The sequence below is a fragment of the Eurosta solidaginis genome, chromosome 5 (genome assembly GCF_040869045.1).
Source record: "Eurosta solidaginis isolate ZX-2024a chromosome 5, ASM4086904v1, whole genome shotgun sequence".
NCBI lineage: Eukaryota > Metazoa > Arthropoda > Insecta > Diptera > Tephritidae > Eurosta > Eurosta solidaginis.
This window is the reverse complement of record NC_090323.1, coordinates 149,782,449-149,854,537: the sequence shown is the minus strand read 5'-3', so window position 1 is coordinate 149,854,537 and position 72,089 is coordinate 149,782,449. Positions and strand designations below refer to the sequence as shown.

At 40.3% G+C, this 72,089-nt stretch overlaps 3 protein-coding genes, 1 long non-coding RNA gene, 1 other non-coding gene and 1 pseudogene across 17 annotated transcripts; 4 read left to right on the top strand and 2 right to left on the bottom strand.

The window, feature by feature from the left end:
• Positions 1–30,030: 30,030 nt before the first annotated feature.
• Positions 30,031–40,387, top strand: LOC137253879 (protein transport protein Sec24C-like). Of its 12 annotated transcripts, none has more exons than XM_067791453.1 (11): positions 30,031–32,262; positions 32,938–33,003; positions 33,065–33,482; positions 33,547–33,773; positions 33,834–34,063; positions 34,121–34,460; positions 34,514–34,802; positions 34,901–35,010; positions 35,068–35,218; positions 38,813–39,137; positions 39,197–40,387. In XM_067791453.1, the coding sequence occupies exon 1, from the start codon at positions 30,068–30,070 to the stop codon at positions 31,589–31,591; it is 1,524 nt and encodes a 507-aa protein (XP_067647554.1). In that variant the 5' UTR covers positions 30,031–30,067; the 3' UTR covers positions 31,592–32,262; positions 32,938–33,003; positions 33,065–33,482; positions 33,547–33,773; positions 33,834–34,063; positions 34,121–34,460; positions 34,514–34,802; positions 34,901–35,010; positions 35,068–35,218; positions 38,813–39,137; positions 39,197–40,387. The 12 variants fall into 12 exon arrangements, with proteins under 12 accessions (XP_067647554.1, XP_067647552.1, XP_067647550.1 ...); XM_067791451.1 differs by having other exon boundaries at positions 34,868–35,010; XM_067791449.1 differs by having other exon boundaries at positions 34,858–35,010.
• Positions 40,388–42,169: 1,782 nt separating this feature from the next.
• On the top strand, positions 42,170–43,807 carry LOC137254311 (tRNA (guanine(26)-N(2))-dimethyltransferase-like; annotated as a pseudogene).
• Positions 43,808–43,923: 116 nt separating this feature from the next.
• On the top strand, positions 43,924–46,590 carry LOC137253878 (uncharacterized). Of its 2 annotated transcripts, XR_010953910.1 has the most exons (4): positions 43,924–44,150; positions 44,438–44,889; positions 44,959–45,160; positions 46,484–46,590. XR_010953910.1 is itself a non-coding variant. In XM_067791443.1 (3 exons), the coding sequence occupies exons 1-3, from the start codon at positions 44,077–44,079 to the stop codon at positions 45,069–45,071; spliced, it is 639 nt and encodes a 212-aa protein (XP_067647544.1). In that variant the 5' UTR covers positions 43,924–44,076; the 3' UTR covers positions 45,072–45,312. The 2 variants fall into 2 exon arrangements, 1 of the variants encoding a protein (XP_067647544.1); XM_067791443.1 differs by lacking the exon at positions 46,484–46,590 and having other exon boundaries at positions 44,959–45,312.
• A 4,724-nt stretch (positions 46,591–51,314) lies between these two features.
• On the top strand, positions 51,315–53,278 carry LOC137253874 (uncharacterized). Its single transcript, XR_010953909.1, has 2 exons — positions 51,315–52,566; positions 52,627–53,278. It is a non-coding gene; the product is annotated as an uncharacterized lncRNA (long non-coding RNA).
• On the bottom strand, positions 53,064–55,340 carry RpS4 (ribosomal protein S4). The gene is made up of 5 exons (XM_067791426.1): positions 55,242–55,340; positions 54,674–54,932; positions 54,504–54,601; positions 53,463–53,634; positions 53,064–53,404 (listed from the first exon to the last, which is right to left on the bottom strand). The coding sequence occupies exons 1-5, from the start codon at positions 55,242–55,244 to the stop codon at positions 53,151–53,153; spliced, it is 786 nt and encodes a 261-aa protein (XP_067647527.1). The 5' UTR covers positions 55,245–55,340; the 3' UTR covers positions 53,064–53,150.
• On the bottom strand, positions 53,739–53,883 carry LOC137234108 (small nucleolar RNA psi28S-3327). The gene has a single exon (XR_010947699.1). It is a non-coding gene; the product is annotated as a small nucleolar RNA psi28S-3327 (small nucleolar RNA).
• Positions 55,341–72,089: the final 16,749 nt, after the last annotated feature.

The following is a 72,089-nucleotide window of genomic DNA, read 5'->3' as shown; positions in this document are numbered from 1 at the left end:
CTGGAACATCTTTCCGCCGGTGAGGGTTGTTTAACAGTACCAAATCTCCCTCCACGAAACCTTCCGAAATTTTGTTCTCATTGTACCTGCGTTTCATCTTACTACTCATTATTCTTGATCGTTCCCTCGCACTCTGTTCTTTGGCCAATTAACTTCTTCGCATAGCTTGCACTTGACGGATTGACTTTGCATCATCATTATCGTCTGGACGTTTCACAACAGTAGTGCGCGCTGGCTTGAAACCACCCTTGCATTCTTTCTGAAAAATTCGTTCAGTCATTTTAGTGCGTCCATTAGGGTTTGTCGATGCCGGTCTTTCTCTCGCAGGTACCTTCGGTTTTGATTTGTTAGGTCCATTCGTTCCATCAACCCTTGCCCGATCTGCTGCCTTTGACTTTTGAGGTTTTTGTCGAATCTCTTTCACCAGCACTCGATTACTGCTGAACCCTTCTTCCAAACTGAAGTTAAGTGGCACATCCTGGTTCTCATAGCGCATAATCTTTCTTGGCATATCGATCCTGATGTCATGGTCAACTTAGAAGTCCACTCCCAATATGACTTCATGAACGATCTCCGCCACAACGAATTTGTGTAGGACCATGACCTTCCCAATTAGGACTTCACATATCACTTCTCCTTGGACTTGGTTATACTCGCCTGTGACCGTACACAGCCTTTCTCCAGGTAACGGTTTTACTCTCCTGTTGACCAAATCAGATCGAATCAAGGAATGAGGTGCGACCGTATCTACAGTCAGTACACGCTCCTTGCCATTCACATTCCCTCTGACGGTAGGACTGCTTGATTTCCTTCCAATTTGCGACACAGATATCACAGGACATTCAATAGCTGGACCTAGCTCTCGATTTTTCCATCTGGTACGCTCTTGCTCATATGCTCCAGCTTTGCGTTTAAGACCACCCAAGTTGGAACTACCAGGACCAAGATCGCAATGACGTGCAATGTGGCCGGGCTTCCCGCATTTGAAACATTTGATAACTTTTCACTCCGCTTTTGCGATCCTTTCAGCGCCTCCAATATTGCGTCTACCCACTCTGGCCTGTTTCTTGAGTCAGTGCATGGGATACCGTTTCTGCGAATGTGGGTTTTGGGTTTGCATATGTCGCTCGCTTCGTTTCTACGTCCCGTATGCCATTCATAAAACTCTGGATTTTTACCCTTTCGGTGTACTCCACGGGTGTGTCCGCCAATAATGTGCCAACCTTTCAACATCCGAGGCAAACTCCTGCAAAGTCTCATTCGCTCTTTGGTGGCGGTTTTGAAACTCTATTTGGTGTATCTGCTTCCTGTGTTCTCTTCCGTATCGCATCTCTAGAGCGCTCATCAATGTTTTGTAGTTGTTCCGCTCTCCCTCGGGAATAGTCTGTAGGATTGCAGCAGCAGATCCTTTCAATGCCACGAATAGTGCTTCAGCACTCCAGTTGTTCACTGCCGCGGTCTTCTCAAACTGTAGCTTAAAAACCTGGAAAGGAACAGAACCGTCAAAGGATAGTGTTTTTACCTTTGGATTACTGGCTGAAACGGCTGGGCGATTTAGTTGTAACTGCTCCATACGACCCTTCAAATCATCGACTTCTGCCTGAAATTGAGCGCTTTTTGCATCCTGAGCTTCCAGCTTTGATGTTACCCTTGCTTCATGTGCTTCTAACTGCGAAGACATTTGTGCCACCTGCAATGATAAGCGCTCCTCTTGTTCTTCTATCTTGGATGTTATACGTGTCTCTTGCGATTCCAGTTGGGATGCTATACTTGTCTTCTGTTCTGCCAGTTGAGATGACATTTGTGACGACATTTCTAAAATACGCGTTTCTTGTGCTTCAATCTTCGATGTTATTTCTGACAACATTTCTGCAATACGTGTTTCTTGTGCTTCAATCTTCGATGTTGTGCGTGTCTCCTGCGAATCCAGTTGAGATGCCATCTTGGATGTAAGCTGTGTCGACACTTCTGACACACGCGTTTCTTGTGCTTCAATCTTCGATGTTATTCGTGTCTCTTGGGATTCCATCTGTGATGACATTGTCGATGTTTGAGCAGATATTGCAGCTAAAATCATGTTCAAGTCTGTGCTCGTAACTGTCTGCGATGTTTCGTTTTTCTCTTCAATTTTTGTTGTTGTCTCGTCCCCATCAGGATAAAAGACATACTCGTCCACATCAATTCCTTCTGCTTCAATTGCCTCTCGTAGCCGTGCCTGAAGTTCGAGTTTAACGCCGCTTGTATTCAATCCACGGCTCTCCAACTCCTTCTTCAGTTGCTGGATCTTCAATTCACTCAAATTTGCCATGTCCTTGTTGTCCTCTGGAATTTATTCGACAATTCCTCTTCTGACACCAATTGTAACGAATTTACTTGCAAATCCTCTTATTTGCCCTTCTGTTAAGTTCTAATCACTAAACTGTTGCATAAATATCTCCAATATTGAATAATGGAAAAATGGCCTTTATTAAAGTACTTCACAATAACACTTATTCTTTGCAACTAGTTGGCTTAATAACCAAACTGATTGATAGCTCAAATGAAACTCTACTATTGCCCGACAGATTGCGTTCTTAATCAATAACTGCTTGATAGCTCAAATCAAACTGAATTCCAACGCCTCTACATTTGCTGCCTTTTATACTCTCCGATTTCAACGTTCGCATCTTCTAGGCGCTTCCATTTCCAGAATCTACTAGTGGTCCATGAGCTCTCAAATTTGTGCCTTGCTTCTCAGCTGCTCGTATACGTACATGGTACATATGTGTAGACGCAATTATTGTTTCGTTTATGTAGATACATAATGATTGATCTATGGATGTGCATGATATCACTGTTTAGCATCGGCTTAGAGATAGCAGCACCCCTTAGTATTGCTAATATTCGTAACAATATTTTAGCATATGCCTTTATTGAAAACTTTATTTTATCTCCAAAGAGGTATTAATACACAAAACGGCTTGTTAAAAATACTTCACTTTATTTAAAAGTTTATTTAAATATCTATCTTTAATGTTTTCCAACTTATATTGTAAAATTATCTTTTGTAGCAAAGTCTCAAATTATCATTGCCGAGCCAACCAAGCGCTGGGTTGCATTCGGTCAACTCGTACATGAACAGCTGATGCATGTTTGATGTGGTGTGTTTGAGTTTAGGGCGCCGTTACATGCTTCTCCCTGTCCCGATTCTCTCCAGGGACTGCTGACACTCTAATACGCATTTAGATGATGTGGTATGCGAGATTATTGCCTTAATTGCTGCTTGACTGTCAATATAAAAGTTAACACGGGTTTCTTCTGCTTCAGTTACGGCTACTATTTCCGCTTGGAAAACGCTACAGTAATCCGGCAGCTTGTAGGATCTGTTGATTTCCGGATCAGCACAGTATACCGCAGACCCTACTTCTTCCACTACTTTGGAACCACCTGTGTACACAAGTATCGCCTCGTCCGCCATTTCAGCACCCTTGCGCCAACCATCCACCTCTATTGTGGCCTTAAGATCGCCCTCGAAGCGCAGATAGGGAATCAGGTAGTCTGTTGGTCTTGTGAATGATGGCGCTATACTATTATGGCCGTATGGTCGGCGCTCAAGCTGCCCCGAGACACTGAGCCTGGTTGCAGTTATTAACGCTATGTTCTTTGCTACCAGTTCTACAGGTGGAATGTGCAAAATGGCATACAGGGCAGCTGTCGGGGTTGCTTTCAGGGCTCCAGTAATGATAAGCATTGATAGTCTGCATACTCCCTCTAATTTTTGAAGGTAGGTTGCTTTTTGTGTGGCTTTCCACCAAACAAGAACTCCATAGTATAGGATACGGCTTACAATCGCTGTAAAAACCAAATGAGAAAGAGAGGGCGATAAGCCCCACGTACACCCGAGCATTCTTTTACATACATAAAGTGCCGTTGAAGCCTTCTTCGCCCTCTCCTTCACGTTGAGCTTCCATGACAGCTTACTGTCTAGGATGATTCCTAGATACTTTGTGCAAGTTTTCTCCTGTAGGGTCACCCCTCCTAACTTAGGCCTGATCCAATTTGGGACCTTGGGCCTCTTTGTAAACAAGACCATATCCGACTTATCCGCGTTGACTTTCAACACGATATTTGATGCACAGGTATGAATATCCTGAAGCGCCCGGTCCATCAAAGAGCTAATCGTTGGAAAGCACTTTCCACTTATGACAATTGCATCGTCATCCGCGTAAGCCGTAAGTTTTACGGATCCCTCATCAAATCGCCTGAGCAGTTGGTTGATGACCAGCGTCCACAGCAGAGGTAATAGCATCTCTCCCTGCGGCGTTCCCCTGTCCACTGATTTCGTGGCCTGGTACAATCCCCATTCCGATGTAATCTTTCTGCAATTTAACATGCAGCCGATCCATCTGGTTAAGGCTGGATGTACTTTAATGTAATTAAGACCATCCATAATCGCCCATTTAGAAACATTATTGAAAGCCCCGGCAATGTCTAAGAAGACTCCTACAGCATATTCCAGGGCTTTCTCTCCGCTTATTACCACCCTATGCAATGCGGTGTCTACCGACTTGCCTTTGGTGTACGCATGTTGTGTTGTGGAGAGCAGCTTTTCATCCACGTTGGACTTTATGTACACATCTATCAGCCTCTCAAAGATTTTGAGCACAAATGATGTTAAGCTAATGGGTCTATAATCTTTGGGATACACGTGAACAATCTTCCCCGCCTTTGGCAGGAAAGCTACACGGGCAGTTCTCCAAGAGTGCGGTACATGATTCAGTCTTATGCACCCATCGAATATTATTTTAAGCCATTCCAGGACCGCCGTACTTGAAACTTGTAGCATGGCCGGGAATATACCATCTGGGCCCGGCGATTTAAACTTAGAAAACGTCTTCACTGCCCACTCGATCTTGGTATCGGTCACCAAGCCCGGCACTACCCGCTCCGTGATCGAAGTGTGAGTGCTGTTTTCTGGCTCTTCTAAACCATCTCCCGATGGGAAATGTGAAGGGATTCCTCACTATTACGTGACCATTCCCCGTTCTCTTTCTTTATTAGTCCCTGGACTATATTTCCCCTTGCTAGGACTTTTCTCAACTGTGCTGTTTCGCTGGAGCACTATATGTCCGTACAGAAACTCTTCCATGAGATTCTCTTCGCCCTGGAAATTTCACGCTTGTAGATCCTCAGTAGATTCCTGTACTCGTCCCGACACGCTTCGCTTTCCGCGGTCTTTGCGAGCTTAAACATTTCTTTTACCTGTCTTCTTAGAACACTCAGCTCATTGCTCCACCATGGCGGCTTTGCTTTCCTCCGAATCTTCTTAGAGGGCAAGCTTTGTTATACGCAGGCATAAACGTCCTTGTTAGGAATTCATTAGACTCCTCCAGTTCTTCCACATTGGCAACCTCTTTGGGTTGTCCCAGTTTCGTTTCTACCTGTTTCTGGAATTTAGTCCAGTTTGTTGATCTAGGGTTTCTAAAGGTTCCTCCCTTCTCTACCCTCTTTAGGGGGACGCTGAAGCTGATATACGCATGGTCGGAGAAGGATGGTCTGTCAAGAACCATTCAATCATACCTTGGTATATCACGTTCGGAGCTCAGTGTAATATCCAAAATATTGCTGGATGTTGGACCAATGTATGTAGGACATTTCCCCTGTTGGCTATCTGCAAATTGGTTTGCAGGATGTAACAAAATAGAGATCCGCCTCTCTCGTTCTTATCTGCTCCTCCCCACGCATTGTGGTGCGCATTTGCATCCGCGCCCATGTTCAACCGCCCTTTGCGCCCTTCGTCCGGTACTAGCCTCTTGCACTCCATCAGTGGAAGCTCCGCAGCATGGGCCATGTAGTAGGATGCTAGGATAAGTGCCAGCTTATTCCTTTGCTCAACGGCCACCACTACGAGGTCATCGGTAATGTAATTAGGCAGCATATATAAATGCAGCTGTTTCCTTACCATTACTACAGCTCGCACCCGTCCTTCCGTTTGCGCATAGTAAACGCCAAATCCGCTCGCGCCAAGTCCAGAAACCTTTCCTCCCGATGAGAGCCACGGCTGATGGATCAGCGCCATGTCAAACGAACCCTCCTCAAGGGTTGGGAGTTCGCTCCACACCACTTTACTGTGTTGGAGGTTTATCTGTAAGCCTCGCAGCACCATTGGGCTGTTTGTCCCCCTCCAGCACCTTCGTCGTGACGTCGTCCTCCCTTTACCCTTTTGGTTTAGATTGTTCAAAGCCCCCTTCAGCCTCTTGTAACTGTTGTGCCGGGTGCTCCTCTGTGCGACTCACAGCACCATCTGGCTGTTGGTCTTCTTCTAACACCTTCGTGGTGACGTCGGCTACCTCTACCTGTCTTTTTCCCCTTAGGCTTTTGAGGTCCTTTTCGACTTCGCCCACTTCCAGCGTGTTAGGATTTTTATCCTCGGGACTTCTTTTCCTGAGTCGCATATAAATTTTGCCTGTACCAAAGGCCATTTTTCCAAGCTGCGTGTACAATATATCCTCCGCCTGCTTGTTTATTTGGAAGATGTAGAACTGACCTTCCTTCGTAGGCCGAGATACAGTAAGTACCTCCCAATCCTGTGTCAGTATGTTCGGATTCTGATTCTGCAGAAGTCGCAGTATATCTTCCGACTTCATCAATCATGGTATCCATACCTTAACTTTTGGTACCGTGGGGATTTGCGCTTTATCCACCACCTCAAACCGCGCGTTCGTGCCTTGCATTTAGAGGTTAGGAACCACTTCCTCCAGCCACTGCAAGCTCGCGATGTTGTCGCACGCTATCATCATCACACCATTATACCATCCCCCCGAATCAAAGGTTGGAAGGGGCTTACTTGGTTGTTCCCGCATCATCTTAAGCATTAAGCTAATAAGTTCCCTTTCTACAGATCTCCACCTTTCAGTAGTCATCTCTCCGAAAGGACTGCTACGATCAACCAGCGCCACAGTCAGTGACTGCTTTGTCATATCACTCATCTTCTCGGGAAAACCCGGAGGCTTAGTGTTAACTCCCTTTGGCACCTCCGAGAAAGCCGGAGTCTTAGCTTTAACTCCCTTTAGCACCTCCGAGAAAGCCGGAGTCTTAGCGTTATCTCCCTTTGACTTATCTCCCACTTCCGTAGTTGGAACTTCCCTCTGACTCGCAGCTTTCGAGGTAGTTGCTACCTCGCTATTGGGGCCCATCTGTCTTACAGCTTTGAGCCTACTTGTCTTGTCTATGCGACTGCCCTGCCTCGCGGCCTGGAATTGGGTCCTTTCTGCCTCTTGAAAGCAGGCTTTTCGCCTTCCGCCGAACGTTGCCGAACTGCCTTCGACCTACTTTTACCACCTCATGGGCGCATTCCAAGCGCTCGATCTCCACTTCTATTGGGTCGACCACTGCTCCCAGGCGTTGGACGGTACTGCGAGAGAGCTCTATTACTTCCTCTGCTCCGTACGCTTCTCCCTCTTCTACTCCATTTTCATTTGTGTGCTTTTCCAACACGGAGTTCATTGAATCAGCACTACTCTCGCTCCCCGAGTCCGACGCATTTCTTAATACGTATTTGTCGTCCTTGGCTTGCGACTCAGTCCTCTTATCATCCTCCTTATTATAATTTGGACAGATTGCGTGATTAATCAATAACTGCTTGATAGCTCAAATCAAACTGAATTCCAACGCCTCTACATTTGCTGCCTTTTATACTCTCCGATTTCAACGTTCGCATCTTCTAGGCGCTTCCATTTCCAGAATCTACTAGTGGTCCATGAGCTCTCAAATTTGTGCCTTGCTTCTCAGCTGCTCGTATACGTACATGGTACATATGTGTAGACGCAATTATTGTTTCGTTTATGTAGATACATAATGATTGATCTATGGATGTGCATGATATCAATGTTTAGCATCGGCTTAGAGATAGCAGCACCCCTTAGTTTTGCTAATATTCGTAACAATATTTTAGCATATGCCTTTATTGAAAACTTTATTTTATCTCCAAAGGGGTATTAATACACAAAACGGCTTGTTAAAAATACTTCACTTTATTTAAAAGTTTATTTAAATATCTATCTTTAATGTTTTCCAACTTATATTGTAAAATTATCTTTTGTAGCAAAGTCTCAAATTATCATTGCCGAGCCAACCAAGCTCTGGGTTGCATTCGGTCAACTCGTACATGAACAGCTGATGCATGTTTGATGTGGTGTGTTTGAGTTTAGGGCGCCGTTACATGCTTCTCCCTGTCCCGATTCTCTCCAGGGACTGCTGACACTCTAATACGCATTTAGATGATGTGGTATGCGAGATTATTGCCTTAATTGCTGCTTGACTGTCAATATAAAAGTTAACACGGGTTTCTTCTGCTTCAGTTACGGCTACTATTTCCGCTTGGAAAACGCTACAGTAATCCGGCAGCTTGTAGGATCTGTTGATTTCCGGATCAGCACAGTATACCGCAGACCCTACTTCTTCCACTACTTTGGAACCACCTGTGTACACAAGTATCGCCTCGTCCGCCATTTCAGCACCCTTGCGCCAACCATCCACCTCTATTGTGGCCTTAAGATCGCCCTCGAAGCGCAGATAGGGAATCAGGTAGTCTGTTGGTCTTGTGAATGATGGCGCTATACTATTATGGCCGTATGGTCGGCGCTCAAGCTGCCCCGAGTCACTGAGCCTGGTTGCAGTTATTAACGCTATGTTCTTTGCTACCAGTTCTACAGGTGGAATGTGCAGAATGGCATACAGGGCAGCTGTCGGGGTTGCTTTCAGGGCTCCAGTAATGCTAAGCATTGATAGTCTGCATACTCCCTCTAATTTTTGAAGGTAGGTTGCTTTTTGTGTGGCTTTCCACCAAACAAGAACTCCATAGTATAGGATACGGCTTACAATCGCTGTAAAAACCAAGTGAGAAAGAGAGGGCGATAAGCCACACGTACACCCGAGCATTCTTTTACATACATAAAGTGCCGTTGAAGCCTTCTTCGCCCTCTCCTTCACGTTGAGCTTCCATGACAGCTTACTGTCTAGGATGATTAATAGATACTTTGTGCAAGTTTTCCCCTGTAGGGTCACCCCTCCTAACTTAGGCCTGATCTAATTTGGGACCTTGGGCCTCTTTGTAAACAAGACCATATCCGACTTATCCGCGTTGACTTTCAACACGATATTTGATGCACAGGTATGAATATCCTGAAGCGCCCGGTCCATCAAAGAGCTAATCGTTGGAAAGCACTTTCCACTTATGACAATTGCATCGTCATCCGCGTAAGCCGTAAGTTTTACGGATCCCTCATCAAATCGCCTGAGCAGTTGGTTGATGACCAGCGTCCACAGCAGAGGTGATAGCATCTCTCCCTGCGGCGTTCCCCTGTCCACTGATTTCGTGGCCTCGTACAATCCCCATTCCGATGTAATCTTTCTGCAATTTAACATGCAGCCGATCCATCTGGTTAAGGCTGGATGTACTTTAATGTAATTAAGACCATCCATAATCGCCCATTTAGAAACATTATTGAAAGCCCCGGCAATGTCTAAGAACACTCCTACAGCATATTCCAGGGCTTTCTCTCCGCTTATTACCACCCTATGCAATGCGGTGTCTACCGACTTGCCTTTGGTGTACGCATGTTGTGTTGTGGAGAGCAGCTTTTCATCCACGTTGGACTTTATGTACACATCTATCAGCCTCTCAAAGATTTTGAGCACAAATGATGTTAAGCTAATGGGTCTATAATCTTTGGGATACACGTGAACAGTCTTCCCCGCCTTTGGTAGGAAAGCTACACGGGCAGTTCTCCAAGAGTGCGGTACATGATTCAGTCTTATGCACCCATCGAATATTATTTTAAGCCATTCCAGGACCGCCCTACTTGAAACTTGTAGCATGGCCGGGAATATACCATCTGGGCCCGGCGATTTAAACTTAGAAAACGTCTTCACTGCCCACTCGATCTTGGTATCGGTCACCAAGCCCGCCACTACCCGCTCCGTGATCGAAGTGTGAGTGCTGTTTTCTGGCTCTTCTAAACCATCTCCCGATGGGAAATGTGAAGGGATTCCTCACTATTACGTGACCATTCCCCGTTCTCTTTCTTTATTAGTCCCTGGACTATATTTCCCCTTGCTAGGACTTTTCTCAACTGTGCTGTTTCGCTGGAGCACTATATGTCCGTACAGAAACTCTTCCATGAGATTCTCTTCGCCCTGGAAATTTCACGCTTGTAGATCCTCAGTAGATTCCTGTACTCGTCCCGACACGCTTCGCTTTCCGCGGTCTTTGCGAGCTTAAACATTTCTTTTACCTGTCTTCTTAGAACACTCAGCTCATTGCTCCACCATGGCGGCTTTGCTTTCCTCCGAATCTTCTTAGAGGGCAAGCTTTGTTATACGCAGGCATAAACGTCCTTGTTAGGAATTCATTAGACTCCTCCAGTTCTTCCACATTGGCAACCTCTTTGGGTTGTCCCAGTTTCGTTTCTACCTGTTTCTGGAATTTAGTCCAGTTTGTTGATCTAGGGTTTCTAAAGGTTCCTCCCTTCTCTACCCTCTTTAGGGGGACGCTGAAGCTGATATACGCATGGTCGGAGAAGGATGGTCTGTCAAGAACCATTCAATCATACCTTGGTATATCACGTTCGGAGCTCAGTGTAATATCCAAAATATTGCTGGATGTTGGACCAATGTATGTAGGACATTTCCCCTGTTGGCTATCTGCAAATTGGTTTGCAGGATGTAACAAAATAGAGATCCGCCTCTCTCGTTCTTATCTGCTCCTCCCCACGCATTGTGGTGCGCATTTGCATCCGCGCCCATGTTCAACCGCCCTTTGCGCCCTTCGTCCGGTACTAGCCTCTTGCACTCCATCAGTGGAAGCTCCGCAGCATGGGCCATGTAGTAGGATGCTAGGATAAGTGCCAGCTTATTCCTTTGCTCAACGGCCACCACTACGAGGTCATCGGTAATGTAATTAGGCAGCATATATAAATGCAGCTGTTTCCTTACCATTACTACAGCTCGCACCCGTCCTTCCGTTTGCGCATAGTAAACGCCAAATCCGCGCGCACCAAGTCCAGAAACCTTTCCTCCCGATGAGAGCCACGGCTGATGGATCAGCGCCATGTCAAACGAACCCTCCTCAAGGGTTGGGAGTTCGCTCCACACCACTTTACTGTGTTGGAGGTTTATCTGTAAGCCTCGCAGCACCATTGGGCTGTTTGTCCCCCTCCAGCACCTTCGTCGTGACGTCGTCCTCCCTTTGCCCTTTTGGTTTAGATTGTTCAAAGCCCCCTTCAGCCTCTTGTAACTGTTGTGCCGGGTGCTCCTCTGTGCGACTCACAGCACCATCTGGCTGTTGGTCTTCTTCTAACACCTTCGTGGTGACGTCGGCTACCTCTACCTGTCTTTTTCCCCTTAGGCTTTTGAGGTCCTTTTCGACTTCGCCCACTTCCAGCGTGTTAGGATTTTTATCCTCGGGACTTCTTTTCCTGAGTCGCATATAAATTTTGCCTGTACCAAAGGCCATTTTTCCAAGCTGCGTGTACAATATATCCTCCGCCTGCTTGTTAATTTGGAAGATGTAGAACTGACCTCCCTTGGTAGGCCGAGATACAGTAAGTACCTCCCAATCCTGTGTCAGTATGTTCGGATTCTGATTCTGCAGAAGTCGCAGTATATCTTCCGACTTCATCAATCATGGTATCCATACCTTAACTTTTGGTACCGTGGGGATTTGCGCTTTATCCACCACCTCAAACCGCGCGTTCGTGCCTTGCATTTAGAGGTTAGGAACCACTTCCTCCAGCCACTGCAAGCTCGCGATGTTGTCGCACGCTATCATCATCACACCATTATACCATCCCCCCGAATCAAAGGTTGGAAGGGGCTTACTTGGTTGTTCCCGCATCATCTTAAGCATTAAGCTAATAAGTTCCCTTTCTACAGATCTCCACCTTTCAGTAGTCATCTCTCCGAAAGGACTGCTACGATCAACCAGCGCCACAGTCAGTGACTGCTTTGTCATATCACTCATCTTCTCGGGAAAACCCGGAGGCTTAGTGTTAACTCCCTTTGGCACCTCCGAGAAAGCCGGAGTCTTAGCTTTAACTCCCTTTAGCACCTCCGAGAAAGCCGGAGTCTTAGCGTTATCTCCCTTTGACTTATCTCCCACTTCCGTAGTTGGAACTTCCCTCTGACTCGCAGCTTTCGAGGTAGTTGCTACCTCGCTATTGGGGCCCATCTGTCTTACAGCTTTGAGCCTACTTGTCTTGTCTATGCGACTGCCCTGCCTCGCGGCCTGGGATTGGGTCCTTTCTGCCTCTTGAAAGCAGGCTTTTCGCCTTCCGCCGAACGTTGCCGAACTGCCTTCGACCTACTTTTACCACCTCATGGGCGCATTCCAAGCGCTCGATCTCCACTTCTATTGGGTCGACCACTGCTCCCAGGCGTTGGACGGTACTGCGAGAGAGCTCTATTACTTCCTCTGCTCCGTACGCTTCTCCCTCTTCTACTCCATTTTCATTTGTGTGCTTTTCCAACACGGAGTTCATTGAATCAGCACTACTCTCGCTCCCCGAGTCCGACGCATTTCTTAATACGTATTTGTCGTCCTTGGCTTGCGACTCAGTCCTCTTATCATCCTCCTTATTATAATTTGGACAGATTGCGTGCTTAATCAATAACTGCTTGATAGCTCAAATCAAACTGAATTCCAACGCCTCTACATTTGCTGCCTTTTATACTCTCCGATTTCAACGTTCGCATCTTCTAGGCGCTTCCATTTCCAGAATCTACTAGTGGTCCATGAGCTCTCAAATTTGTGCCTTGCTTCTCAGCTGCTCGTATACGTACATGGTACATATGTGTAGACGCAATTATTGTTTCGTTTATGTAGATACATAATGATTGATCTATGGATGTGCATGATATCACTGTTTAGCATCGGCTTAGAGATAGCAGCACCCCTTAGTTTTGCTAATATTCGTAACAATATTTTAGCATATGCCTTTATTGAAAACTTTATTTTATCTCCAAAGAGGTATTAATACACAAAACGGCTTGTTAAAAATACTTCACTTTATTTAAAAGTTTATTTAAATATCTATCTTTAATGTTTTCCAACTTATATTGTAAAATTATCTTTTGTAGCAAAGTCTCAAATTATCATTGCCGAGCCAACCAAGCGCTGGGTTGCATTCGGTCAACTCGTACATGAACAGCTGATGCATGTTTGATGTGGTGTGTTTGAGTTTAGGGCGCCGTTACATGCTTCTCCCTGTCCCGATTCTCTCCAGGGACTGCTGACACTCTAATACGCATTTAGATGATGTGGTATGCGAGATTATTGCCTTAATTGCTGCTTGACTGTCAATATAAAAGTTAACACGGGTTTCTTCTGCTTCAGTTACGGCTACTATTTCCGCTTGGAAAACGCTACAGTAATCCGGCAGCTTGTAGGATCTGTTGATTTCCGGATCAGCACAGTATACCGCAGACCCTACTTCTTCCACTACTTTGGAACCACCTGTGTACACAAGTATCGCCTCGTCCGCCATTTCAGCACCCTTGCGCCAACCATCCACCTCTATTGTGGCCTTAAGATCGCCCTCGAAGCGCAGATAGGGAATCAGGTAGTCTGTTGGTCTTGCGAATGATGGCGCTATACTATTATGGCCGTATGGTCGGCGCTCAAGCTGCCCCGAGTCACTGAGCCTGGTTGCAGTTATTAACGCTATGTTCTTTGCTACCAGTTCTACAGGTGGAATGTGCAGAATGGCATACAGGGCAGCTGTCGGGGTTGCTTTCAGGGCTCCAGTAATGCTAAGCATTGATAGTCTGCATACTCCCTCTAATTTTTGAAGGTAGGTTGCTTTTTGTGTGGCTTTCCACCAAACAAGAACTCCATAGTATAGGATACGGCTTACAATCGCTGTAAAAACCAAATGAGAAAGAGAGGGCGATAAGCCACACGTACACCCGAGCATTCTTTTACATACATAAAGTGCCGTTGAAGCCTTCTTCGCCCTCTCCTTCACGTTGAGCTTCCATGACAGCTTACTGTCTAGGATGATTCCTAGATACTTTGTGCAAGTTTTCTCCTGTAGGGTCACCCCTCCTAACTTAGGCCTGATCCAATTTGGGACCTTGGGCCTCTTTGTAAACAAGACCATATCCGACTTATCCGCGTTGACTTTCAACACGATATTTGATGCACAGGTATGAATATCCTGAAGCGCCCGGTCCATCAAAGAGCTAATCGTTGGAAAGCACTTTCCACTTATGACAATTGCATCGTCATCCGCGTAAGCCGTAAGTTTTACGGATCCCTCATCAAATCGCCTGAGCAGTTGGTTGATGACCAGCGTCCACAGCAGAGGTGATAGCATCTCTCCCTGCGGCGTTCCCCTGTCCACTGATTTCGTGGCCTCGTACAATCCCCATTCCAATGTAATCTTTCTGCAATTTAACATGCAGCCGATCCATCTGGTTAAGGCTGGATGTACTTTAATGTAATTAAGACCATCCATAATCGCCCATTTAGAAACATTATTGAAAGCCCCAGCAATGTCTAAGAACACTCCTACAGCATATTCCAGGGCTTTCTCTCCGCTTATTACCACCCTATGCAATGCGGTGTCTACCGACTTGCCTTTGGTGTACGCATGTTGTGTTGTGGAGAGCAGCTTTTCATCCACGTTGGACTTTATGTACACATCTATCAGCCTCTCAAAGATTTTGAGCACAAATGATGTTAAGCTAATGGGTCTATAATCTTTGGGATACACGTGAACAATCTTCCCCGCCTTTGGTAGGAAAGCTACACGGGCAGTTCTCCAAGAGTGCGGTACATGATTCAGTCTTATGCACCCATCGAATATTATTTTAAGCCATTCCAGGACCGCCCTACTTGAAACTTGTAGCATGGCCGGGAATATACCATCTGGGCCCGGCGATTTAAACTTAGAAAACGTCTTCACTGCCCACTCGATCTTGGTATCGGTCACCAAGCCCGCCACTACCCGCTCCGTGATCGAAGTGTGAGTGCTGTTTTCTGGCTCTTCTAAACCATCTCCCGATGGGAAATGTGAAGGGATTCCTCACTATTACGTGACCATTCCCCGTTCTCTTTCTTTATTAGTCCCTGGACTATATTTCCCCTTGCTAGGACTTTTCTCAACTGTGCTGTTTCGCTGGAGCACTATATGTCCGTACAGAAACTCTTCCATGAGATTCTCTTCGCCCTGGAAATTTCACGCTTGTAGATCCTCAGTAGATTCCTGTACTCGTCCCGACACGCTTCGCTTTCCGCGGTCTTTGCGAGCTTAAACATTTCTTTTACCTGTCTTCTTAGACCACTCAGCTCATTGCTCCACCATGGCGGCTTTGCTTTCCTCCGAATCTTCTTAGAGGGCAAGCTTTGTTATACGCAGGCATAAACGTCCTTGTTAGGAATTCATTAGACTCCTCCAGTTCTTCCACATTGGCAACCTCTTTGGGTTGTCCCAGTTTCGTTTCTACCTGTTTCTGGAATTTAGTCCAGTTTGTTGATCTAGGGTTTCTAAAGGTTCCTCCCTTCTCTACCCTCTTTAGGGGGACGCTGAAGCTGATATACGCATGGTCGGAGAAGGATGGTCTGTCAAGAACCATTCAATCATACCTTGGTATATCACGTTCGGAGCTCAGTGTAATATCCAAAATATTGCTGGATGTTGGACCAATGTATGTAGGACATTTCCCCTGTTGGCTATCTGCAAATTGGTTTGCAGGATGTAACAAAATAGAGATCCGCCTCTCTCGTTCTTATCTGCTCCTCCCCACGCATTGTGGTGCGCATTTGCATCCGCGCCCATGTTCAACCGCCCTTTGCGCCCTTCGTCCGGTACTAGCCTCTTGCACTCCATCAGTGGAAGCTCCGCAGCATGGGCCATGTAGTAGGATGCTAGGATAAGTGCCAGCTTATTCCTTTGCTCAACGGCCACCACTACGAGGTCATCGGTAATGTAATTAGGCAGCATATATAAATGCAGCTGTTTCCTTACCATTACTACAGCTCGCACCCGTCCTTCCGTTTGCGCATAGTAAACGCCAAATCCGCGCGCGCCAAGTCCAGAAACCTTTCCTCCCGATGAGAGCCACGGCTGATGGATCAGCGCCATGTCAAACGAACCCTCCTCAAGGGTTGGGAGTTCGCTCCACACCACTTTACTGTGTTGGAGGTTTATCTGTAAGCCTCGCAGCACCATTGGGCTGTTTGTCCCCCTCCAGCACCTTCGTCGTGACGTCGTCCTCCCTTTGCCCTTTTGGTTTAGATTGTTCAAAGCCCCCTTCAGCCTCTTGTAACTGTTGTGCCGGGTGCTCCTCTGTGCGACAAACAGCACCATCTGGCTGTTGGTCTTCTTCTAACACCTTCGTGGTGACGTCGGCTACCTCTACCTGTCTTTTTCCCCTTAGGCTTTTGAGGTCCTTTTCGACTTCGCCCACTTCCAGCGTGTTAGGATTTTTATCCTCGGGACTTCTTTTCCTGAGTCGCATATAAATTTTGCCTGTACCAAAGGCCATTTTTCCAAGCTGCGTGTACAATATATCCTCCGCCTGCTTGTTTATTTGGAAGATGTAGAACTGACCTTCCTTCGTAGGCCGAGATACATTAAGTACCTCCCAATCCTGTGTCAGTATGTTCGGATTCTGATTCTGCAGAAGTCGCAGTATATCTTCCGACTTCATCAATCATGGTATCCATACCTTAACTTTTGGTACCGTGGGGATTTGCGCTTTATCCACCACCTCAAACCGCGCGTTCGTGCCTTGCATTTAGAGGTTAGGAACCACTTCCTCCAGCCACTGCAAGCTCGCGATGTTGTCGCACGCTATCATCATCACACCATTATACCATCCCCCCGAATCAAAGGTTGGAAGGGGCTTACTTGGTTGTTCCCGCATCATCTTAAGCATTAAGCTAATAAGTTCCCTTTCTACAGATCTCCACCTTTCAGTAGTCATCTCTCCGAAAGGACTGCTACGATCAACCAGCGCCACAGTCAGTGACTGCTTTGTCATATCACTCATCTTCTCGGGAAAACCCGGAGGCTTAGTGTTAACTCCCTTTGGCACCTCCGAGAAAGCCGGAGTCTTAGCTTTAACTCCCTTTAGCACCTCCGAGAAAGCCGGAGTCTTAGCGTTATCTCCCTTTGACTTATCTCCCACTTCCGTAGTTGGAACTTCCCTCTGACTCGCAGCTTTCGAGGTAGTTGCTACCTCGCTATTGGGGCCCATCTGTCTTACAGCTTTGAGCCTACTTGTCTTGTCTATGCGACTGCCCTGCCTCGCGGCCTGGGATTGGGTCCTTTCTGCCTCTTGAAAGCAGGCTTTTCGCCTTCCGCCGAACGTTGCCGAACTGCCTTCGACCTACTTTTACCACCTCATGGGCGCATTCCAAGCGCTCGATCTCCACTTCTATTGGGTCGACCACTGCTCCCAGGCGTTGGACGGTACTGCGAGAGAGCTCTATTACTTCCTCTGCTCCGTACGCTTCTCCCTCTTCTACTCCATTTTCATTTGTGTGCTTTTCCAACACGGAGTTCATTGAATCAGCACTACTCTCGCTCCCCGAGTCCGACGCATTTCTTAATACGTATTTGTCGTCCTTGGCTTGCGACTCAGTCCTCTTATCATCCTCCTTATTACAATTTGGTAATGAGCCGTTCATCGTGGTCGTAAGATCACCTGCCCGACAAGGCGGGCTCAGCGGTCCAGTATTATATACGGAGAAAGAACCGTCAGCCACAGCAGCGCCCCTTACTGTGGTAAGGCCATCAATACTCCGCATAAGACCCTGGATTAGGGGGTTGGCAGTTTTTGGTCACCAACATCCCGCCGCCTTCCTATGAGGCGAAACGGCGTAGATGCCAGTCCTAAACAGCTCCGCCTCATAGTCGGGCGCTATGGAGATCGACTAAGCCCTAACACCAACGACAAGGTGCCTACCCTACTGAGGGCAAGGTATGGAGAGTCACACATCTATATTGTGTCCTTGGGCAAATGGAAATAGATGGAAATGAAAAAAGCGGGTGCGAGCTCTATGAAGGATGCATTTCTCGAAGCATGTGCCGTATATGTCCTAATCAGATTGTGCAGGATAATATGAAGGAAAGAGTTGACATGATCCGCTTCCCAAGGCAGTCGGTTCTATGTACCGGCGCGACTAGGGATTTTTCCCGACTAAGCGCTGTCATTTCAGCGTAACCACATTAAATTTTTTGCGTCCCTCCCACAAACTGCCATACTCTCCTGCTCCAGGAAGGTATCGAAACCAATCCGAGTCCTTCTCCTGACCCCGGTCCCGAGAAATGGTTTTGCCACGTTTGCCGGAAAATAATATTTTTAGGACGGTCATACTCTTGTCAGTATATCACGTGCAAGGGATGGTTGCATCGGACAGGCTGCTCTCGGCTAGATCCCAAAACCCGAGGTCGTCGTAACTTTTATAAATCTTTTGTGGCTCCTTGCTATTCACGCCCAAGGGCGTCCCGTAGTCTACGCCTCAAGTCCCCCCCCCCCTCCCTTCCACTGGTCAGCAAGCCACAAAAAGTACCCGCTGCTGCTCGTGCCCTACGGCGCCACCAGCTTATACGGCCGCTCCCACTCATAACTACAATCTCCGTAGTAGAGTCGGTAGCAATGCCGAGCATCAACCCCCGCCCCCGTCTTCTTCACCCCTCTTCTCCGGCAGCAATCGTGTAGGTCAGGGAAGCAGACTCTTAGTCCCTACCACCTTTTCCACCGTTTGCCAGCACAGAATATATATGTTTGCGTGATCCGTCCAATGCAGCTCCTGCCTTGGACGGTGCCACTTTCCCAGATGTTCTGGTCTCCGGGTACCCCAATGCTTGCCCGGGGACGTCCAGTCCCATGGCCACAACAGCAATTGCATCCTGGCCTCCCACAACTCAGGCGCATTCACCCGTCACTTACTCTTAGAGTGACGTCTCCCCCCCCCCCCCCCCCCCGCACTTCAGAATTCTGCAGTTAAACTGTAATGGATTAACTGGGAAGATCACGGAGATAGTCGACTTCATTAAGCGACACGACATCCGTATCGCCGCGATTCAAGAGACTTAACTCACAGCAAGATCTGCTCTGCAGACCTGTTCTGGGTATAATGTCCACGGAAAAGATCGCGAGAGCGGAAATGGAGGCGGTCTCGCGTTTATCATACACCACTCAGTGCAATATCATATATTTGATCCCGACATCGGCCGCAGGGACAGTGCCTTTGAACGTCACGGGTTATCTGTCCGGTTAGGCGATGTAAACCTAGAAATCGTCAACATCTACGACCAATCACGATCTATGACATTCAAACCTGCAGGCGGACAGCAGGGGTGAGATGTTGGCGGATCAAATATAAGAAACGACGTTCTGCACAATAAACGGAGACGCCCCCACTCGTATGGCAGGAAGCTGTCACAGTTCGCCAGATATATCAATCGTGACAAAGTTAGACGGCGGGCCAACAGACGCACACATAAACATAAATTCAACGCGTTCCCAATTGCCATCACCGCCAAAGAAGTTGAGGATGCCATCGGTCATAAGCAGAAGGCCCAGACGGCATAGCCATGTCGATGCTTAAAAGCCTAGGTAAAGAGGGTTTCCAATATTTAGCACATGTCTTCAACCTGTCCCTTTCCACCTTTGTCATTCCCAAAAATGGAAAATGGCCAAGGTGGACCCGCTACTAAAGCCTGTGAAACCAGCTAACATAAGAGATTCATATCGACCGATATCTATCCTATCGCCAGCAGCCAAGACACTTGAAGCCATTTTGCTCCCCTATTTCAAAGCAAATTTGCAGCTAGCCTGCCATCAGCATGGCTTCAGAAAACTTCATAGCACCACCACCGCGGTAAATGCCATTAGCACCCAGATAAATTGCGGATTAAATCAAAAGCCCCACCATAGGCCAGTATTCGTTGCGGTCGACCTATCAAAAGCTTTTGATACGGTCAACCATGGCACTTTACTGCAAGACCTGGAAGGATCTACCCTTGGTCGGTAAGCATCGGTGCAATTCAGGAACGTAACATCAAAACCAAGAAAAATTAAACAAGGGGTTAGTGTTGTGGTGGTTATAGCAGTGATTCGCCCCATCCAAAAGGTGCGACCGATCACAAATTGTCAACAATATCCTCTAACGGCAGTCCAAGGAAACTTGCTGTTTCAACAGGGGAGACCATAATGTGAGGGGTGTTAGAGGCGTTGGTTCCACATTACAATTAAAGAGATGGTTGCTGTCACGTGGGGACACATTGCAAGCAGGGCATACATTTTGTATGTCGGGGTTGACTCTGGATAGGTAAAAGTTTAACCTGTTACAGTATCCAGATCTAAGTTGAGCTAGGGTGACTCGCGTTTCCATGGGGAGTGTGCGTTCCTCATCCGCAAGTTTTGGGTACTGTTCTTTGAGTACTGGATTCACCGGGCAATTCCTGGCATAAAGGTCCGACGCCTGTTTGTGGAGTTCACTGAGGACCTGCTTGTATGTTTTTGCTTCATACGGCTGAGTTCTCAGGTGCCGTATTTCCTCATAATGCTTACGGAGTAGACTCCTTAAGCCCCTGGGCGGTGTTGGCTCATCAATCAGATGTCTGTTGGGATACCCAGGTTTCTGGGTATTCAAGTCCTTAAACAAGGGTTGCCACAGGGTGGTGTCCTATCCCCAATTTTGTTTAACTTCTACATATCAAAGCTACCCTCGCCATCAGAAGGAGTTACTATCATTTCCTACGCCGATGACTGCACAATAAGGGCCACAGACACAGGCCCCCAGATCGATGACCTTTGTATCAAAATTAACGGCTACCTCCCTACCAACAACAACAAAAGCTACCTCCCTGATCTCTCCAGTTTTTTCAAATCGCGAAACCTGACATTATCACCGACTAAATCATCGGCGACCGTATTTGCAACATGGACGTCCCAAATGTCGACCATTTTGCACGTCCACGTCAATGGAACTCGCTGCCGACTGGTTTACACCCTAAAATCTTGGGTGTGACGTTCGTTCAGGATCTATATTTTGGCGAGCATGCAGCCGCAATTATACCGAAAATCCGGAGTCGTATTAAAATCCTGTTGTTGTTGTTGTTGTTGTAGCGATAAGGTTGCTCCCCAAGGGCCGTGTCGATTTACGAAGTCTGGAGCCGCCCTGATTAGATTGAATCAGTTCTTTGGCGTTTCAGTAGTTCGCTTAATACGCTAGATAGAACCTTGCAGGAGAAGTTTAGTGGGCTCATTCCGAGGTAATTAACGTAGTTTGTGGGATAGCCTTTATTGTGTATTGGGAAGGGAACACTTAAATTCCAATACGCTCGTCCAATAAATTTTAATATACAAGTGAAGGCCCTTTACCGGCTCCGTATTTCAACAGTTAACAGATAACACTCCCTAAAGCCTTCGGGTAGCAACCCTATCGCTACAACAACAACAGAAGTCCAGGGAATCTAAGACGCATGTGGGTGGCTTTGATTCCATTGTAATTGAAAAGTTGGTTGGTGTCATGTTAAGACACATTACAATCAGGGCATTCATTGAGTATGTCGGGATTGATTCTGGATAAGTAAGAGTTTAATCTATTGCAGTATCCAGATCAAAGTTGTGCCAGAGTGACGTGCGTCTCTCTAGGAAGTCTGTTTCGGGTATTGCACTCCCGGGCATTTAAAGGCATATGACTTGCCGACTGAGTTATTATGCGCCGGGTTTCTTCGTAGTGTTGGGGGAGACATATTCTTATGCCCACTTGAACAGCTCCGGGGCTGTGCGTCGTTGTTATATTCTAGCCGGAAGTTTTCCATTCTTACTTCGGCATAGTCGATCGGCGACAAGTATATTCGGTTGTTGTTGTACCGATAAGGACACCCTCCGAAGGCCTTGAGGAGTGTTATCGAGTTGATGTTTCTTGTATGTATGTATGTATAATTTATACAGTCTATGATTAAACAATCTTACAGACTAGAATACAAAAGCAAATAAATACTTAAACAAATAATCAACTGAAAACCACATAGAATAACGTAAGTAACATGACTAGCGAAAACAAAAGATAAAAAGATAATGCAAGTAATGATTATAGGAACTCTTGCAAAGTTGACTTGAAGATGCCTCTCGACAAAGAAAAATCAATAAAAAACCTCCTTGAGAGTCTATTAAATTCATTAAGTGCCCGAAAAATTGGGTCAAAATTACAATAATTAGCCCTGCAAGCACTCATGTAAAATGGAAAAAATGTTCGAAGACTCCGATTAGGTACATTAAATGACACCTTCGCTAAGAGAACTGGGCAATCAAGAGAGCCAACTATTAGATCATAGACGAACATTAGCAGATGTTCTATCCTTCTGGATTCGAGAGGTTCGAGATTTATGAGTAAGCAGCGCGAGTGATAGGATGGAATTGGGTCCTCAAAGTTGAGTGAAAATAGACAAAAACGAGTAAATTTTCTTTGAACCCTTTCAATTCTGGCAGCATAGCAGCTATAGATAGGATTCCAAACAATTGAGGCGTATTCCTTTGTATAAGGATCCTTAAAGTCTTTTGCATATCTACGAAGAAAGGCAAGGTTTCTGTAAGCCTTGGGAAGCATAAAAGAGATATGATTGACAAAAGAGAAAGAGGAATCAAAAACAACACCTAAGTCAATAAATTCATTAACCGAAACCAGTCGAGCACCTGCGATATTGTAGAGGGTGGAATATAAGTTAGATGATTTAGTAAACGACATGTGGAAACATTTATTCACATTGAGGAAGAGATTATTGGCATTACAATATTCAATAAGATTATTTAGGTCATTTTGTAGGAGTAGGGAATCCGACTCGCCATTAACTCTATGAAATAACTTTAAATCACGCATGCTTAACCAGCGAAACGATATCATTTCGTTACGATAATCAACGTTAATAAACGAAACGAAGTCATTTCGTTTCGTTTATTAACGTTAAGATCGTCAAATTAACGAAATGATTTCGTTTCGTTTTCTGCCATATCAAAACGAAATCAAATCGTTTATGTTGATTATTAATTTCAAACTATGCTGGCAAAGCTGATTGATGGCGGAGTCATTAAAGGTGAAAGCATTAGCCAAGCTGATTGCAACTTTTCTCATGAATTTTGACAGTACAAACATTTCTCAGAGTATTTTTGACATTACCACCAACGAATTACACAAACAAATTACATAGAGTTTGTGTGTGTATGTGCGCTCGTTGTTGCCACCTTACGGCTTCACCATGGCTATAGCATTGCCAGCACAATTCAAACATAAAGTATCACGTTTTTGTTAACGTTTTTAACGTTAACAAAAGCTTTTCGTTTCGGTTAAAAACGAGATACAATTTATCTTAATAATTTCTTTATCGATAATATTTCGAAGTGTTTCAACGGAAACGGTGGAAATTTTTTGATAAACGATTAGCTTAACGTTAAGGTGCATCCCTGCTTTAAATCATCTGTATATAGAAGGAAAGAGGACGAAAAAAATAGGAACCAATATCATTTATAAAAAGCACAAACAACAAAGGCCCGAGAATGCTACCCTGTGGAACTCCAGACGTTGCATAAAAAGGTAGGGACTTGCAGCCCTCGATTTCAACACATAGAGACCGGTTCGATAGATACGATTTTAACCAAGATAAGAATACAGAGTGAAATCTAATATACTCAAGTTTAGATAGTAAGATTTGATGTGAAACTTTATCAAAAGCCTTTGAGAAGTCGGAATATATGGTATCAACCTGGCAGGCATCCTTAAATGCAGAGATACAGAAATCAGAAAACGACCCTAGATTAGTGACAGTAGAGCGGCCAGCAACAAACCTATGGTGACGCGGGTCAATCACCCTTTTAATGATAAAAGACAACTTCTCCTTTATGATTTTTTCGAAAAGCTTTGAGCATACTGTGAGTTTGGCAATCGGCTTATAGTTAGAAATGTCATTTTTATTACCAGATTTAAAAATAGGACAAATTGAGCTCCTTTTCCATCTATCGATAAAAGTTCCAGAGGACAGAGATAAATTGAAGATATGGCAAATGGGAGCGCAGAGAGTTAAACTACAGTGCTTCAGTAAAAAGGCGCAAAGGCCATCAGTGTCACAACTTAGCGAGGGTTTAAGGGAAAGCATAGCATTGCGAACATCATCCTCTGAGATAATGAGGGAGCCAAAATCAATCTGATCACAAAGTCCCGAGCGCGAATGAGAGCCAGCCAAACCTACATTGGCATCATCAAAGTTAGATTTAAAGAATTCCACAAAAAGCTCAACTGTTTCAGTTAGCGACTGGGAGCTTACCCCATTAAAGGTCATACAGATCGGAATATTCGTTGAACCACGTTTGGAGCGGATAAAGTTCCAAAAGGCTATTGGATTTTCTGTAAGCTCATCTTCGAGCCTACGTATGTAGCGATTATAAAGAAATTTATCGAGAACATTAAACTGCCGCACACTATTAATGTACTGTTCCCTAAGAGAAATATTTTCCCTATTTGCCTTATATAATTTATTGAATTTGTAACGCTTGTTCTTCAACCTCTTAAGCGTTTTGTTATACCAAGTTAATTTATGCAACCTAGGCCTAAAACGAGGCACTGTACTATGAAATATCTCAGACAACTTCGATAAGATGGTAGGGATAGCAGCAAAGGCATTTAATTGAATGACAAGCGGTAAGTGATATCTATCAGATGGACACACAGGAAGAGTACTCTCAGAGAGATCAAATATTAAATTCTCATCGACAAACACTAGATCAAGCAACCTCGAAAGAGTATTAAATAAATTATTGATTTGAATCAAATCGCAACTTAAAATATTATCTATAAGATTGATTTCATAAGAACGGGTGACATTCGTAGGAGTTAGAATACCATTACATTGAAAGTCTGACCAAACAATATTAGGCAGATTGAAATCACCAAGTATGCAAAAACTCGCATCAGGGTGGCTTTCGCATAGATTGACGATGTCCTCGATATGAGATGAGTATAAGGAATCACCACTGTTCGGCGGTATGGACGAGCAACATATGAAAGTTGAACTAGAGGAACTGGAAATACAGACGCACAGCTGATCTAGTAATGAATCATGTTGTAGAAGTTGACACCTCGATGAATGCAGGTTTCTGTTAACTGCAATCAACACTCCACCCCCTTTCTTTTGACCAGTTTTCACGGAGTCTCGATCTTTCCGGAAGGTTAGGAATAACTTAGAGTCAAAGTATTCTTCATCAAAGAAGTCTTCATTGAGCCACGTTTCCACAATGACATAAACGTCATAGTCCATACGAGACGAAGACAAAAGAAAATCATTAGATTTGGTGCGCATGCCGCCGACATTTTGAAAGTAGACTCTCAAACGTGCATTCGATTAGCAAGTGTGGATATTATGATTGCTGTTGAGTTGATCATTACGTGAACCTACGATACCGATGGGTTTTCTCCGATTTTTGGAAAAACCGAAATGGCTTGATAGTGATATTAGAGGGCCACAGAGCAGGATCAAATAGCTTATTATAATCTGCTGAGCGCACACGAACTTTAAACGAAACTCTCACCAAAGAGTTGATGTCAGCATCCCTCCTTACTAACTTAAAACAAGCCAACGCTGATGTATCAATTTTGATATGCTCGGATATATATTTAACAATTTTTTCCTCTGTGACCGAGGGTCTGAAAGATGAAATATGGATCCATTTATATGGTACAAAAACATCCAGCTCAGCATTTTTATTGTTGCCATTAACATTTAATTCGTTTGGTGCACGTGCGCTTCGAATAACTGTGGTAGGAGCCTTAGGTGAAGTGCTAGTCGGGCAAGCAGTGACAGTGGCATATGATAGAGTATTTACTGACTCACTATTAGCAGCAATTGTCGAATAATTAGAATGAGTAATACCTTACAAATCCGCTCTGTATGGAATCGCCCTTATTTTTTGTTGACGTATTTGAAGAATTGCCCTGCAAAAATCGTGTGACCAAAAACGCACACAGACACACGAAATTTTGACAGGGGTGACGATTTGGAATGAAAAATTCTCCAAATGAAATAGCATGTTGACAAATTTAGCTTTCCCACAATGTATCGTGCTCTCTCGCACCTATTATTTTTATAGGGATAGCAAAATACGTAATTTTTCGTGCAAAAAAATCCGCCATTTCTAATTCAGCAGAGACAGCAAAACATTTGGTGGTCGAAAATTTTTTCAATTTAGAGAGTCATTCGGATTTTGGACACGAGTCTGTGTGGTCTCGAGCGCGCTTTATTTTTGTGATTAAATTTGGGTGTTCTGAGCAAGTTTATTGTGCTAATCTAACGGCAAATTTGATATTAAATATAGACGCATCATAAATTAATGCATTTTCCTAAAATAACAAAAGCTGCAATCAGGTGAGTGTTTTTGGCGTCCCTTAAAGAATTTTGTGCTAAATAAAACGGCATTGAGTGCCTTAAGCACTGCTGACAAATCTTTTCTAAAGTGTGAAAAAAAAAAAAAAAAGGCTGCATAGTGCCTTCAAAAAAGAGGTATAAAGTGCGTTTAGCACTGCTGAAAAGTACAAGACGGAAAATGGCGTCGCCGGCACAAAAGTCGGTGGCGTCACTTTCAAATGAAGATAAAGACAAAGCCACTATGGCAAAAAAACCGAAAATATTGGAGAACTCCAATGTGACAGGTTTTTATGAATTATCACAAAATGGTTTAGTGGAAATGAAAAAAATGGAAAATGACCAATTGGCAACCGATGTAACTGTGCAAAGCAGCGACATGGAGACAGCAAACATAACGGTGAATTACAATTCGGCTGAAAAAGTTCAGTCAAAAGAAGAGAAAAAAAAAGAAGCGGTAAAACCAACAATAACATACCCGCCAAATTTTCGCGGAGAAATTTTTGTACTTGTGGACACCACAGAGTGTCACGACATGAAAAATGAAAAAGTAACGAGTGGCTTAACTTTATACAGCCAAATAAAGAATTTACGTATTAAAGATCTTGACTTAATTTACTCAATAGGAAAATCCCTTTATAAAGTATTCTTCAAAACCACATATGCAGCAAACAGCTTCATAATCGATGATAGAGTAAGAAAACGTGGACTAAAACCATTCATTCCCAGGACAGCACTGGAAATATATGGAGTAGTACGTGGGGTTCCGCAAAGCTACACAGAATATGATGTACTAAAAAATTCAATTTCTTCGGTACCTATAGTATCAGTACAGCGCTTCACGCGCAAAGATCGCGATAGCGATTCCTACATTCCAACAACCACATTAAAGATAGGTTTTATGGGAAATGAAATTTCCAAAGAAATCATTTTTGAATATACTCGTCTAACAGTCGAGTTTTATGTACCTACACTGAGACAATGTAACAAATGTGGCAGATTAGGACACACCAAATTTGGATGCAAATCCAAAGAAAGATGTCTTCAATGCGGAAAAAGTGAGTGTAAGAATGGCGAATGTAACAATAATACATGCATTCTCTGTGGCAGGGAGGGACATATAGCCAAAAATAAAAATAATTGTCCACATTGGCAAAAGGAGTTGGAGGTGAACCGCATCAAAACGGTTAAAAAATTGTCCAGAAAGGAAGTTTTAGATAAATACTTCCCAAGAAATACAAATCGTTTTGATGTATTAAGTGAAGATGATGAAGAGTTTCCTGTTTTAGTGCAGGATAATGACATTTTAGACACAAATAAATATATAAATAGGCATTTAACTAAAAAATCATATAGCTCTGTAGTAAAGAAGACTAGTCCGGCTAAACAAAAAAGGGAAAATTATAAAACGGTAAATCCAAAACCACAAATCATTCCTGTTTTTAACTCTTTTCATTACCAAAAAAACTTGGTTACACAATATGAAAAACTAATGAGTGAAATGATCAATATCACTCAAAAACTCTCACAACAACAAGGTAGCTCTGGTACCTTACAAGAAATTCAAAAAATCAAAAACACTTTCGAAGCTCTAGTAATGAGTCGCGAAAATTCTAACATACAATCTTTAAACTCTTTTTACTCTAACCATGAAGATGATGCAATATAATTGTCAAAGCCTTAAGGCAAACATAGATACAATAGAATATTATATAAACAAGTATAATATAGAAATTGCAGCTTTTAGCGAAATTTTCTTTTCAACAAAATCAACACATAGAAAACTTTTAAATTTTAATATTATTAAAAAACATAGAAACGATGGGTACGGTGGCGTTGCCATTGCCCTTAGGAAATATATCAAATTCAAAAAAATAACTTACAATACTAACTACGATATTTTAATAATTACAACATTAAATCTTCAACCTAATATCACAATAGTTTCTATTTACCTTCCTCCTAATATCCCTATAGGAAATTTTAAATCGGAAATTCACAGACTGTTGGAATTTCTAGAACCTTTTTCAAATACCTTCATTCTTGGAGATTTCAATGCAAGAGCTGCTTTGTTTGGTGATAGAATTGACAACTATAAGGGTAAACATTTGGTTAGTATGATTCAAGAATCCAATTTTCATCATTTAAATAATGGAAATCATACCTTCTTAATAGATCCACGCACCATGAACACATCTGTGCTAGATCTTTCTTTTACAAACTGCACCTTTCACTGCTCCTGGAAAGTTGACACAACACGAATAGGAGGCAGTCACCATCTACCTATCTTAATTGAAACTGATCATTGTGCAATCAAAAAATCGGTATTTCTAGCAAGAAATAAACTTTTACAATCTCTAGAAGTTCTTGAAAATTACACTACAATCACAGACTTAGAAAACAAAATCCAAGATGAAATTAGAAAAGCAACTTACACGATTGATAACACCAGAAAACCAAAATATTGGTGGAACAAAAGTCTTGACAAGAGTTACCGCTTCCTAAAAATAGCAAATCAGAAGGTTAAAGCTTTACCGAGTCCGGAAAATATGGATAATATGATAGCTGAGAGAAAGAAATGGAAAAAGGCAGTTAAAAAGGCCAAAAAAGAAAATTTCAAGGAAAAAATAGAAGAAATAAATACCAATATGGGAAGGAAATCTTGGCGCTTTGTCAAGTCATTGAGGGGAGATTTTAGTCAAATAGAAGTAGGCATGTGGAATGAATCCAACAACCAAAATTTTTTAAATATGCTTAATCAACAAGTACCAGTTATGGTTCAAAGACTACCTCTTAACAATGAAGTAGAACCAAATACCAATCTCACGTTTTCATTTGAGGAAATAAAAGAAACGCTTTTTAAAAAGAACATAAACTCAGCTGCCGGTACTGATAAAATATCGTACAGGATGTTAAGAGCACTTCCTGATATAACTTTAAACAACATCAAAACATGTTTGAATGACATTTTTATTTCTAATACCATTCCAGAACACTGGAGACAAATTAAAGTAGTACCTATACCCAAAAAAGGTAAAGATCTAAACAATTTTGAAAATTTCAGGCCAATAGCCTTAATAACAGTTTTTCTTAAAATAATAAATTCTTGTCTTAAAGATAGAATTAACTTATACATGGAGAACAACAAAATACTCCCAATCACATCCTTTGCCTACAGGAAAAACATGTCCACATCAACCTGTTTAAATCACATAATACATCAAATCACTCTACTCAAAAGCGAAAATAAACATGTAATTTTTTGCACAACTGACATTTCAAATGCATATAACTGTGTGAATATAAATATTTTAAAAGATCAACTTTTTGATATTGGCTTAGAAAAGCTGTATACTGAATGGATAATAAACTTTCTTAGCTATAGGATTCTCAAAATTGGCGACAAAACAACAGAGATTTTCAATGGTCTTCCTCAAGGCAGTTGCCTTTCACCACTTTTATTTAATATATACACTGCCAAACTCCATGATCTTCAAGATGAAAATATTCAAGTATACCAATTTGCTGACGATTTCTTTTTTATATCCTCAGATTTTACATTAGAAAATGCAAAATCCAATCTTCAAAACTTTCTTAACTCCTTTGCATCAAAGTGCAACACTCTTAATCTGAATTTTAATGCTAGCAAAACTAAAGTCATGCACATAACCAAAGGTCCAACGAAGGAAGTCAATGTAACCATAAATGGTTCAACACTTGAACAAACAAAATCAGCAACAATTTTAGGCAGAGTCATAAACAGTTCCTTAACTGCAAAAGCACACTATCAAAAAGTAATAGAATCATCTTCAAACAACTTAAAACTTTTTAAATACATTACCAATATCAAATCAGGGTTACATCCACAAAAGGCATTAAACATCTACAAAGCAATGGTCAGATCAAAGATTGAATATTGCAGTACCACACTTGCAAATAGTGCCAATGCATCATTTCACAGTATACAGGTCTTACAAAATAAAATCTTGAGAAGATGTTTAGGTCTAACACCATCAACGCCGATACCATTAATATATGCTTTAGCTAATGAACTACTTCCCAATGAACGAACCCTATGGCTAGTTGCCAAAGAAGTAGTGAAACTAATTGCTTTTAACAATCCAATAGCAGATACTATAAAATCTAACTCACACCTCAATACCAGTTATGCAATTGCATACAACACTTTCTCTAACGTCATGGATGACATTGATGCGGTTCACCCCAATCTCCCGATCTCAAACCTTGTCATTTTTGAAAAAACTACAAATACCAAAAAATCTAACATGACAAAAGAAGAGATTATTGTCCAGCACTCATCAATGCTGGCAGAATACAGAAGTACAAGTTTTAAGGTAATATATACAGATTCCTCAGTAGGTGAAGAAAAAACAGGCTGTGGAATTTATTTACTAAACACAGACACCGAACACTCTTTCCATATTTCATTTAAATCATCCTCAGCTTTTGGAGAATTACTAGCAATAGAAGAAGCTATTGACATTGCAATACGAAACAATTACTCATCCGTCGTTATTTTTACAGATAGCCAAATAGCATGCCAAACACTTAAAAGACATACATCTACGAATAGCATTGCAGCTAAAATTTTTAATAAAATTTCAAATCACAATTTCAACAATGTACACGTCAGATGGATACCCAGTCACAAAAACATATTTGGCAACGAAAAAGCGGATGCTTTAGCCAAATCAGCTATTATAAACAGCTCTTGTAAAACAGTAAAACTTACGATAGATGAAGCTTGCAAACGTATAAAGAATTATATATACGACCAGTCTTTTCAAAATTTTTTAAATTACTCCAATACAAACCAAAATCTGTATGCCACCATCTTTCCTTCTAGGAGGAACTTTGCGTGGTTCAAAAATTTTAAATTTAATCCAAAAGACATCAAAACCTTAAACCGTATACTAACCGGACATACATATGATAAAAAATATTTAGTCAAGATCAAAGCTACAAATTCGTCTCTATGTCGCTGCGGTGATACAGATTGCTATGTGCATCAAACCTTCCAATGCCCACTTTTAAACAACATTAGAGTCACCTTCAATGTCTTTAATGAAGCACATAATTTTAAGGAAGTCTTTAAAGACAAAAACAACGCCAAAATCACTCAATTAGTAAAGTTTTTCCAAAAAGCCGATCTTAAATTTTGAAAAAAAAAAAAAAAAATCTAAGACAATAATAATAAATGCAGCTATCATAAATACACATAAAAACTTTTACTCTGTTTATATTTTAATGTTCGTATTATATGTTTTTATGTTTTTTGTACATAAATCTCGATTCCACCTTACTCAAAAATTTTTTTTTTTTTATGAATAAAACGTTTCGCAACAATTTTACATAAATTTCAAACTGCAATTTTCATTGCATTTATCAATAACTGCAATTCTCATTGCATTCATCAAAATGCAACTTTTTGCAATCATCAAATAACTGCAATTGTCATTGCAATCATCAAAGAACCTTTTATACAACTGAAATACTCAGTGCATTCATCATAAAATCAACAGTTGAATTCAAACAAGTACATAAATGAAAAACACATATATAAATCACCAAGCAATAGAGTTTGCATTCATTTCATCTACAACGCCCTGTGGATCTCAAAATCAATACATTTTACTTTGGTTTTAATCATCAACACGCACACTGTGAAATAGTACAAATAGCAAGCTGCTACACAGGGTTCTGGCCTTGTTGGTATTACCCTTGTGTACTAGTGGAGCCAAAGTTACACATACACATTGGAAAGTTAATCCAGTAATTAATCATTACATACATTGGACAATAACCTGGAACTGGGACTTTCAATTATAAGAAGGTCTTCATCCATACAACCAAATCTCAAAAAAAAAAAAAAAATTTAGAGAGTTTTAAATGGAATATCTCCGGAAAGATTTAAAATTAAGAGGGAGTTCTCCAGATCACATATATATATATTTTAAAGTGCGCAAACTTATAATTTAAAAGTTATTTGGTGTTAAAGTTTGCAAATTTCTATACAAATTTTATATGTGTATACGTATATATATGTGGCAGCACAGCTTTGTAATGTCATCAATAAAATATATGTATATATATATGTGCATGTTGCTGCAAAAGCACGATTGATTTAATAAAAACATTTATAATAAGTGAAAACAATGCAAAAATGAAATGTGAAATATACAAAAATGCAATTTAAGTTTATCGTTGCCAATTTATATAGATATGTATGTGGATTAAGGTTTTGAAAGATGTGTAAATTGTAATTTAAAGTGCTATAGAAATTTGCTAAATTTGCAAACTTTAACAACAAATAACTTTTAAATTATAAGTTTGCACACTTTAAAATATATATATTTGTGATCGGGAGAACTCCCTCTTTCATTTGATACCAAGTTTTACCCCTAACTCGGGGGGTGCTATTCTAAAATTTTCCCAAAGTCTTTAATATACAATGATTTTTGCTGTTTATTTCGACAATTTTTTATTTGATTTTTGTGCTCATCGAAAGACATCACAATTATGTAGCACCATGCCGCGAATTATGATAAAAGATGGTGTGTGGAGAAACACTGAGGTAAGCATTTGACGCGACTGGTTACTCTTGGCCGTTTATTAACTAAATTGATAACTTTCAGGATGAAATCCTCAAAGCAGCTGTAATGAAATATGGTAAAAACCAGTGGTCACGTATTGCATAACTGCTGCACCGCAAATCTGCCAAGCAATGTAAGGCACGCTGGTCCGAATGGCTTGATCATAGCATAAAGAAGACAGAATGGTCATGGGAGAAAGATGAAAAGCTTTTGCATTTTGCCAAATTAATGCCAACACAATGGCGTACAATTGCGCCGATTATTTCAGAGGGTTAACTGGCACCAATTGTTCACACCAAATTGTTAGGTACAGGATTCGCCACGGGTAGGTGAGGTTGGCAATCACAACCCCCTGAATCATTTTGGTCGGCAGGTATGCCGCGGATATATTCTTGGCACTTGTTATTGATGGCTTTTATGATGCCAATACCCGGACACGTCCGGACGTCCTGGTTATAATGTATGTTAATACAACTAATAATTTACAAATTTGCTGATGATTATTTTTGTGTTATTTTATTTAGCAACCACCTGCACCTGTTACTGGTAAATATCAACAGCCGCAACAGTATGATCAAGCCCAACGCCGTTTAGATCCCGATCAGATGCCAAATCCGATAAGCGTTATCATTGAAAATCAAAATAGCGCTGGTGGTGCTTTTATTACTAATGAACAGGGTTTATTACCACCATTTGTGACCACAAAATATGTGGTAGAAGATCAGGGTAACTCCTCGCCACGTTACGTTAGGTATCGATAATCGAAATTAATGTTTTGCTTGGCAATTACCTTGATCTTTCTTCTTTGCAGGTCGTCTTTGTATTGCATACCTGCAACAGCTGATTTATTACAAACAACAGCTTTGTCCATTACACTTACCGTCTCACCAATGGCACGCACGGTTGAGGGTGAATATGAGCCACCCATTGTAAATTTTGGTGAATTGGGTGCAATTAGATGCAATCGTTGCAAGGCTCAATAGAAACTTGTAGATGCTGGTCGTCGTTTCCAATGTCTAATGTGTAAAGTAACAAGAGATGGTAAAAAAAATCTTTCACTTTTACTTGTGTTCATTGATCCATATTTTTTCTCAACAGTGCCAACTGCATATTTCCAACATTTGGGCCATACCGGACAGCGTGTCAATAAATATGAATGTCTTGAACTTGTATTGGTTACATGAGTATTTGTGTAAAAAATGCTTGGGTACCGATAGCTCCCATGGTAAACCTCAACTCATATCCAACATCAATGCCTCGCATTCAATTGTGGCACTGTACGCACTACATTGGGTTCACGTAGTATTGACAAGCATATTGTTGATTCCAGTGGTAAGGCCACAATTTCAAATGATGAGGAAACCATTATGAAACCATTGGATATTGTGAATCCAGCCGTAAAACTCTAGTAGACATCGCCAAATCTCAAAATGCTGAGGTAAGTTTTTTGTTATATTAGAATGTGTAGAATAAAAATGTTTCTCTTATGAGGTCGGCGATGGCACCACTTCAGTAGTATTTTAAGCATGTGAAATCTTAAACAAAGTTAAGCCAGATGTTGAGGAAGGCGTGCATGCACGTATCATCATTAAAGCTATACGTAAAGCATTACAATTATGCATGCTAAAATATGACATGGCTGTACATGTCGAAGCGCCAATCAAAGGAGCAACAAAGTGTTATTGGAAAAATGATCTGCCACAGCAATGTCCTCTAATGTCCAAGAGTATCAGAAAATTGTTGATGCTGAATGGCGTATTCTGTAGAATAAACTAGCTAAGTAAGGCGCCAATGTTGTGTTTTCTAAATTGCCAATTGGTGATGTTGATACACAGTATTTTGCAGATCGTGATATGTTCTGTGCTGTTCATGTACCAGAAGAAGATTGGAAACGTAGAATGAAAGCTTGTGGTGGTGCTGTTATGACTACAGCTAATGATATTAATTCAAGTGTTTTGGGTCAATGTGATTACTTTGAAGAACATCAGGTTGGTGGTGAACGTTTCAACATTTTCCAAGGTTTGACATTAATTTCATTTTTATAGTTTATAATTATTTAAAGGTTGCGTTAGTGCTAGAACAAGTACATTGATTTTACGTGGCAGTGTTGAACAATTTTTGGAAGAAACTGAGCTTCGTTACATGATGCTAAATTGCTTGTGCGGCGTACAATTAAACATGATTCTGTTGTTGCTGGTAAGTCAAAATACAAATTGAAAAAAATGTCTAATCTTAGGGCCTCATTCTCTATTACGAAACGAACTTTCGATGCGGATCAGAAACGAATCGCTAGTGTATTTGCACTATGTTAAACAATGGCAACTTATCACTTGACAATTACTTTTGCCTTCCTGTTAGTTAGAAAGGTAAAGACCGAACGAAAATGATAGAGAATGCCATTGCTAGACGATATCGTTTGGAGGCGAATCGTTCGTCTGAGCTATCGTTCGCAATACAGAATGAAGCCTTTAAATTGTTAAGTAATATAATGAAAAGATTGTGTCCAAATACCCCCAGCGGGTTAGGGGTCAGAATTTATCTGCGGTAGGTATGCCTGTCGTAAGAGGCGACTAAAATACCAGATTCAAGGGGCTGTGTAGCGCAACCCTTCAGGTTGCCAGCGCAATATATAGCCTCTCCAAACCCAATTATCAACCTCACCTATCCGCGGCGAATCCTGTTTCACTAACAGACAAGGATCTGGGGGAGGGGAGGGGGGGGTGGATAGGGAGGGATGGCCTGAAGGTTTAATGTGGCCACATAAATCGTTCCCGAGATAGTCGGGCTAGCACTTTAATGGTGCTGTGTTACTGGAGCGTACCGGATCTGTATCCGGCTAAAGGACCATCACATCGATAACACTCCCCAAAGCCTTCGGGGAGCAACCTTATCGCTACAAAAACAACAACAACATTGTGTCCAAATCCCGAAAAAAAAACTATAAAATTTGTGTCAGTGAAATGATAATTATTGCTTTTGGTTGTTAGTTTTGAGGCATCGTCATCGAGTTCCTTCTGATCGTATATGCCGGTTCTTTTGCATTCTTTTACATGCATAAAGTGCCGTTGAAGCCTTCCTCACCCTCTCCTCCACGTTGAGCTTCCATGACAGCTTACTGTCTAGGATCATTCCTAGATAATTTGTGCAAGGTTTCTCCCGTAGGGTCGCCCCTCCTAACTTAGGCCTGGTCCAATTAGGGACCTTGTACCTCTTTGTAAACAAGACCATATGCAACGTCATCTGCGTAAACCGTAAGTTTTTCTGGTCCCTCGTAGAATCCCCTAAGCAGCTGGTTAATGACCAGCGTCCACAGCAGAGCTGATAGCACCCCTCCCTGCGGAGTGCCCCTGTCCACTAATTTCGTGGCCGCGTACAATCCCCATTGCGATGTAATCTTACTGCAGTTTAACATGCAGTCGATCCATCTGGGTAAGGCTGGATGTACTTTAACGTAATGAAAACCATCAATAATCGCTCATTTAGAAAGCCCCGGCAATGCTTAAGAAGACTTCTAGAGCATATTCCTTATATTCCAGGGCTTTTTCTATGCCTATTACCACCCTATGCAATGCGGTGTCTACTGACTTGCCTTTGGTGTACGCCTGTTGTGTTGTGGAGAGCAGCTTTTCATCCACGTTGGACTTTATGTAAACATCTAGCAGCCTCTCAAAGGTTTTGAGCAGAAATGATGGTAAGCTATTGGGTCTATAATCTTTGGGATACACGTGACCGACCTTCCCCGCCTTTGGTAGGAAAGCTACACGAGCAGTTCTCCAAGAGTGCGGTACATGATTCAGTTTATGCACCCATCGAATATTATTTTAAGCCATCCCACGACCGCCCTACTTGAAACTTGTAGCATAGCCGGACATGTACCATCTGAGCCCGGCGATTTCACCAACACTACGAGGTCCTCAGTAGTGTAATTAGGCAGCATATATGAATGCAGCTGTTTCCTTACCATTACTACAGCTCGCACCCGTCCTTCCGTTTGCGCATAGTAAACGCCAAATCTGCGCGCGCTAATTCCAGAAACCTTTCCTCCCGATGGAAGCCACGGCTCCTGGATCAGCGCGTTAGGAGGAGGAGTTCGCTCGACGCCACTTTACTTTGTTGGAGGTTTATCTGTAGGACTCGCAGCACCAATGGGCTGCTTGTCACCCTCCAGCACCTTCATCGGGACGTCGTCGTCCTCCCCTAGCCCTTTTGGTTTAGAGTGTTCGAAGCCCCCTTCAGACTCTTGTACCTGTTGTGCCGGGTGTTCCTCTGTGCGACTCACAGCACCATCTGGCTGTTGGTCCCCTTCTAACACATTCGGAGTGACGTGGGCTACCTCCACCTGTCTTTTTTCCCTTAGGCTTTTGAGGTCCTTTTCGACTTCGCCCACGTCCAGCGTGTTAGGACTTTAATACCCGCGACTTCTTTTCCTGAGTCGCATATAAATTTTGCCTGTACCTAAGGACATTTTTCCAAGCTGCGCGTACAATATATCCTCCGCCTGCTTGTTTATTTGGAAGATGTATAACTGACCTTCCTCCGTAGGCCGAGATACAGTAAGTACCTTCCAATCCTGTGCCGGTATGTTCGGATTCTGATTCTGAAAAAGTCGCATTGTATCCTCCGACTTCATCACGCATGGTATCCATACCTTAACTTTTGGTACCTTGGGGATTTGCGCTTTATCCACCATCTCAAAACGCGCGTTCGTGCTCTGCCTTTGGGGGTTTGGAACCACTTCCTCCAGCCACCGCAAGCTCGCGATGTTGTCGCACGCTATCATCTTCATACCATTATACCATCCCCCGAATCAAAGGTTGGAAGGAGCTTACTTGGTTATTCCCGCATCATCTTAAGCTCCTTTTCTACAGATCTCCACCGTTCACTAGTCATCTGTTCGAAAGGACTGCTACGATCAACCAGCGCCACAGTCAGTGACTGCTTTGCCACATCACTCATTTTCTCGGGAAAAGCCGGCGTCTTAGTGTTATTTCCCTTTGGCACCTCCGAGAAAGTCGGAGTCTTAGCGTTATCTCCCTTTGGCTTATCTCCTACTTCCATAGTTGGAACTTCCCTCTGACTCGCAGCCTTCGAGGTAGTTGCTACCTCGCTATTGGGGCCCATCTGTCTTACAGCTTTGGGCCTACTTGTGTTGTCTATGGGACTGCCCTGCGTCGCGGCTCTGGGACTGTGCCCTTTCTGCCATTCGACGCTTCTTCCTCCTCATACCGGTTGCAGAACCGAGGGTTTCTCGCAGCAAACCTTTTGAACTGCCTTCGACCTACTTCTACCGCCTCATGAGCCCATGCCAAGCGCTCGATCTCCTCTGCTCCCAAGCACGGTCGACATTTGGCATGTTTTAAATAAGGTCACCGATGATTTGGTTGATGAAAATATCAGGTTTCGCGAGGCGACAAAACTGGAGAGATTGGGGAGATAGCTGTTTATTTTATTACAAAGTTCATCGATGTAGGAAACAATAGCATAGGCGTAGAAGCAATAGGGACTCCTGGTGGGAAAGGTAGCTATTGATATGTAGAAGTTAAGCAGAAGTTTGAATATGAGTTTTTTTTAAGTTATAGCAAAAAAAGCGTTGAGGATTTTTAATATCTTACCAGGTACCTTCGTACATGTTTCTAAGAATGAAGAATAAAACCTATTCAAACTCAATTTTCACCAGGACAAAGCCGCTGAGACCTCGTTATACTTTAACATACAATACGTTACCCCATTTTAGCACAACTATCATTTTTTGATTTTATTAAATTTTATAAAATATTTCTTCCTCTACAGTTCTATTTCGGTATTGGATGGTAAATATGGCTTTCGCATTTTCTCCATCAATAACTGTGAAAAGGTGGAAGAAATCTATGCGTGTAAATCTCACATATTATCTTGGTCGAGCGTTTCTTCAATAGCTCTCTAGTGGTGATGGTGACAGCAGAGAAACCCAACTGTTTACAAATGTTACACTTCAAAAAGAATCAAAATATCTTCCATTGCGTCTACGGCTCAAATAGCCACAGTATATGAATGAATCGGTTGCACGAACTGGGTCTGTATACTGAAAAAGTACACATATTCAAAATCGATGAGGAGGCTGTGATGATGGTATAGGGTGAGTTGTTGAATAGCATACGAAAACCACTTTAACCCATCTATATATTTGCATTACAGCTAAAGCTTTACAAACAGCAAAAATTGCTGGCGCCAAGCAATTGGAAAAGGCAGTGAAGCATTCATAACACTGTACGGATGGTGTAAAGTTAGAAACTGCTGTTGTAACAGCTGCCACCGACACAACGGTCATCTCTACTTCGCCGAGTAGCGGCTCGTCCGACTATCTATCGAAGACAGTATAATCATATCTTTTTCCAACACAGGTTAGCGATGTGCTTGCACAGGAAAAGATTTCAATTGGAAAACAAAAACCAATTAAGAGAGTTTATTTATTGTTAAAGTATTTTCTTTTCTTTATATCAACAGTATTAATTTAAGTTGCAATATCACGTTCATATATAATAAGGGATGTGATACGATTGCTGTCGGAATTAGATTTGAAACCAATCAATACTCCTGCTAAGGGTTGTAGAATTATTGCTTGAATAATTAGATTTAGAACAATAATAAGTCTGACTTTATTACAAGTCGTACATTTTTAAATTCATCAATTACGACAGCAATCGGATTCCACGACACCTTTGAATACTCTTGATTTGAAAAAAGAGTAAACGTAATCTGAATTTCTACTAAGCTTTAAGTTGTAGATTATTCAAATAATTGAAGTTTTTTCTGAAGCTTAAAATTATTTTCTGCTCGCTTAGAAAAGATTTCAATTGGAAAACAAAAACCAATTAAGAGAGTTTATGTTATTATTAAAGTACTTACTTTTCTTTATATCAATTGTATTAATTTAAGTTGCAATATCACGTACATATATAATAAGGGATGTGATACGATTGCTGTCGGAATTAGATTTGAAACCAATCAATACTCCTGCTTTGGGTTGCAGAATTATTGCTTGAATGATTAGATTTAGAACAATAATAAGTCTGACTCAATTAATAGTCGTACATTTTTAAGTTCTTCAATTACGACAGCAATCGGATCCACGACACCTTTGAATATTCTTGATCTGAATTTCTACTAAGCTTTAAGTTGTAGATTATTCAAATAATTGGAGTTTTTTCTGAAGCTTAAAATTATTTTTTGCTCGCTTAGAAGAGATTTCAATTGGAAAACAAAAACCAATTAAGCGAGTTTATTTATTATTAAAGTTCTTCTGTTTTATATGAACTGGATTAATATAAGTTCCAAGTTCATGTACATATATAATAATATTGAAAATAATAAATATTGAAAATTCAATTTTTTTGGTTCATATTTTATTCATATGGCTGCTCCAGGTAAAGTAAATCTGCAGGTAAAATTCACGTTATATGGCGGTTATATAAATGGTAAAACCGCAGTAAAATTGATTGTCAAATGACTCGAAAATGTAGAGTGAAATGACGGAAAATTACCGCCATTTGACGAGCATAGTGACGTGTGTGAGCAGCACAGTGCTATGCTCACATCCTATAAGTGGGAGCGGAATGCACGATCACATTAATAGGAACGAAACGGAAAATTTGGTCACAAAAGTTCATCACGCCCATGCAAACGTGACTATGAATATAACCGCTGCAGAAAGTCACAATGACCATAAAATGACTAGTAAAATGACGTGGAGCGTTTTTGCAGGGTGATTATGTTAGATGTCAGAGCATTTGACAATGATGATTGTGTAATAGTTGCAGGCAGGCATGCTTAACGAACGAAACGATATCATTTCGTTACGATAATCAACGCTAATAAACGGAACGAAGTCACTTCGTTTCGTTTATTAACGTTAAGATCGTCAAATTAACGTTAATTTGACGTTCTTAACGTTAATAAACGAAACGAAGTGACTTCGTTTCGTTTATTAGCGTTGATTATCGTAACGAAATGATATCGTTTCGTTCGTTAAGCATGCCTGGTTGCAGGTGAAGAAGTAAATGCATTATTAATCACCCCTATTCTGCAGTTCGTTTACGTTCCCGTTCTACGCTCCGATTTAATCGAAGTTTGGTATTCTGCATTACGATGGAATCGGAAAGAGAAGAGGAAGAGCAAATGATTTTTCGAAATCAGTTGTTGGTACGGAATGTGTGAACATTGGAGCAAAATAAATTAAAGAAAATTTGTAAAAAACACTGAAAAACGTTTATATTTTATTATCCACGCCATTTTGTACAAACAAAAGCAATAGAATATATTGCCGCAGTGTTATCAGCCCTATTCTGCATTTCGACTTGGATTGGAATTTTTTCGATTTGGCAAGTTTGGTATTCTGTGTTCCAATCTCTTTCGATCCAACTTCGAATCGTTCGATTTTTTGTATTCTGCATTTCGATCGTAGTTCCGTTTTTCTAAGTTGCAAATTAGTTGGCGGAAAAATATTTTCTTTTTATTGTTTTATTAATTTATAACAGAATTTTAACAAAAATGTAAGTAAAACTTGTTAAGAAACGTAGAAGGCTTGATGATGATTGTTTTTTATATGTTTCCAGGTCAAAAACAACATGTCGATGTCGAAGTCCTTGGACGTATTTGCCCCGCAAAAGTATCTAACACATACTTGAAAACATCCTTGTTAAGTCGAGTTTTTTTTGAACCTAAATAAGAGAATAAGTCTTTAAACTTTACCACTTTTAAGTTCAATTTCTTACAATTCGTCACTCATCTCAAATGGATTACACAAATGTCGCAATATTTGCCTTTCCATTCTCGTCTGTCCATTTTCGTATGCGTTGCTTTCCAACTCCACAAATATGCCGCGGCTATTGATTCCATTATAATAGACAGCTATAATTTGTGTCTGTTCGTTGGGTCCAGTTATATGCCAAAGCAAGCTGCCGGCGTAGAGGAAGGTGAAGCGAAAACGTAAACAATCCTTGCGGAAGGAATAAATAAACCTTTACAATGTATTTTAGGCCAGTGCAATGAAATTAGCATCCTTAAAATTCAGAAAATGTCAACTATTTTCGTGCAGGAATCCGTTTTAACAAAACTTGGTGGCCACGGCAGGGAATTGGCGAAAAGAACGACAAAAACACACTTACAATTATGAAAGCACTTCACTCAAAAAAATATAACACTGCGGCAATATATTCTATTGCTTTTTTTGCGTGGTAAATAAATGTTTCGCGTTATTAACAAAATCGCCCTAAATTTTATGAATTAAAAGATCGCTACGAACGACAAAGCACCGGAACGTGTGATCAAAGAAAGCACTACAGAAATTATTGCCGGCGGGGCCGTATTCTACAATCCAGTACAAGAATTTAATCGTGATTTAAGTATTTCCGTACTTAATGTATACTCAAAGCGGTTGATAAGAGAGCGGGAAGCGGCGGCATAAAAATCCACAAAATACAAAGGAAAGCAAGCAATGCTAATGACAAGAAACCATATACGGCTGGTGGTGTAAAATACGACGATGGACTGCGAATATTGGAAGCGCTTGCTGCAACAGGTTTACGTAGCATAAGTTATGCAAAAGAAGTAGCAGGCGTGCGTGAAATTGTTGCAAATGATCTATCTAAGGTGGCAGTAGATTCCATTAGCGTAAATATGCGACACAATGGAGTGGAACATTTAATTGTGCCAAGCGAAGGGGATGCAATGTAGGTTTGATATACGAATCAATAGCTAGTGATTTAACTGTAATAATCAATAATAAAATTCGCAATAGGACTCTCATGTACCTTTCAACTTCATATGAGAAGCGTTTCGATGTTATAGACCTAAATCCTTATGGTTGTCCGAATCGCTTTCTGGATGGCGCTGTACAATCACTGACGAGTGGGGGTTCATTACTTGTAACTGCGAATGGTATGGCTGTGCTGGCAGGCAATACGCCTGAAGCCTGCAATGCCAAAAATAGTTCTGTGCCTTTGCGTATGAAATGCTGCCATGATATGGGATTGCGTATACTATTGCATTGCATTGAAACGCACTCTAATCGTTATGGAAAATATATTGAGCCACTTTTGAGCATTTCTGCCAATTTTTATATACGCGTATTTGTGCGTATGCATAGTAGTCAAGCGAAGTGTAAATATAGCATGAAGTTGGTATACAGCATTTTGGCCTTTTACCACAATCCAATTACTTACCATATCTTTATATTATGAACACAGCAAACAATGAATGGTATTTCAATGCACTGGTTGTGATACCTATACGCTACAGCCTATGGGTATTGTAAAAAGCAAGATCTCAGACAAAGGCAATGGGGAAGTATAATTCGGTATACCAACTGTTAATACAAATTGTGCGCATTGCGGTGATAAACATCATGTAAGTTTCAACTATCCCACTTAAGTATTTAAACTCGAATAAATCAAATTATTTCCTTATTACTTAATTGGTGCTTAACCGTTTAAACGGATATGTCCGTTCAAAAAGATGCGTCAGTCGCTTTTTCAGAGGGTTAACTGGCACCAATTGTTCACACCAAATTGTTTCTTATATTCCCAAATATAGATGGGCGGTCCACTTTGGTCGCATCCCATACATGATCCAACGTTTGTTGAAGAATTGCTACAAATCATAGAAGAAAAACCGCTAAGTGATTTGGACACACAACGTCGTTTAAAAGGTGTGTTATCGGCGGTATGCCTGAACTTGTATTGGGTACATGAGTTTTTATGTAAAAAATATTCATCATATCCAACATCAATACCTCGCATTCAATTGTAGACGCTGTACGCACTACATTGGGTTCACGTAATATGGACAAGCATATTGTTGATTCCAGTGGTAAGGCCACAATTTCAAATGATGGGGCAACCATTAATAAAATATTGGATAAAATAATAACACAACGTAGCGTGCTCAAGTGGTATAAGCTTATCTGGAAAAGATATTTCGTGACGAAAACCCTGGAAGATTACCGCGCCTTGTCTGCTGTGGTTCAACAAAATATAACTTGGATGTTTGTTGCTCTTTTTCAATTTTCCTGAATACAAATGTCTGGATTGGAAAAATTTCAAGCAAATAAAGCTTGGCGTGCAAAAGTCAAGAAATTACTTGTCATGCAACGGTAAATGCTTATAAATATATCATTAAAATTGTATGCTTGTTTATGATGAGCCATTCGAGTGGGCATGGAGATGTATGTTTTAAATACTGTAGAGTAAATTGGCTTACTATATAAGAATTTGAAATTTTTCCAAATCTTTGACTAAAAAGTAGCTACTAGCTTGTAGAACTTTATTACTTTACTTTTAAAAGGATAAATCACTTTAGCATGGTAATATATACCTATTATTAAAAATTAATACAAACAATATCTTCAACATTTTTTTCTCGATTCACGAACACATTTAGAAAGGCTACAACGCCTGCTAAAGAGCCGGTATCTTGCCAACGCTTTAGCTTGGATTTAGAGGAGGATCTACAAACTTTGCTAGAAGCACGCGCAGCTCCTCGTGTAGCGAATGTGGATCAACACGAAAGTAACGTTGCTGTTAGCGGAAATGCAATGAACAAAATATTTGAAATGGAGGATGAAAATAAATCCAACAATGCAAACACTAAAAAGAGGATTCCTTATAATTTTTCAACTAAGGCATCTTGTGACGAAACTATATTCGAATGCCAACAGCAACGTACGTCTGATGAAAGTTTTATGGCTTTGGAAAAAATGTGTGATAAAACAGCATCCGATCCTGACAGCACACTATTTAAGTACATACATAGCGAGAACAAGGATATGGTTAAAGAAGATGCTAAAAAGCGCAGCGCCGATGGAAACTATTTTAAAATCCCTTGTAAACAAGGTAAGTGAATATACAACATATTGAAAATTGATAAGATTGCGTGGTATAAATTTAATAATATAATCTTAGAACTACAAGAAATAGATGAAGAAGCACAATCACTGCAACGTCTATTGCATGACTTATGCGTACAGGAGCAGCATCAATTGGATAATGAAACTCCTTTAAAAAGTATTGAGTAACACTCCTAGAAGATATTGAAGCGCCATCTAAAATGTGGGACTCCACAATAGTGGGCGATACCACTTTACAAACTTCACCTTTGAAAATGGTGAGACTTCTCAGACCATCTACTATACTAGAGGAAAATTGCGAAGATCAGTCTAATAGTTCTTTGGGTGGTGATGATGCATCATCACACATAAGCTTTCAAAAGTTGGTGTCATGTGGGGACACATTGCAAGAGGGGCATACATTTTGTATGTCGGGGTTGATTCTGGATAGGTAAGAGTTTAACCTGTTACAGTATCCAGAACGAAGTTGAGCTAGAGTGACTCGCTTTTCTCTGGGGAGTATGCGTTCCTCTTCCGTGAGGTTTGGATACTTTTCTTTGAGTACTGGATTCACCGGAAAATTCCTAGCATAAAGGTCCGACGCTTGTTTATGGAGTTCACCAAGGACCTGCTTGTGTTTTTTCGCTTCATACGGCTGAGTTCTCAGGAGCCGTATTTCCTCAAAATGCTTACGGAGATTACTCCTTAGGCCCCTAGGCGGTGCTGGTTGACCAATCAGATATCTGTTGGGATGCTCAGGTTTCTGGGTATTCAACAGACCAAACGGTCAGCATCTCATTTCTCTCCCTAATGGGGAGTATTCTCGCCTCATTATGCAGATGGTGTTCTGGGGACGTAAGAAGACAGCCCGTGGCAATTCTGAGAGCAGTATTTTGTCAGGCCTGTAGCTTCTTCCAGTAGGTAATTTTTAGGCTTGGCGACCTATGGGTGACGCATAGCACTTAATCGGCTGGCTAATTGCTTTGTGTGTAGTCATGAGCGTTTCTTTATCCTTTCCCCAGGTACTGCCAGCGAGGGATTTAAGGATTTTGGTACGGCTCTGAATTCTCGGAACAATTGCGGCTGCGTGCTCACCAAAATTTAGATCCTGATGAAAGTCACACCCAAAATTTTAAGGTGTAAGACAGTCGGTAGGGTAATGTCATATGGTCGACATTTGGCGCGGCCATGTTTTAAATAAGATCACCGATGATTTGGTTGGTTACAATATCAGGTTTCGTGAGGCGACAAAACTGGAGAGATTGGGGAGATAGCTGTTTATTTTATTACAAAGCTCATCGGTGTAGGAAACAATAGCATAGGTGTAGAAGCAATAGTGACTCATTCTGCTGGTAAAGGTAGCTATTGATATGTAGAAGTTAAACAGAAATTTGATGAATATGAGTTTTTTTTAAGTTATTTCAAAAAAGCGTTGAGGATTTTTAATATCTTACGAGGTACATTCGTACATGTTTCTAAGAATGAAGAATGAGACCTATTCAAACTTCGCTATACTTTAACATACGATACTTTACCCCATTTTAACACAACTATCATTTATTGATTTTATTAAATTTTATAAAATGTTTCTTCCTCCACAGTTCCATTTCCGTATTGGATGGTAAATATGGCTTTCGCCTTTTCGCCATCAATAACTGTGACAAGGTGGAAAAAACCTATGCGCGTAAATCGCAACATATCTTGGTCGAGCGTTTCTTCAATAGCTCTCTAGTGGTGATGGTGACAGCAGAGAAACCCAACTGTTTTCAAATGTTACAATATATCAATTGCGTCTACGGCTCAAATAGCCACAGTATATGAATGAATGGAACGCACCTAATTGTCTGCCTAACGGATAGTATACATATTCATCAAATCGAAAATATTGCATCAAACGAACTGGGTCTGAATACTGAAACAGTACACATATTCAAAATCGATGAGGAGGCTGTGATGATGGTATAGGGTGAGTTGTTGAATAACATACGAAAACCACTTTAACCCATCTATATATTTGCATTACAGCTAAAGCTTTACAAACAGCAAAAATTGCTGGCGCCAAGCAATTGGAAAAGGCAGTGAAGCATTCATCACACTGTACGGATGGTGTAAAGTTAGAAACTGCTGTTGTAACAGCTGCCACCGACACAACGGTCATCTCTATTTCGCCGAGTAACGCCTCGTCCGACTATCTATCGAAGACAGTATAATCATATCTTTTGCCAACACAGGTTAGCGATGTGCTTGCACAGGAAAAGATTTCAATTGGAAAACAAAAACCAATTAAGAGAGTTTATTTATTATTAAAGTATTTACTTTTCTTTATATCAACAGTATTAATTTAAGTTGCAATATCACGTACATATATAATAAGGGATGTGATACGATTGCTGTCGGAATTAGATTTGAAACCAATCAATACTCCTGCTAAGGGTTGTAGAATTATTGCTTGAATAATTAGATTTAGAACAATAATAAGTCTGACTTAATTACAAGTCGTACATTTTTAAATTCATCAATTACGACAGCAATCGGATTCTACGACACCTTTGAATATTCTTGATCTGAAAAAAGAGTAAACCTAATCTGAATTTCTACTAAGCTTTAAGTTGTAGATTTTCAAATAGTTGGAGTTTTTTCTAAAGCTTAAAATTATTTTCTGCTCGCTTAGAAAAGATTTCAATTGGAAAACAAAAACCAATTAAGAGAGTTTATGTTATTATTAAAGTACTTACTTTTCTTTATATCAATTGTATTAATTTAAGTTGCAATATCACGTACATATATAATAAGGGATGTGATACGATTGCTGTCGGAATTAGATTTGAAACCAATCAATACTCCTGCTATGGGTTGCAGAATTATTGCTTGAATGATTAGATTTAGAACAATAATAAGTCTGACTCAATTACTAGTCGTACATTTTTAAGTTCATCAATTACGACAGCAATCGGATTCCACGACACCTTTGAATATTCTTTATCTGAAAAAAAAGGGTAAATCTAATCTGAATTTCTAATTAGCTTTAAGTTGTAGATTTAAATTGATTCAAATAATTGGAGTTTTTTCTAAAGCTTAAAATTATTTTCTGTTCGCTTGGAAAAGATTTCAATTGGAAAACGAAAACCAATTAAGCGAGTTTATTTTTTATTAAAATACTTACTTTTCTTTATATGAACTGTATTAATTTAAGTTAAAATTTCATGTTCATATATAATAAGGGATGTCGTGATACGATTGCTGTTGGAATTAGATTTGAAACCAATCAATACTCCTGCTAAGGTTTGCAGAATTATTGCTTGAATGATTAGATTTAGAACAATAATAAGTCTGACTCAATTAATAGTCGTACATTTTTAAGTTCTTCAATTACGACAGCAATCGGATCCACGACACCTTTGAATATTCTTGATCTGAATTTCTACTAAGCTTTAAGTTGTAGATTATTCAAATAATTGGAGTTTTTTCTAAAGCTTAATATTATTTTTTTGCTCGCTTAGAAGAGATTGGAAAACAAAAACCAATTAAGCGAGTTTATTTATTATTAAAGTTCTTCTGTTTTATAAGTTCCAATTTCATGTATATATAATAATATTGAAAATAATAAATATTGAAAATTCAATTTTTTTGGTTCATATTTTATTCATATGGCTGCTCCAGGTAAAGTAAATCTGCAGGTAAAATTCACGTTATATGGCGGTTATATAAATGGTAAAACCGCAGTAAAATTGATTGTCAAATGGCTCGAAAATGTAGAGTGAAATGACGGAAAAATGACCGCCATTTGACGAGCACTGTGACGTGTGTGAGCAGCACAGTGCTATGCTCACATCCTATAAGTGGGAGCGGAATGCACGATCACATTAATAGGAACGAAACGGAAAATTTGGTCACAAAAAATTCATCACGCCCATGCAAACGTGACTATGAATATAACCGCTGCAGAAAGTCACAATGACCGTAAAATGACTAGTAAAATGACGTGGAGCGTTTTTGCAGGGATATGACTATCATCTGATTGTCAGCAATGTTAACCTAACGATCAGCGCGTCATACAAACTTTCTATCACGAACTTAAGGGGACTTGCGCAAATGTGATGTAAACAACCGTGTACGTGTGAGTTTTTGTCTCCTTCTTGTACACCAACATGGCCTACTGATTATGTATATAGCCGTACTGCTCACTCTCATTCCTTTTCCTGGATCAGTGCTGACACTAACTATCAAAAAGTATCATAAATGATAGTTTACTGTAGATATCAGGTTTGACTGTTATACTATCATAACTGACCATTGTTATATTCCGCCAAAAATGAAACAATGCTTTTTGCTTTTTATTTACTTTATTTCATTACGTTTTTAATTTTGTACGTGATAAAAGCATACGTGTTTTTTATTTGTTGAAAATAAATAGTTTTATAAGAATTCGAGTTCAGAATGTTCAATTTAAATTCAGAAATTCATGCGGAAACACATTTAAAAATGAATCACCACTAACCACTATTATTTTTCGGGTATCAAATTTTTGAGTGCGCCCCATACATTCCGACAGCTTTTGGTGTTTTTCAATATTATTTTCGATTTTTTCTTTTAGCATGGAGCTTTGAAATGCTCTCTTTTTCATTTTTTAAACTTATTTTTTATATGGTTTTCTTCGGTTGAAAATGGCGGAATTTAAAAAATAACAAAACAACCGTGATAATCATTTGATTGTCATATGACAGTCAGTAGTCACAACATGATTAAATCGGATAAACTGTTCTCGCATACATAAAATTCCGTTGAGAATTATGTATATGTCTCACATGCTTAATGGTATCTGCTGTACGTTCTTTTGTTCTGTACCAGGTGTCCGAAGCTTTCCCAGTTTGGGCCCTTTTTCATGATTATAGGCTGTCGTTGGGAACATGCGGACATGCGTGAGCGAACAAAGGAACATACATAAATTTGAGTATCAATGTTTACGTCATCGCAGGATCAGCATTGTCAATTACAAGTGTGAGTGTATTAGTAAAACTATCAGCGTTTCTTGTAGGGAGAACTGCTATACGGATCAGAAATTGAACCAGATAAATATGAGGATCACAACGTTGTTGTTGCATTTGCATGTTAAATTTCTATCCGTATCTCGCTTAAGTCTCAATGAAACTTAACTAATGATTGTGTGATAGTTGCAGGTGTAGAAGTACATGAATTGTTAGTGTTAGTTGTCAGAGCATTTGACAATGATGATAGTGTATTAGTTGCGACTGTAGAAGTAGATGAGGCTGCCAATGTATAAGTGGATGCAGGAACATTCACCCCTATTCTGCATTTCGATTACGTTCCCGTTCTCCGCTCCGCTTTAATCGAAATTTGGTATTCTGCATTACGACGGAATCGTAAAGAGAAGAGGAAGAGCAAATGATTTTTCGAAATCATCTGTTGGTACGGAATGTGTGAACATTGGAACAAAATAAATTAAAGCAAATTTGTAAAAAACACTGAAAAACGTTTATATTTTATTATCCACGCCATTTTGTACAAAAAAAAAGCAATAGAATATATTGCCGCAGTGTTATATTTTGTTTAGTGAAGTGCTTTCATAATTGTAAGTGTGTTTTTGTCGTTCTTTTGGCCAATTCCCTGCCGTGGCCACCAAGTTTTGTTAAAACGGATTCCTGCACGAATATAGTTGACATTTTCTGATTTTTAAGGATGCTAATTTCATTGCACTGGCCTAAAATACTTTAAAAAGGTTCATTTATTCCTTCCGCAAGGATTGTTTACGTTTTCGCTTCACCTTCCTCTACGCCGGCAGCTTGCTTTGGCATATAACTGGACCCAACGAACAGACACAAATTATAGCTGTCTATTATAATGGAATCAATAGCCGCGGCATATTTGTGGAGTTGGAAAGCAACGCATACGAAAATGGCCAGACGATAATGGAAAGGCAAATATTGCGACATTTGTGTAATCCATTTGAGATGAGTGACGAATTGTAAGAAACTGAACTTAAAAGTGGTAAATTTTAAAGACTTATTTTCTTATTTAGGTTCAAAAAAAACTCTCGACTTAACAAGGATGCTTTCAAGTATGTGTTAGATACTTTTGCGGGGCAAATACGTCCAAGGACTTCGACATCGACATGTTGTTTTTGACCTGGAAACATATAAAAAACAATCATCATCAAGCCTTCTACGTTTCTTAACAAGTTTTACTTACATTTTTGTTAAAATTCTGTTATAAATTAATAAAAAAAATAAAAAGAAAATATTTTTCCGCCAACTAATTTGCAACTTAGAAAAACGGAACTACGATCGAAATGCAGAATACAAAAAATCGAACGATTCGAAGTTGGATCGAAAGAGATTGGAACACAGAATACCAAAATTGCCAAATCGAAAAAATTCCAATCCAAGTCGAAATGCAGAATAGGGCTGATTATAAGCCAGCGGAAACGAAGATTGTGTTTGTTTATTTGCAAATGTAGATGTGAAAGAAGATGGATGTTGAGAAGAGGCAAATGTAGACAGCGCGAAAATTATTAGAATAGGAACCGTTTGATGGCTGCATAGAAATTGTTAGTGGACTATGAACATTACAGTTGACATTATTTCTGATGTTGAGATCCGGAGAATATGCAGGAACACTCAAATTATTGTTGGACGAATGCAAAGAATTGATTAGTTCTTCCTTTAGCGGTGAGCACAGAGTCAAGAGCTTTACAGAGCTTATCCAGCATATCTACACACTCTTCACACACGTACAACAAATGACGATTAGATTTAATTAGTCTAATATCATAATCAGAGATATTTTTGCAACAAGCACGATGAACGGCAAAAGCCGTCACACGGCACAATATTAGAATCCGACTTGGAAAAACATTTATTGCACTTTGCACAGGAATCATCCATGAAAAAAAATACAAACAATTAAAGTAAAATTGAGAGAGCGGCAAACAAAAACACGACCACATACAACGAATATCCAATTCACAATGTTGTTGTTGTTGTTGTTCTGACGCCAGGGACAGTGTTATCGGGTTCGTCATCTGCTGTGGGGGGATAAGCTCTCTCTCAACAACTTTTCCCATAAGTAGGCAGCACAACTTCTTGCACCGACTCTCTTCCATCTCTTGATACTGTAACATACTGGAGCTATATCCCGGAACTACCATCAACATCCCTAGCATTTCTCAAAAACTTTAGGGAGTAATTTTAACACTACAAGGTTTTGGTTTTGTACTGCGCTGGCAACACTTCGAAAAGGTTGCGCTACACAACCCCTTGAATGAATTTGGTATTTTAGTCGCCTCTTACCACAGGCATATCTGTCGCGGGTATATTCTAAACCCCATAACCCGCAGGGTATTACCAGTTGGTTCTTCGGATTCGCTGGAAACAATGCCCGCAGCGGTGGTACGAAGTGGAATTCAAGGGTTTTGTAACGTAACTATATGAGTAACCAACCCATATTTGTATATTCACAAACACAATTGTTAATTTTACCTACACGTGGTGAATCCTATTTATTTAGAATACCGACCGAAAGGTCCCCGCGGGCGGAGGTTGAGTGACCTTGAAAGTTCAAAGTTGTCATATCAAATCGTTCCAGACTTTATTGGGATAGTATCTTAATGGTGTCGTTTTCCGGAACGTACATGATCTGTTAACAGCAGGTGTGTGTGCATAGTGGGGTAAGCATTAGCTATCTGTACAAGTGTGTCCGTCTCAAATATATATTTCTGGAACAGCAGCCGTACCAGTCACTAAGAATGGGTTATGTTCAACTTCCTCCCACAGTAAAGGTGCAAAAAGAATGCGCGCTGCAAGAGGCTGATCCGGTGACTCGTTTTTTGGGTGGCTCGCAACCAATTTAAGGGGAAAAGGCCGCTAATCACAAAAATTTCCTTCCATAATAAAGTTTTGTCCAATACGGTATAAAACCCATCATGCGCTGAAAAGTCTAGTTGCATTACTCAATTATAGAAACCTACAGATGCATTTTTATATTACCAATAACAACAGCCGAAATTGGGATGCTATAGTGCTGGGACTAATGGCGAATAAATGGTTTTCTGCTGCTGTCACCTCCGAATATTATCAGTTTGTATATTAAAACAGGTGATAATTTAAAAAATTATTACACCAAAATATTACCTAAGGAAAATTAAAATTACAATAAATAGCCACATTTCCCAAGTTATACTAATGATTTCCGTTTATTGTAAAATTCCATTATCTCGCAATAAATTAGAAATCGTTCTTAAATAAAAACTATTTAATGGGATTTTGCGGCTAAGCGCTTGTCACGTTCCTCGGCGATACTCAATTTGACACCCTTACCCTTAGGCAATGAAATGTAGGGTTTGTTACCCTTACCAATAATGAAAACATTTGTTAAACGTGTTGCGAATACATGACCTTGTGTATCCTTTACGTGTACAATATCAAAAGAACCAGGATGTCTTTCACGGTTGACAACAGAACCGATACGACCCAAATTTCTACCACCTGTAATCATGCATAGATTACCTAGAAAAGAGATGATTGGTATTGATAGCTACACAATTTTGGGCTAAAGATTTCTCACCAGAATCGAATTTGATATAATCGGTGATTTTGCCTGTAGCAATATCGACCTGAACAGTATCGTTGGCTTTGATGAGAGGATCAGGATAGCGTATGGTGCGACCGTCGTGTGTAACAATGAATGGTACACCTTTGGCGCCAAGTTGTGTTTTTCTCACCTTGCACAATTTGTACTAAAAAAGATGCAATTTTTACATTAGTCGTTTGTAAATTAGAAATTTTAAAGTTTTTATGTAATAAAATAAATTTTTTAATTAATATATTTTTGGTTTTTTTTTTTTGTAATTGCACGTAAGTGTTACCAAATAGTCACAAAAATCAAGACATTCAGTGACCGTCGTAACAAAAATTGCTTTTGGCTTACTTTTGAACCACATAGTTGTTGCAAGTCATAACTATATGGTCTTCGATGAAGCCAGGTTAATATACAAGCATGGATTTCCTATTTATCGCAATACTTTTGGCAACATTATATTGCCTTAATGTTAGGTGGACAAGTGTAAGTGGAAAGTTCGGGAGTGTTATCGATGTAATGGTCCTTTGCCGGATACAGATCCGGTACCACACCATTAAGGTGCTAGCCCGACCATCTCGGGAACAATTTATGTGGCCACATTAAACCTTCAGGTCATTCCCCCCTCCCCACCACAAGTTCCATGAGGAGCTTGGGGACGCCAGAGCCTCGTCTGTTAGTGAAACAGGATTCGCCGCGGATAGGTGAGGTTGACAATTGGGTTTGGAGAAGCTATATATTGCGCTGGCAACCTGAAGGGTTGCGCTACACAGACCCTTGAATCTGGTATTTTAGTCGCCTCTTACGACAGGCATACCTACCGCGGGTATATTCTGATCCCCTAACCCCTGAGGTTTAACAATTTTGCCATGAGAAGCTATTTCAGACTTAAAAGACATAACTGTCCAATCTGCTAGTCAGCCTTAAGAATCAATCAAGTTGTACGTGTGTAGTAATTATACGAATCACTCAAATATATTGTGGGGATCAATTTCTCCTTTCTCCAAAATATATTGGCTCCATACACACCTTGGCTTCCTCTGCAGTAATACGGTGAATTGTGAAACGGCCTTTAACATCGTAAACCAAACGGAAGAATTCCCCGGTTTTTTCAATGGTGATCACATCTGAAACAAAAAGTAAGCAAATACGAATATAAATAAAAGTAAAGTAAATGGATTTTCACATGGTCAATTTACCCATAAAACCCGCTGGATATGTTGGATCAGTACGTACTTTGCCATCAACTTTAATCAGACGCTGCATTAGAATTTTGGTCACCTCAGCACCATTGAGCGCATACTTAAGACGATTTCTCAAGAAAATCATTAAAGGCAATGATTCACGCAATTTATGTGGGCCACTTGATGGTCGAGGAGCAAATACTCCTCCCAATTTGTCTAACATCCATGCCTTTGGGGCGGCTAAACGCTTTAAATGCTTTTTGGGACCTCGCGCCTGTAATTAAAAAGACGCTAAATTTTTAGTCACATTTCAGTTGTCCAATATTCCCATATCAACAGAACATAAACCAATAAAATTCACGACCAAATACGCGTTCATTCCATTTTTGTAAAGGTAAATATTAAAAACCAGTCACAATTCAATCACTTATATATCCGTTTTTACGTTAATTAAACAAAGAAATAATAAGTTGGTTATCACTGTCAAAATATTCGCTAACGTTTAGTGTATCATATAATTCGTAAATAATTATAATGCGTATGATGGCAGTGAATTTTTCCAGCAATATTTTCCATCACCCACCATCTTGTTTAGATACGAAGAAAGGAAAGAAAGACAACAAAGTTAACCGGAAGCCAATCGCTCATTTGACACTTCGTTGCGATTATTGTTCAGAGGATTGTCAAAATTTGCTGTCAAACAAGTGCGCTTGTCAGTTCATTTAAATGTTCTTATGCTGTGTTCACATCGAAGAGTAAACTGTTGGAAGTCGTTCCCTGCAAAAACCGTTAGTACTCCATGCATACATGTGTGGAGTACTCGCTATGGACCAACCGAGTGCCCAAAATTAACCACATTTCATACAAAAATTATGATAAAAGGACCTTTGTAACGGCGTTCAAGTTCCCGGGATTCACCTGTGCTCGCAGGTTTGTTTTCGGCTAATACCAAATCGTTGACATTATATTTTGTTGGGGTTGCATGTTTTTGATCAAAACGTATCTTAGCCTTATGCCGTTGTTGTGTAACTTGTTTTGCTAATTGTCGAAGATCATTGATGTCGACGGTACTTTGCGATTCGTCGTCATGTAAAATCGTTGTTAACTTATTTTGAGGATATCTCTAGCTCTAAATGAATACACCAACTCGTATGGAGTCTGTCCTGTTGTCTGGTTACGTGTTGCGTTAAAAACCCATTGAATGTCGCGTAGCTTTTCATCCCATTTCTGATCAATTTGAGTCATAGTGCGTAACATGCTAAGCAATGTTCTGTTAACGCGTTCAGCGTGATCGTTCGCACGAGGTGTATGAACTGCGTTTTGAATATGTTTAATTTCGTAATCGTTGCAGTATTGAGCAAACTCTTTAGAAGTGAATGACGTTCCGCGGTCTGTTACAAAACGATAAGGAACTCCGATGTAGCTGATGACTTCGTCGAGAACCGCGATCACATGTTTAGTTGCAGTACTCTTACCAGCACGAACTATTGTAAACTTAGTAAATGAGTCAACTAAAACCAACATGTCTTCGTTTCTACGTGAACTTTTTGGAAAAGGACCAAGATGATCTAAATGGATCGTTTTAAAGGGTATCGGCTCCATTTCATTAAAATTATATAATCCCTCTTTTTTCCCACTAGGTATTTTATTGTAGGCACATTCAACGCAAGATTTTATATACGCCTTAACAAAATTTCGCATTCGTGCAAACCAAAGAAAGTTTTGAATACGGTCGATAGTTTTACGCTCAAATGTCCAGCCTTGTTATGACAGTCACACGATAACGAAGTGATTTAGGAACAACCCAAAGTTTCTTGTCATGAACAGTACGATACAATCGATTTTTTTCGACACAATACTCTTTCGCTGAAGAATCGTTTCTGCTGACATTTTCTATTATTTGTTTGATATCTTCATCGTTCAATTGCATTGCGAAAAGCCAATCGTCGGTTGGTATATCCGTCTTCAATATACGTAAGGATGCGGTATCAACATCACGCGCGTCTTCAACTGCCCTACAAGAAACGCTGATAGTTTTACTAATACACTCACACATGTAATTGACAATGCTGATCCTGCGATGACGTAAACATTGATACTCAAATTTATGTATGTTCCTTTGTTCGCTCACGCATGTCCGCATGTTCCCAACGACAGCCTATAATCATGAAAAAGGACTCAAACTGGGAAGGCTTCGGACACCTGGTACAGAACAAAAGAACATACAGCAGATACCATAATGCATGTGAGACAGATACATAATTCTCAACGGAATTTTATGTATGCGAGAACAGATTATCCGATTTAATCATGTTGTCACTTCTGACTGTTATATGGCAATCAAATGATTATCACGGTTGTTTTGTTATTTTTTAAATTCCTTCCGTAAGGAAGGTTAAATTCGGGTGTACCCGAACATTACATACTCAGTTGAGAGCTATGGTGACAACATAAGGGAAAATAACCATGTAGGAAAATGAACCGAGGGAAACCCTGGAATGTGTTTGTATGAAATGTGTATCAAATGAAAGGCATTAAAGAGTATTTTATGAGGAAGTGGACCATAGTTCTATAAGTGGACGCCATTTAAGGATATCGCCATAAAGGTGGATCAGGGTTGACTCTAGAATTTGTTTATACGATATGGGTATCAAATGAAAGGTGTTAATGAGTATTTTAAAAGGGAGTAATCCTTAGTTCCATAGGTGGACGCCGTTTCGAGATATCTCCATAAAGGTGGACCAGGGGTGCCCTAGAATTTGTTCTACAATATGGGTATCAAACGAAAGGTGTTAATGAGTATTTTAAAAGGGAGTGGGCCTTAGTTCTATAGGTGGACGCCGTCTCGAAATATCGCCATAAAGGTGGACCAGGGGTGACTCTAGAATGTGTTTGTACGATATGGGTACCAAATTTAAGGTATTAATGAGGGGTTTAAAAGAGAGTGGTGGTAGTTGTATAGGTGGTCGCCTTTTCGAGATATCGCCATTAAGGTGGACCAGGGGTGACTCTAGAATACGTTTGTATAATATGGGTATCAAACGAAAGGTGTTAATGAGTATTTTAAAAGGGAGTGGGCTTTAGTTCTATAGGTGGACGCCTTTTCGAGGTGTCGCAATAAAGGTGGGCCAGGGGTGACTCTAGACTTTGTTTGTACGATATGGGTATCAAATGAAAGGTGTTAATGAATATTTTTAAAAGGGAGTGGGCCCTCGTTTTATAGGTGGTCACCTTTTCAAGATATCGCCATAAAGGTGGACCAGGGGTGACTCTAGAATATGTTTTGTACGATATGGGTATCAAATGAAAGGTGTTAATGAATATTTTTAAAAGGGAGTGGGCCCTCGTTTTATAGGTGGACGCCTTTTCGAGATATCGCCATAAAGGTGGACCAGGGGTGACTCTAGAATGTGTTTGTACGATATTGGTATCAAATTAAAGGTATTAATTAGAGCTTTAAAAGGGAGTGGTGGTAGTTGTATATGTGAAGGCGTTTTCCAGATATCGACCAAAATGTGGACCAGGGTGACCCAGAACATCATCTGTTGGATACCGCTAATTTATTTATATATGCAATACCTGCCAAGATTTCAAGGGTTCTTTATTTCGCCCTGCAGAACTTTTTCATTTTCTTCTACTTAATATGGTAGGTGTCACAACCATTTTACAAAGTTTTTTCTAAAGTTATATTTCGCGTCAATAAACCAATCCAATTACCATGTTTCATCCCTCTTTTCGTATTTGGTATAGAATTATGGCATTTTTTTCATTTTTCGTAATTTTCGATATCGAAAAAGTGGGCGTGGTTACGGTCCGATTTCGTTAATTTTAAATAGCGGTCTGAGATGAGTGCCCAGGAACCTATGTATCAAATTTCATCAAGATACCTCAAAATTTACTCAAGTTATCGTGTTAACGGCCATGCGGAAGGACAGACGGACGACTGTGTATAAAAACTGGGCGTGGCATCAACCGATTTCGCCCATTTTCACAGAAAACAGTTAACGTCATAAAATCTATGCTCCTACCAAATTTCAAAAGGATTGGTCAATTTTTGTTCGACTTATGGCGTTAAAAGTATCCTAGACAAATTAAATGAAAAAGGGCGGAGCCACGCCCATTTTGAAATTTTATTTTATTTTTGTATTTTGTTGCACCATATAATTACTGGAGTTGAATGTTGACATAATTTACTTATATACTGTAAAGATATTAAATTTTTTGTTAAAATTTTACTTTAAAAATTTTTTTTTTAAAAGTGGGCGTGGTCCTTCTCCGATTTTGCTAATTTTTGTTAAGCGTACATATAGTAATAGGAGTAACGTTCCTGCAAATTTCATCATGATATCTTCAACGACTGCCAAATTACAGCTTGCAAAATTTTAAATTACCTTCTTTTAAAAGTGGGCGGTGCCACGCCCATTGTCCAAAATTTTACTAATTTTCTATTCTGCCTCATAAGCTCAACTCATCTACCAAGTTTCGTCGCTTTAGCTGTCTTTTGTAATGAATTATCGCACTTTTTCGGTTTTTCGAAATTTTCGATATCGAAAAAGTGGGCGTGGTTATAGTCCGATATCGTTCATTTTAAATAGCGATCTGAGATGAGTGCTCAGGAACCTACATACCAAATTTCATCAAGATACCTCAAAATTTACTCAAGTTATCGTGTTAACGGACGGACGGACGGACGGACGGACATGGCTCAATCAAATTTTTTTTCGATCCTGATTATTTTGATATATGGAAGTCTATATCTATCTCGATTCCTTTATATATGTACAACCAACCGTTATCCAATCAAACTTAATATACTCTGTGAGTTCTGCTCAACTGAGTATAATTAGTCTAAAAAATGAAAAAGAGAGCATTTCAAAGCTCCATGCTAAAAGCAAAAAAATCTAAAATAATATTAAAAAATACCAAAAGCTGTCGGAATGTATGGGGCGCACTCAAAAAATTGATACGCGAAAAATAATAGTGGTTAGTGGTGATTCATTTTTAAATGTGTTTCCGCATGAGGAAAGCGCCCTTCTGTTGTTTTGTTATTTTCTGAATTTAAATTGAACATTTTGAACTCGAATTCTAATAAAATTATTTATTTTAAACAAATAAGAAACACGTATGCTTTTATCTCGTACAAAATTAAAAACGTAATGAAATAAAGTAAATAAAAAGCAAAAAGCATTGTTTCATTTTTGGCGGAATATAACAATGGTCATTTATGATAGTATAACAGTCAAACCTGATATCTACAGTAAACTATCATTTATGATACTTTTTGATAGTTAGTGTCAGCACTGATCCAGGAAAAGGAATGAGAGTGAGCAGTACGGCTATATACTTAATCAGTAGGCCATGTTAGTGTATAAGAAGGAGACAAAAACTCACACGTACACAGTTGTTTACATCACATTTGCGCAAGTCCCCTTAAGTTTGTGATAGAAAGTTTGTATGAGGCGCTGATCGTTAGGTTGACATTGCTGACAATCAGATGATAGTCATATGATAGTCAGTGTTCTTGTAGGGTGGTGCACGACTAAGCTCATCTACATGTCTTGTACCTTTAACCACCATCTCTCAATTCGTGGTATGAGTTCGCGTTTTTGCATTACTGTACTAATGGCATTACAGTCTGTTACTACCTTTACTCGCTTTCCGTAAACATAATACCTCATACGTTCAAGAGCTTCTACAATTGCAAGCGTCTCCAACTCGTAGCTATGATACTTTTTTTCATTGTTGTTTGTTGATCTGCTGTAATAGAGTACGGGTTTGAAGCTATGACCTTCTTGTTGCAAAAGTACGGCGGCTAAACCAACTGAGCTGGCGTCTGTGTGAATTTCGTGCTCAGCATTAGCGTCGTATGAAACCATGACAGGCTGCGAAGACAATACGTCTTTAAGTCTCTGAAAAGCTGTATGTTGTTCTTTTGTTCATTGAAATTTTTGTTCTTTTCGTAGAAGTTTTCTTAATGGTTCGGACAAAATAGCGTATCCTTGGACAAATCGTCGGAAATACCCACTAAGGCCTAAAAACTGACGTACCTCATGAACATTACATGGAATTTTAAATTGTTCGACTGCAATAGTTTTCCTTGACCCTGGTTTAATACCACGAGAACCAAGACCATGTCCCAAAAATTCTACTTTTGTTGTCAAAAATTCGCATTTCTTAACATTTAGCGTTAGATTTAGATCTCGCATCGCTTGAAAAATACACTTTAATTTCTCGATCATCTCATCAGTTGTATCACTCCCTACCAAAATATCATCCATGTAGTTTGTCATATCTGATGATTTAACTTTGTTTTTAATTTTCGCCATGAGCCTCTGAAAAAGAGCCGGCGCATTCTTAAGCCCGAATGGCATTCACTTAAATTGATATAGACCGTCAGTTGTAATGAACGCTGTATATTTCTGACTTTCACGGGCTATTGGAACCTGATAATAGCCCGAATTTAAATCGAGTGTCGTATAATATTTAAAATGGGAAATTTCTTGTAAAGTTTCTTCAATGTTAGGCATAGGAAAATTTTCTTTTTTCATATGGGCGTTATTTTACGATAGTCAACACACATTCTGTCTGCACCGTCTTTCTTTTTCACCAGCGTTATTGGACTAGCATAAACTGAATCTGATCTTTCAATAATATCGTTTTCAAAAAGATATTCTAATATTTTACTTACGATTGCCTTTTTCGGTTCCGGAATTCTATATGGCGTTTGTGCTACAGGAACATCTGTATCCAATTCGATTTGCATTTCAATGGCATTTGTTTTTCCAATTTCATTCAAGTCACGATATTCGTTGACTAAATTGATCAAACTCGTTTGAAATTGTCCATCATCACTACTGCATTTAATATCGTTTTTTTTTTTTCATAGAGATTTTTATAAACCGATCGTTTTTCAATATTTCTGCCAAATATGAAACTACCGTTGCAAGCACTTACCCTTGTATTCTTGAAAATGTCTTGACCAAGAAACAAATCAGCATTTATTAACGCGTCATCTACCACGTATGCACCTATTTCGCGCTCTAGTGCATCAATTTGTATTTTAAATTTAATTTTTTCATTTGCGATTTGCGTACCACAACAAATTCCTTTAATTGAAATTTTACAGCTTTCACGATTGTTTTGCAATTTATTTGCAACCGATTTACAAACCATGTGGCACTGACTACCTGTGTCTAGAAAAGCAATAAATTTTTGTCCATTCACGATAACGGATTTCATAAAGTTTTCCTCAAATTCATTAATTTCTGCACGTTGTACATTTACATTTTTCTTGCCACAGCAAAGAGAATAAATATAATAAGAGCCGTCACTCGTTATTTTTTAGGCATTTACTCGATGTAAACTATGAGGTAGTCGCTACTTTTTTTTTGGGCGAGATGTTTATAAATGTCTTCTATACATTTTCATTGGGTATTTGTGTTTATTTTTCCGACTGTATTTAATTACTTATTTAATTCTCCTTCCAAAAAACACGTTTGCATAAAGTGACAACACCGCATGGATAAATGGAAGGCAATTCAAAAATGTCCCTCATAAAACAAAAGTAGCCACTACCTCACAGTTTACATCGAGTAAATGCCTAAAAAATAACGAGTGACGGCTCTTATTATATTTATCCTCTTTGGTCACAGTTCCTAGCTTCACCTCGGCCATGTACTTTGTTGAAATCTGCACAACGTTGTTTTTGTTGTGGTTTCGAACACTGACTAGAGATATGATTTTTCTCAGAGCAATTATAACACACAGCCGGTTTTTTATCTGCTTTACGCTAGCACTTGACTTATTCAATTCAAACTTTGGCTTGGCTTCAGTTCATTTTGCATGTTCACTTTATTATTTTGAGATTTTGAATTTAGCACATAGTTTTAAATAGTTTCGCGTAAATGTTTAACCGAAAGCAGCATCACTTAACTTGTATCGTCGACCCAGCATACAAATACGAAAACAATAATCAGTAACACTCTCATCATGTTTCCTACTGGCATTACACATTTTAAAATTTATGTCTGCTTCATTCATTTCGTGACTAAATTCTTCTTTTAAGCATTTGGCAAATTCATTCCAATTAGAACATAACATTGGTAATGAGTCTAACCACATTTTTGCTACACCACGCACTTGGCTGTAAACTGCCAACATTATACACTTTTTATCCCGCTGCGCAACAGGCGTCTGTACTGATGCAATAGCATCCATCACTGTAGTCATCATAGATCGTAGTTGGTCCAACTGTTCCAGCAATGACTCATTTTCGCTTATTGGCACATCAACTTCAATAATTTCATCCGTACCCAAAAACTCAATTAAGCGTTGAATGAGTTTCGCTTTAGTTCCCCTTGTGGGAAAATTATTTTGTGCCAAAATACCCTTCAAGTTTTCCACTTTCAACTTTGTAATATTAACCTTCTCACTCATTTTCAACACGTGTTATGGAATCGCATCTATGGTGGAAGCAGTAAGGAAGGCGGTCGGCATGATGTGGTGGTGCACATTGGCTAGTCATTGTAGGCTGGGGCGGGTCCTTGCCAACCTTACTGTTCCTGCGCCATAAACAGAAAAAAAGTCATATCATGCCTATCAAACTAGGAGCTGTCAAGTTCAAAAAATAACCGACAGAAGCGCAGAGACGACTCAAAACGCTTATAAATTCAAACTAAAACAACATCCGGCCGAACCGGATGTCACGGACAGACCGTTAAACATTCAAAATTTAAATTCAAAAAAAAAATTAACCGCAAAAAAAATTTACCGAACCGGACACGGCCGGTTACTAACGCTGAAAATGAAATTAAAAAAAAAAACGGCTGAAAAATAAAAATACAAATAAAAGGGCCGAATATATATAGGGGGCAGTGTCTGGCAAGCGCTCCGATTGTATTTCTGCCATGAAAAGCTTTCAGTGAAAACTCATCTGCCTTGCAGATGCCGTTCGGAGTCGGCATAAAAACATGTAGGTCCCGTCCGGCCAATTTGTAGGGAAAAATCAAGAGGAGCACGACGCAAATTGGAAGAGAAGCTCGGCCTTAGATCTCTTCGGAGGTTATCGTGCCTTACATTTATTTATTTTTATATATAGGGGGCGCCGCGGGTGTTGTTGCGACGCCCGGTGCTTGTCCCACCCTCAAACCCATGGCCACCGACGCACCTATAATTTCGGTGGCCCCTTACCTGTATACCCTACGTGCCTTCTAAATAAAAAAGAACGCCAGCATTCCCATTACTACAATGTTTTTATTGACAAGTCATTATATAAATGAAAAAAAATCTGAATTAATACTAGGCAAAACTTGAGAGATTACAGCTAACTAATGTTAAATCTTCCAAAATCACGATCAAAAGAGACGTAGGCTTGCTTATCATCGAAAGTGAATTTGGCTTTGATTGTTAATGAGGATAATAGAAGAAAACAGAGTCTGTTTAGATGTTGATTTTGTAAGATAATATTCCTTGCAAACGTTCTGACATAAAACCTAGATACATTAATTCAAAGAGTTAGGTACTCAGACGTTACATACATCAATTTCGCATTTCAGATTGATAGAGCGAAAACTGAGGTCATCTTGATACAACTGTGATCATGCTAGTTCGAAACTTTGTTTTTAAAATAATAGTCTGAAGACAGTTGACTTGAAGTCGAAAATAGCAGATCCTGTCGCTTCGATCGCAGCCCGATTGGTCTACATCGGTCAACTTCAAAATCAACTAAATTCTTCCTTTGGTTCCCTTTTTCTTTTGAACATGGTGTAAAAGCGTTTAAATGTTACTGCCAATGCGATTTGGGAAGTTTGTTGCTAACTGGTTGGAGCGAAAAAAAAACTTTCTAGAACATTTATCAAAGTTACATCAATTGGCCGCCTACTTATAATTTCCCCACCTACTATTCAAATTTACTTATCACAATTACATTGTATGTCTGTGTTGCTATTGTTCTGCACCACACTGTAGGTGCAGTAAATTAATTAAACTTCTTTAACATTACTTTACGTTACGTTTACATTTTTAACTTTGCAACAAGTGGATGCTGCTTGCTCTCTTTAATTTAGGTATATGTATGTATGTATTACGTGTTAAGATTTTATACTAGTGTTGTAGCCTTAAGTTTGAATATGTTTGTATATTAATAACTATATGTTGTTGCAGAGTCAAAAATGAAAGAAAAAGGTTGAGAGTACAAATACGTATATTTTGTCAGTATCGGAACGAACTCACCGCTTTAACCGCAGATATTTGTTGTCGTAATCGGGATGACAGCAGGCCTATGTTCGCGGCCCTGCGGTTGTTGTTGTAGCTGATATTGTTGCGGCTGGTATTGTTGTCGGTGGTGCCGCCTGTTGTTGCTGTTGACAGTAGTGGCGGCAGGCCTATGTTCGGCGGCCCTGCTACGTACGTTGCAACTGGTGGTGGTGGTACATCTGGTGGTTGTTGCGCTCGTGGTTGGCGCTATCGAATGTGTTGTGGTTGTACTGACGATGGTGATTGCTCGTTGTAATAGTAGGCGCTGTTGGTGGTGGTTGGCGCGTTGAAATGGTTGTGGTTGTACTGACGATGGTGTTTGCTCGTCGTAATAGTAGGCGCTGTTGGTGGTGGTTGGCGCGTTTGGTTGGCGCTGTTGAAATGGTCGTGGTTGCTGGTGGTTGTGGTAAGTATGTGCGTTATCAAAAATGATTGTGTCGCGTTGATTTTGATAGCCAACGGGAGGATTGGTTCTACGCCCCAGATCCCAATTGACATCTACTCTTTTCTGGCGATGTATAGGTTTAGGGCGTCTGGATTTCAGGCATGGCGCGACGGGGACGAAGCTTGATAGGTCGAATGCCTCAATATAATGGACGAATTCTTATCAAAATCGGTTCGCAGGTCCAGGTTGCCGATTAAAATTATTTAAGTGATCCTCGAAAATATCTTCTGCGTACGGTCACCCTTGCCCAGCTTTTGCAAAATGCTTTTACCAACTTGTAGCCAAATAAGTGAACCACACAAGAATTGGAAAACGGTAGTGCCTGCGTTGTTTTATCAGCCGTAGCAAAATGTGTGAATCAATATGAAATTGAAAAAATGTAGTGCATGCGTTGTTTCATCAGCTTGTAGCAAAATGAGTGAGTCACATATGAAATTGAAAAATTGTAGTGCATGCGATGTCTTATCAGCTTGTAACAAAATGGGTGAATCAATATGAAATTGAAAAGTTGCAGTTGCACATCACTTGTTTGTGCCGATCACCATAACCATGGAAGCGCACCATCCATGTCTTGGTCAAATCCACCACTTATTCGTGAAATTATTTTAGCATTCTCAGCATAATCTTTCTATGTGTTAGATTGCTGTTTCCAATGCCACTTACACGCAAAAAAATTAGTTTGACCACTTACTTGCACCTTACTTAAATTTTTTTTCTCAGCATGGTAGTATCAGGAAGAAAAAACCAACCTCTCTCGAGTCCAATCCAGCAGAAAAAGAAAAAGCAAACCCGTTTCCGTATACGTTTCCGCTATCTAGCTCCACCGATCAATCGATACTTCGATGTTTTTTATCAGTTCGTTCAACCCACGTGTTGGCTCATGTCCCTGTGACGCATACCATGTTCCAATTTTAAATTCGTCGTGTTGATGATAGGCGTATGGGATTTAGGGGAAACAACTTTTGTGTCGTGAGAGAATAGTAACTACCAAGGTGTTGACTATGTTTTACTTTTGCCATCTCTTTGTGGCAATCTTTATACCAGTGAAAATACAAAAAAACACAGAACCAGCTGATGAGATGAATTACCCAGCAAAGTGTTTAACCACCCCAGGCAACCATAACTGGTACGTTCCAAGGGTGACTCTCCCAAATGGACCATAACAAACCTGCTTCGCTTTGAAGACCAGACGATGAAGCGAACAGGAAACCGGTTCATCTGCGGGGAGCCACTACCACGAACCTTCGATGCCAGCAACGTGGGGCACGACTCACCCCTAAGATAAGAGTCTCAAAGTTCTACCGCGAAGCTAGCCGGGCAACAAGGTCCATCTAAAAAAAATCAAGTCAAGTTGGGAATTATTTCTGTTTCCTAGTTTAAAAGGGCTTTGCGGCAATTAGACATTTGTTATGGAGAACTCGTCAAAACTCCGAAAGATGATTTCTAATGGTTATCGCCCCCACAGAAAGGCAAAACAAAAAAAAAGGCGTAGACATTTTGATAAAGGAGAACTCGTCCAAACTCCGGAAGGCTAGTCCCACCCAAGCGTGGACTGCCAGGCTGTTCACGGTTCTCGATGAGTACGCGTGTGAACACCCTATGGTGTCATTGCTCGGGGAGAATACTGGGCGAGATATCCCCGACCGCCAAAACGCCCAGACAGGGTAAAAAAAATTAAATTTGTAAGTTAAAAAAAATTATTTTATAAATTTAGTAAAAAAAATTCCATCACTCCCGGAAGGGGTGTTTCTGGTGGGCATTCGCCCGAACGATTGGTCCTTCGACATTATAATCAAAAAAAAATATACTTTGTTAACTCGTAGTAATGGTATCAAAAAAAAAACTTCAGGGGAAAAGACCAAAAAAAAAAAACTGAAAAAAAAGATTAATTACTTATATATACTACGAGGGGGGTGTTATGGGAATGCTGGCATCCCATCATTAGAAGGCACAGGAAAACGATTTAGTTACATGTGAAAAAAATTTTGTTGCAAAAAAAAATTCACTCATACTGGTTCATAGTGCTCCCAACCGCAACGCAAAAGACGGTCTTAGGCACCTGCCTCTGGGACTGGTTGGGGCCACTAGGGTCAGCCCCAGACACACACAGGTTGGTCCCACACACCCAGCCGCAACGCAGAGGCGGTCTCCAAGGACGCGCTAGTGGGACTTGCTGGGGGTGTTGAGGCCTCCAGTCGTTCACCCTGGACACCCCTCCTGCCTCCACCGCTATGGGTGGAGCGGCTACAATGCCCGCTCCCCAGACTGGTGGGACAGGAAAAGGTGTCGCTTTGAATCCAAGCTCAACCCGTCACAATCCAAGTGGTATTCTGTGGTACCACCTGAGACGTGAGCTGAGCTGGGGTCCTACTATTCACACCTTCACTCACACTAGACATCACAAATTCGGCATAAGAAAACTATAACAATTTAAACATTACAAAAAAAACCCAATTAGCGGACAAAATTATTCCAAGCCGACTAACGGACAACATTCCGGCAACATAAAATCCCACTTACAAACAAAAAATAAAGTGCGTGCAGCACTGCCTCACCGGGTGAATACAAAAATCCGGAGGACTGACGTATAGTCCGTGGCTCCGTCAGCCACTGCCCCCGATGATCAGCCCGGACAACCTGATCCGTCCAACCATCCCACCGCAACGTAGGTGGCAGCTCCTGTGGCTGCTCACTCGGACTGGTGGGATGGTCAACTTCACAGGTTGACCCGACTGACCCTCGTGGCCGGCGCCTCAGGCGCCACGTTGGGCGCCATCTGTTATGGCGCCCTCAGCAACTGTCAACGATGATCACTCCGGACAACTTGATCCATCTAACCATCCCACCGCAACGCAGGTGGCTGCTCCTGCGGCTGCTCACCTCGGACTGGTGGGATGGTCAACTTCACAAGTTGACCCGGAATGACCAGCGCGACAGCGCCTCGGGCACGAAATCACGCGTTGGGCGCCATCTGTTATGGAATCGCATCTATGGTGGAAGCAGTAAGGAAGGCGGTCGGCATGATGTGGTGGTGCACATTGGCTAGTCATTGTCGGCTGGGGCGGGTCCTTGCCAACCTTACTGTTCCAGCGCCATAAACAGAAAAAAAATCATATCATGCCTATCAAACTAGGAGCTGTCAAGTTCAAAAAATAACCGACAGAAGCGCAGAGACGATTCAAAACGCTTATAAATTCAAACTAAAACAACATCCGGCCGAACCGGATGTCACGGACAGACCGTTAAACATTCAAAATTTAAATTCAAAAAAAAATTTACCGCAAAAAAAATTACCGAACCGGACACGGCCGGTTACTAACGCTGAAAATGAAACTAAAAAAAAAAAACGGTTGAAAAATAAAAATACAAATAAAAGGGCCGAATTTATATAGGGGGCGCCGCGGGTGTTGTTGCGACGCCCGGTGCTTGTCCCACCCTCAAATCCATAGCCACCGACGCACCTAAAATTTCGGTGGCCCCTTACCTGTATACCCTACGTGCCTTCTAAATAAAAGAGAACGCCAGCATTTCCATTACTACAATGTTTTTATTGACAAGTCATTATATAAATGGAAAAAAAAGCTGAATTAATACTAGGCAAAACTTGAGAGATTACAGCTAACTAATATTAAATCTTCCAAAATCACGATCAAAAGAGACGTAGGCTTGCTTATCATCGAAAGTGAATTTGGCTTTGATTGTTAATGAGGATAATAGAAGAAAACTGAGTCTATTTAGATGTTGATTTTGTAAGATAATATTCCTTGCAAACGTTCTGACATAAAACCTAGATACATTAATTCAAAGAGTTAGGTACTCAGACGTTGCATACATCAATTTCGCATTTCAGATTGATAGAGCGAAAACTGAGGTCATCTTGATACAACTGTGATCATGCTAGTTCGAAACTTTGTTTTTAAAATAATAGTCTGAAGTTACTAACGCTGAAAATGAAACTAAAAAAAAAAAAACCGCTGAAAAATAAAAATACAAATAAAAGGGCCGAATGTATATAGGGGCGCCGCGGGTGTTGTTGCGACGCCCGGTGCTTGTCCCACCCTCAAATCCATAGCCACCGACGCATCTAAAATTTCGGTGGCCCCTTACCTGTATACCCTACGTGCCTTCTAAATAAAAGAGAACGCCAGCATTCCCATTACTACAATGTTTTTATTGACAAGTCATTATATAAATGAAAAAAAAAACTGAATTAATACTAGGCAAAATATTCAAAATTTAAATTCAAAAAAAAATTAACCGCAAAAAAAATTTACCGAACCGGACACGGCCGGTTACTAACGCTGAAAATGAAACTCAAAAAAAAAACGGCTGAAAAATAAAAATACAAATAAAAGGGCCGAATGTATATAGGGAGCGCCGCGGGTGTTGTTGCGACGCCCGGTGCTTGTCACACCCTCAAATCCATAGCCACCGACGCACCTAAAATTTCGGTGGCCCCTTACCTGTATACCCTACGTGCCTTCTAAATAAAAGAGAACACCAGCATTCCCATTACTACAATGTTTTTATTGACAAGTCATTATATAAATGAAAAAAAAAGCTGAATTAATACTAGGCAAAACTTGAGAGATTACAGCTAACTAATATTAAATCTTCCAAAATCACGATCAAAAGAGACGTAGGCTTGCTTATCATCGAAAGTGAATTTGGCTTTGATTGTTAATGAGGATAATAGAAGAAAACTGAGTCTGGTTAGATGTTGATTTTGTAAGATAATATTCCTTGCAAACGTTCTGACATAAAACCTAGATACATTAATTCATAGAGTTAGGTACTCAGACGTTACATACATCAATTTCGCATTTCAGATTGATAGAGCGAAAACTGAGGTCATCTTGATACAACTGTGATCATGCTTGTTCGAAACTTTGTTTTTAAAATAATAGTCTGAAGACAGTTGACTTGAAGTCGAAAATAACAGATCCTGTCGCTTCGATCGCAGCCCGATTGGTCTACATCGGTCAACTTCAAAATCAATTAAATTCTTCCTTTGGCTCCCTTTTTCTTTTGAACTTGGTGTAAAAGCGTTTAAATGTTACTGCCAATGCGATTTGGGAAGTTTGTTGCTAACTGGTTGGAGCGAAAAAAAAACTTTCTAGAACATTGATCAAAGTTACATCAATTGGCCGACTACTTATAATTTCCTCACCTACTATACAAATTTACTTATCACAATTACATTGTATGTCTGTGTTGCTATTGTTCTGCACCACACTGTAGGTGCTTGTGACCCTTGCACTTATCTGGAATCTGGCCGAAATACCTACTCCCAAAAAAAAAATTATTGGTTGCTAAGTTAGAGGAAGGCTCTAGAGGTAACCAGTAAGAGGGGGAGGGGTACATTTAGAAAAAAAGTTGTGGTATTTTATTTTAGTTTGTTTTACTGTAGTTTATTTTATTTTATTCTGTTTTATTTGAGTTTTATTTCTTTTCTTTATTTTATTTATGTTAGGTTATTTCCTTTTAGTCTATTTTATTTCAATTAATTTATTTTAGTTTAGGTAACTTTATTTTAATTTAGTATTAATGGTTGTTTGATTTTCTTACTATTACTTTCATTCGAACATAATTCCCCCCTTTTTCCCAGCTATAACAATTTCCTTGCCTGATTTCAATGATTTATATTTTTATCAAAAAGTTTTTATGCTAATCTAGCAAAATTTCGCAACGGTAAGAGCCTGTATGCACCTACAAATTCATTCTTCCCTAAAGTACTTATTCATCCATGAATTAAACTAACATTTATGTATGCTTATCTATGCAGTAGACAGTGCGTCAATCGCGCAGACCTATTTATACGGTTCACTAGATAACTTAATAACCAAGTTAACGTTTATAACGCACATAGTGTATAGTTTAAAAATTTTTTTTTTTGTAATATTTTTTTTTTTTATTCCTAGTAAATATATTCAAGTAAAACGTAAACTTTTAAATCTATAGTAAATCATACTCATTAAAGAAATTGTTTTACATATTTAAGTCAGTGTTGGTATTGTTTTGTTTTTTTTGGTTTTTTTTTTCTTCTTGCTTCTAAATTAATTAAACTTCTTTAACATTACTTTACGTTACGTTTACATTTTTAACTTTGCAGCAAGTGGATGCTGCTTGCTCTCTTTAATTTAGGTATATGTATGTATGTATTACGTGTTAAGATTTTATACTAGTGTTGTAGCCTTAAGTTTGAATATGTTAGTATATTAATAACTATATGTTGTTGCAGAGTCAAAAATGAAAGAAAAAGGTTGAGAGTACAAATACGTATATTTTGTCAATATCGGAACGAACTCACCGCTTTAGCCGCAGATATTTTTGTCGTAATCGGGATGGCAGCAGGCCTATGTTCGCGGCCCTGCGGTTGTTGTTGGAGCTGGTATTGTTACGGATGGTATTGTTGTAGCTGGTATTGTTGTAGCTGGTATGGTCGTAGCTGATATTGTTGCGGCTGGTATTGTTGTCGGTGGTGCCGCCTGTTGTTGCTGTTGACAGTAGTGGCGGCAGGCCTATGTTCGGCGGCCCTGCTACGTACGTTGCAACTGGTGGTTGTTGCGCTCGTGGTTGGCGCTATCGAAGGGGTTGTGGTTGTACTGACGATGGTGATTGCTCGTTGTAATAGTAGGCGCTGTTGGTGGTGGTTGGCGCGTTGAAATGCTTGTGGTTGTACTGACGATGGTGATTGCTCGTCATAATAGTAGGCGCTGTTGGTGGTGGTTG

Coding starts and splice junctions, on each gene's coding strand:
- LOC137253879 (XM_067791446.1), top strand. CDS start 30,068: ATGCACATAACCAAAGGTCCAACGAAGGAAGTCAATGTAACCATAAAT.
- LOC137253878 (XM_067791443.1), top strand. CDS start 44,077: ATGTCTGGATTGGAAAAATTTCAAGCAAATAAAGCTTGGCGTGCAAAA. Junction 44,151..44,437: donor AAATTACTTGTCATGCAACG/GTAAATGCTTAT, acceptor GAACACATTTAG/AAAGGCTACAACGCCTGCTA. Junction 44,890..44,958: donor TAAAATCCCTTGTAAACAAG/GTAAGTGAATAT, acceptor ATATAATCTTAG/AACTACAAGAAATAGATGAA.
- RpS4 (XM_067791426.1), bottom strand. Junction 54,602..54,673: donor ATATCCAGCGGGTTTTATGG/GTAAATTGACCA, acceptor TTTTTGTTTCAG/ATGTGATCACCATTGAAAAA. Junction 53,635..54,503: donor TTACTGCAGAGGAAGCCAAG/GTGTGTATGGAG, acceptor CATCTTTTTTAG/TACAAATTGTGCAAGGTGAG.